We start from the raw sequence: 71,318 nt of genomic DNA, 5'->3' as shown, positions 1-71,318 counted from the left end.
TCTGGTGAGTGCTATGAGTGAGGTAACTCAGTTATTAACCACTTGGTGAGAGCTACGAGTGAAGTGCTAGATATTTATTTTGTATTATCAATTTCTAGTTAAAATAGATTACTTTAATCAGTATTACCAAAATTTGATGATCGAGATTTAAGGGCAGTGACCTATATGTATTTTGATTTGGAGTTGGTTGTTAATATGTTATGAAAGCAGGTAGGCTCCAGGAGTTGGAAGTTGGATTTGTGTAATAGGAGTGTTGAGTTTGTTTTACAGATCTGGGTAGTCCATTTTTAGGGGAAGTTTTGCCAAATTTTCAGTATAATTTCTTCTAAGGTGGACCCTGCAGAGCCACTTCAGATTTCAGGGTAAAATCAGGGGTTGGTCCTGTCAATAAATTCTTGGGCATTTACAAATCACTGAAGATGTACATGAGAATCAAAACTATGGCTATAGCTATGAGCTACTCTATTTGATTGTCTAGGAGCAAAAGTGATACAAAAGCCTACACTAGAACAAATCAAACCTTTGATATCCATAATGAAAGCACCTAAAGGAGATAAATCACAATTCAAAGCACTAATGACCTGGACTGCCATCAAATTTCCACAACAGCCTGTGTGATCTGCATAGCCTGTAGCAATTCCAAACCATTCTTTATAGCCCAAAGCTCTACATGTAAACGAGAACTTACAAAGTCCATCATGTGTGAAAAAGTAGCAAGAAATTGTCCCTAGGAGTTACAAATCATACCACATGTACCTTCAAGTTGGACATTAGACTAAAAACCCTATCGACATTTATTTTCAGTGCATTGTCTTCAGAGATCTGCCAACGTTTAGTAGCCTTTCGTCTAGCAAATGTAGCACTTTTATTTGGCATATTGACCTGCAAATAATCCTCATACCAAGCCATAGACAAGGATATCAAACTAGGATCAGTTTGAGAATGCTCTCTCCAAAGCTTGTCATTTCGATTTTTCTACAAACTCCATAATAAAACTAAATTTATCGAATAGAATCGGAGGTAAAAAATAGGGCCTCTCCAATAACCACTCATTCCAAGATAAAGTAGAAGAAGTAATAGAGAATGGAGGGGCACCCAATATCTCTCTAGCAATAACACATAAAAAAATGCTCAATGGTTTACACAAATTGGTAACAAAAACACAATGCAGCTCATTTAAGTAACCTTTGGATGTCAAAGTAGCTCTAGTAGGGAGGAGGTTATGGGCTGCTCTCCACCCAAAAATAGCCACCTTGCTAGAAACTTTTGTCTTCCACAATGTCTTCCAAATAGAATGTTAGGAAAATTAATAAGAAATAATGCTGTAATTATAATCTAATATATCAAACCATGCATGTAGAAGAATAGGCAAAAAGTTAAGAAAAAACTTTTTCTGATAATAATTGAGGCTAGAACTTTGTTCTATTTCCTTAAGACGAAATTGCCTTCCTCGTTGGTGCTTGAAGGGTAATTAGTAATTGGCAAACGTCCCCTAGGAATTCAACGATCAAACTTTTTCTAGAAGAAGCACTGCAATCTAGAAACAGACGAACACAAATTATGTGGTACTCTCTTGTATGCTAGTCTGATTTTAGAAGAAACTTTTGATGGAAAGGATTTCCAAAATGAAATAATTAAAAAAGGAAGATGAAATTGAAACTTGTTTTATAGGAGTAAGACACCTCTTCATGAAAGAACGTATCTGTTGATTTGAAGCAACAGATGCATTGTTTCATAATGAAACATTGTCTTAGTTCAATAGGACTCCTTCAACATGTATATCATATGTAACTTCCTAATGACAATTGCAAGGTATTTATTTTTCTATAATTTCCATTCAAATAACATTTAATATTTAATAATCAAATATTAAATTTTTGACATAGATCATAAGGATCTCCAATAGAGGTTGAAGCAAAAATATTTCTAATACAGAAGCCACGAGCTATTTTGTAGGCCGATTTGACAAAAAAATAACCCTTTTTATTGAGCTTCCATAAAACCTTATCAACTCCAAATCTTCTACTCAATGGAATAGATAGAACATGAGCAGCTACTTCAGGTGTAAAGCAAGTCTGAACAGCAGTAATATCCCAAGATCAAGTCTGCACATCTATCCAAACTGGCACTAGCTCAAAAATCGAGTCATTAGGTCTATGTAAAGAAAGAGGAGAGACATTTGAAATCCACTCATCCTCCCAACAGAGGTACCACTATCAATTGTTGAAAAAAAGACAAGTTTTTAATACAGGACAGACTTCCATTATACTTCTCCATGAGCTAGAAGATCTTGTAAGAAAAATATTTGAGGTGAAATAATATTCTCATTGATTCTAGAAGATTATATACAGACTAGATTCTTGTACAACAAGTAAATCCCTACAAGTTAGGGATACAAGGAATATTACAATAATCTTCTAAAGATACACATAATTACAATATTAATTACAAAATATTCTTAACACTCCCCCTCAAGTTGGAGAGTGAATATCAAGCACTCTCCAACTTGCATGACAATGCTTTGAACTTGTCTTTGCCCAATGCCTTTGTGAATATATCTGCTAACTGTTGTAAAGAACCAACATATCTGGTGCTGACTGTACCATTCAATATCTTGTCTCGAATAAAATGACAATCCATTTCAATGTGGCGTGTTCTCTCATGAAAAACTGGGTTTGCGGCTATGTGTAGAGCTGGTTGATTATCACAATGCAAAATAGCAGGTCTAGAAATACGCATATGCAAATCAGCAAACAAATATTGTAGCCAAGTGAGTTCACAACATGTACCAGCCATTGCTCTATACTCGGCCCGACACTAGACAATGAGACCGTCTTTTGTCTTTTGGTACGCTGTGAGATCAAAGAATCTCTTAAGAGAACACAATATCCAGTAGTAGACCGACGAGTAATAGGAAAACCCGCCCAATTTGAATCACAAAAATCTCTCAAATTCAAATTGCTACTGGAACTTAAAAGCAAACCTTGGCCAGGAGAGGATTTCAAATATCTGACAACTCGAAGTGCAGCAGCCATATGAGGTTGACGCGGCTCATGCATGAATCTACTAAGAACATGAACATAATAGGTAATGTCGGGTCTTGTGATTGTAAGATATATAACCCTTCCAACCAAACGTCTATATGCAGCCGGATCCTTAAGTAGCTCACCTCTATTTGATAATTTGGCTTCTTCCAAGGGAAAATCAACTAGCTTTACACCAAAAAATCCAGTGTCCTTGATAATTTCTAAAGCATATTTGCGTTGAGATATATAAATGCTCTTTTTTGAACGAGCAATCTTAATCCAAGGAAGTATTTAAGTTCACCCAAATCTTTGATGCGAAAGCAGGTGTGAAGAAATTGTTTGAGAGCTTTAATGGAGTCAAGGTTGTTCCCAGTAATGAGGATGTCATCAACATAAATTAATAATATTGTGAGGGAATTACCAACCTTTTGAACAAAAATAGAATAGTCAGCCTTTGATTGAGTGAATCCGGCAGCAAGAATTGCTTCTGTAAACTTGGCCAACCATTGACGAGAGGCTTGCTTCAAACCATATAAGGACTTGTTAAGGCAACACACATGTACAGCTCTTCTTGCAAATCACCATTAAGAAAAGCATTATTAACGTCAAGCTGGTGAAGAGACTAACGTTGACAAGCAGCAATGGCAAGGAGGCAGCAGACAGTAATCATCTTTGCTGTGGGTGAAAAAGTATCATGATAATCAATCCCAGCAGCTTGAGTGAAGCCCTTGGCAACAAGGCGAACTTTATACCTCTCAATAGAACCATCAGCATTATATTTAATTCAATAAATCCATCTGCAAGCAATAGGACGTTTTCCAGGAGGAAGTGGGGCGAGTGTCCAAGTGTTAGTGGTAGTGAGAGCGGCAAGTTCATCGTCCATTGCTTGCTGCCATTTAGGATCAGAGGCTACATCTGGATAAGAAGAGGGCGCCTCAGCCCTGCTGATGGAAGCAACGTAAGAAAGATGGGACGGTGAGTACCGTTGATAAGAGATGAAATTACAAAACGGTTAATGCGTACCTGGTGGAGGACTTGGCGAAGGAGATGATAAATGGTGCGGTGGCAGAATCATTTGCGAGCAGACATAATCACGGAGACGAATGTTAGGCGCACGGGAATGTTGGGACCGGCGGAGCACAGGTTCAAGCGCTTGTGCTAGCACAGGGTTAAGCACGGGTTCAGGTGTGGGTTCAGGAGTGGGGTTAAGCACCGGGTTAGGCGCAGGTATAGGCACTTCAGGCACATGTGCGACAGAAAACGTGGAGAGTGAGACGCAGGTATATCAGAGGAAGATGATGGCTGCAAATCTGGGACTAGGTTAGGTAATTAACACGGGAGAATGAGTTTGGAGAGGAAAATGAAAGGTATCTTCAAGAAAAAGAACATCCCTATTGGTAAAAATTTTCTTTGTTTCTAGATTGTAGAGCTTATAAGCTTTTTGTCCTATTGGAGACCCAAGAAAAATGCATTTTTGAGCTTGTAGAGCAAATTTTGAAGTTGGGCGAACAAAAGTAGCAAAAGCAACACATCCAAAAACACGCATTTGAGAATAGTCAGGAGGCTTATGATAAAGAACTTCAAATGGGGTTTTCTTATTCACTAAAAGTGTAGGAAGTCGATTAATTGTGTAGGCAGCGGTAAGAACACATTCCCCCCAAAAATCAATTGGCAAGTGAGATTGGAAGCGGAGGGCCCTAGCAGTTTCTAGAAGATGTCTATGTTTGCGTTCAACAACACCATTTTATTGGGGTGTGTAAATGCAAGAATGTTGAAAAATAACCCCTTGTTCAAGAAAAAATCATGTAAAGAAACAAATTCCGCCGCGTTATCAGTACGTATTTGTTGAACATGAGTCTGAAATTGAGTTTTGACATAAGCAAAAAAATTTCGAAGCAAAGGTTGTGTTTCACTCTTATGGCGCATTAAGAAAACCCATGTAAAATGAGAAAAATCATCCACAATAGTTAAAAAATAATGAGTGCCATTGAGTGAAGGAGTTTTATGTCGTCCCTAAATATCACAATGTATAAGAGAAAAACATCGAGAAGTTGATATTGAACTAGAAGGAAAAGGTTGGCGAGTTTGTTTAGCCAAAGGACAAAATTCACACTTATTGTTGGAATCGAAATGAAAATGAAGGGACTCATTGGCTATATATTGTAAACGGGCAGGAGAAGGATGCCCCAAACGGCGATGCCAAAGGTCAGAAGAGATGGTAAGGTGAGAAGCAAAAGGGTGTTTGGATGGAGAGATGGAAGCTAGAGCCACAAGTTAATAAAGGTCTCCTCGTCGGTTACCCACACCAATTATCGTCCTCGAAGCCAAGTCCTGCAAAATACACCAAGATGGAAAAAAAACTACCGAGCAATGTAAATCATCTATAGTTCTTCCAACAGATAAAAGATTGACATCAAATGAAGGCACACACAGAACATCTCGAAATAAAAATCATCATTGATTTTAATTGACCCCTTCATGGATATATGAGCCTTGGCACCACTAGGCAAAGAAACTGGTGGTAGTGAAGTATTCTTCTGACTACTTGCGAACAACTTTGGTGAGTTAATAATATGATTGGTCGCTCCACTATCGATAATCCACTGATTAGGGGCAACTGGTGACAAAGCAAACCTGGAAGCACAAGCCATGAGAAGATGATGAAAAAGATAACGCAGCTAGTGGTGCGGTGCAAATAAAATGAGAGCTAGGGTTTTTAGGCCTGCTCTGATACCATGTAAGAAAAATATTTGAGGTGCAATAATATTCTCATTGATACTAGAAGATTATATACATACTAGGTTCTTCTACAACAAGTAAATCCCTACAAGTTAGGGATACAAGGAATATTACAATAATCTTCTAAAGATACACATAATTACAATATTAATTACAGAATATTCTTAATAGATCTCTCCCCCATATCAGCATTAAAGACTTGAGCAACAAGTGAATGAGGATTTGACAGAATTATCCAACCCTGTTTCAAGAGCATGACTAAATTATGTGCATGCAGATGTTTAAACCCCATACCTCTTGCTTCCTTAGGAAGACACATTCCCAAAAAAAAATTGAGAACATAGCTACTGAAAATCATCACAAAGTGACTGAGGTAGCATGTAGCAATTCATAACATAATTAGGTAAAATTTGAGCAACAACTTTAAGACCTTTGTCCTCTAACTAATTAGTTTCTTAGTGAACATTTTCTTCAAATAAGCAAAAATTGCCCGTAAGAATTTACTCCTTTAATTGTGGATCATATGAAGTAATTGGTGTTTATGGTGTATATTCCATATATGATTTGATAGACTAATTGATGGATCCCAATTGATCAATCAGAGGGAATTTCATAATCTATTTCCATGATGGATGGAAATCACTTAAGTCATTGATGAAAATTGGTCCTCTCTCACCCTATATAACCAGTGCACAATTCCATCTTACGTACACACATAAAGTACTCAAAACACATATGAGAGTTTGAGGTGCAAGGGCTAAGAGAAAAACCATTTTCTTTGGATTGACGACTTCGTCGAGCCGCTGCGTCTTGGTATACTACATATTGCTCCAATGGAACAAGGTATGTAGTTTATGTTTCCGCCTTACGGTTAATGTTATGAGATCATGTAAGTTCTAGATCTTGGCTTTATGTATTTATACTCTTACATGTGATATCAAAGCTCAGTAATAGAGCTTTCATGATTCTCTGTTAATAGAATTGTTTCAGTTGTCTCGGGAAGGGTATGATCCAGCTAAATCATGGAATGTCTCGGGCTGCTACTATCGCTATCAGTCTCGCTTATCTGTAAGACAAACAAAGGTCAGAGGGAAGACCGGGTGTGTCGGCCTTCAACTCTCCGATGCCTAAGTCAGTATCGTTAAATGATAATGGATAGAGATAGTAAACAATTACCTCTTTTGGTCGTTGGAGATGACCTTAATGTAGCAGGTTCGTAAGAGCTTGGTTTCATTTCCTTCGGTGTGGGATGTTTGGGGTTCCCGATATCGCCCCGAGGGGTATCGGGACCCCTGACTGGGAGTTCTTTCCTTGCTTTCTGGTGGCTAGACGAGCCTTGTGCCTCCGGTACTTGTGTCTGGGAGGTATATATATACCAACAGGAATATATATTGTTTTGTTGTTCATATATTTCCTACCGCATTTATATATGCATATGAATTTTATTTACAACAAAATATAATCATATGAACGTTTCGCTAATTATATGATTAATCTGCTTTGGTCATATGTTGTTCATCTGAAGCTGTTTGTTTTTTATAAGACTTGCATCTTATGTATTATGATATATGATCATAATGGAATAAAAGAATTAATATGGTACTATAAGCACAAATGAAATAATGGCATAACGCTAGCAGTTTGGTTTTGCTACTAGTTTTATGAATGTCAATTTTGATTGTTTATTTCATCTAACTTTTGAATTCATAGTATGGCGGTTTGTTAGTCACCAAAGTGGTCAAACTATTAAGGTCTCATGAATATCAAATTAGATGATTATCTATTGCTTATGATATTGATGCATATGAAATAAAAATTGCCTTGTAAAGTTTTAAGGTTTACTCATAAGCATATTGATTTTCATTATTCATTAGAATTTAAGAATCACCCAAAGGTAGATTTACCATTCATATGATTAATTAATAGAATGGATTTTTGGATATATATTCTGTTAGAATAGTTTTGGAGATCCAAAGATTACAAGCTTGTCTGATTAGGAATATACTCATTGCTCAAATGACGTTAAATGCATCATTTTAGTTAAATATCTGCATGATAACTACCCAAAGGAGTATTGTGTTGATATGTTTACTATTTATACGTGTTTAGTGACTCAAAAAATTAATGTTGTGAGCCCTTGTATTATTGTGTTGCAACTCATGTTTCGCTTCATTTGCATGCTTCGTCCTAGTGCTCAATGGACTGAATTTCTCGAAATGGTGTGAACAATTTCAGTTTCACTTAGGTGTTCTAGATCTGGATTCGGCACTCCAAACTGAGAAACCTGCTGCTCTAACTGATGAAAGCACAAATGAAGAAAAGGCTTTTCATAAGGCCTGGGAAAAGTCAAATAGACTGAGCATTATGCTGATGCGAATGACTATAGCAAGCAACATAAAGACTACACTTCCGAAAGCTGAAATTTCTAAGGAATTCTTGAAGAACATTGTGGATCGTTTCAAGAGTGCTGACAAGTCTCTTGCAAGGACATTAATGGCTGAACTTACCACCAAGAAATTTGATGGTAGGAGAAGCATGCATGAGCATGTTCTTGAAATGACTAATTTGGCAGCAAAGTTAAAGACCTTGGGAATGAATGCGGATGAGTTCTTTCTTATTCAATTTATTTTGAACTCCTTGCCTCCTCAGTATGAGGCATTTCAGATTAACTATAACACTATTAAGGATAAGTGGAATGTTAATGAATTGTCTAGTATGCTTGTTCAAGAGGAAGGAAGGCTTAAGCAACAAGAACAAAATTCTATTCATCTTGTAGGTCATGGAGCTGAGAAAATTTGGAAGAAAACCTGGAAAGGGTGCTAAGAAAGGACCACCAAAGAACAATGGACCTGCTGATGCTGCTCAGGCTCCTAATAAGGGAGTGAAGGACAAATGTCATTTCTGTAGAAAGGATGGACATTATCAGTATGATTGCCCAAAACGTAGGGCATGGTTCGAAAAGAAAGGTAAGGCTTTGGCTTATGTATTATTCGAATCAAATTTAGCTGAAGTTCCTTATAATACTTGGTGGGCTGACTCAGGTGCTACTGTTCATGTTTCTAATTCGATGCAGGGATTCCTTACAACCGAAAGCCTAAATCCAAATGAAAATTTTATCTATATGGGGAATTCAGTGAAAGCACCAGTTGAAGCCATTGGAACTTTTCGTTTGATTTTAGATACCGGCCATTATTTGGATTTATTTTAAACTCTTTATGTTCCGACGTCTTGTTCTTGGAATTTAATTTCTGTTTCCAAACTTGATCTTGATCGTTTTACTTTCAATATTGGTAACAAAAGTTTGAGTTTGTTTAAGAATAAATCTTTTGTTGGTTCTGGTATTTTGATTGATGGGTTGTATAAAATTAAGCTTGATGGTCTTTTTGTTGAAACACTTTTAACCCTGCATCCTAATGTTGGAACTAAATGTAGCTTGACAAATGAATGTTTCTCTTTCTTGTGGCACAAAAGGATGGGTCATGCATATATCCAGAGAAAGAATGGAGAGATTGGTAAAGAATGAGGATTGCATCCTAGATTTTACTGATTTCGGTGTTTGTGTGGATTGCATTAAGGAAAAGCAAACCAAACACACAAAGAAAGGTGCCACAAGAAGTTCTAAGCTTCTCAAAATTATTCACAAAGACATTTGTGGACCTTTTGATGTTCCATCTTTTAGTGGATAAAAATATTTCATCACCTTTATAGATGATTTTTCACGTTATGGTTATATCTATCTATTGAATGAAAAGTCTCAATCTGTAAATTCCCTTGAGGTATTCATCACTGAAATTGAGAGACAGCTAGATAGAAAAGTGAAAATTGTAAGATTAGATAGAGGTGGTGAATTCTATGGAAGGTATGATGAGTCAGGACAACATCCTGGTCGTTTTGCTAAGTTCCTTGAAAAGCATGGCATTTGAGCTCAATACACTATGCCAGGAACGCCACAGCAAAATGGTGTTGATGAAAGAAGTAATCGTACTCTTGTGGATATGGTTAGAAGTATGTTGAGAAATTCAACATTACCTATATCATTGTGGATGCATGCTTTAAGAACCGTTGTATACTTACTGAATAGAGTTCCTAGTAAAGCAGTTCCAAAGATTCCTCTTGAACTGTGGACTGGAAGGAAACCTAGTTTAAGGCATCTACATGTTTGGGGATGCCCTGTAGAGGTTAAGCTCTACAATCCACAAGAAAAAAAATTAGACTTTAAAACGAAAAGTGGTTACTTCATTGGTTACCCAGAAAAGTCTAAAGGATATAGGTTTTATTGTCCTGACCATAGTACAACAATTGTTGAAACCCGAAATGCTAGATTCATTGAAAATGGTGAAATCAGTGGGAGTGCACAAATCTGTACAAGACCAGACATCAGTTTTGCGGTTGGGATGTTAGGAAGGTACCAAAGCAATCCAGGAATGGATCATTGGAAAGCTACAAAGAAGGTCATGAGGTATCTACAAGGAATAAAGGATTATATGCGCACATATAGGAGATCTGATAACCTTGAGGTAGTTGGTTATTCAGACTCTGATCTTGGTGGTTGTCTTGATACTGGAAAATCAACTTTTGGTTACTTGTTCCTACTAGCTGGAGAGGTGGTTTCATGGAGAAGTGCAAAGCAAACTTGTATCACTACATCTACCATGCAAGCTGAGTTTGTGGCAGTCTTTGAGGCCACTACTCATGCATTGTGGCTGCGGAACTTTATCTCAGGGCTTAGTGTTGTCGACAGTAGTGCTAGGCCACTTAGAATTCATTATGACAACACCATAGCTATTTTCTTCTCCAAAAATGATAGTTATTCTGAAGGTACTAAACGAATTGATCTAGAATATCTTACCATGAAGGAGGATGTTCAGAAACAAAGAGTGTCTATTGTTAACATAAGTACAAAACTCATGATCACAGATCCACTTACAAAAGGGTTAGGACCAAAGACATTCATTGAGCATGCTGAAAGAATGGGTCTTTGTCATAACCCATGACTGTTTCAAAATTTTGGTCTGTAGAATGATTGTTCTATTTTTGCTACACTCTGAGCTCTATAATGAATATGTTTCTGATTAATAATTTTCCTGTTTTCCATTGAATGTACATGCATGAGTCTGGATGAATGACAAAAGGAACGTCTTTATATGTTAGAGATATAATGGTTGGACCATTAAGAGACCTCTGACTTATTGGCTACTGTTTGTAGTTTACTAATGATATAGTACATGGAAGGGATTATTTCAATTTGATGTACGATCGCCATGACTTACTTTAATAGGCTGCTTGCAATGGTGTGTATGATGATCTTATGAAAGTAAGGATTCAATCAATTGTATTGCGTGCCTAATGTTCGTCTATTAAATCACTAATTTTCCATCACAAAATCCAAGTGGGAGAATGTAAGAATTTACTCCTTTAATTGTGGATCATATGAAGTAATTGGTGTTTATGGCGTATATTCCATATATGATTTGATAGACTAATTGATGGATCCCAATTGATTAATCAGAGCGAATTTCCTAATCCATTTCCATGATGGATGGAAATCACTTAAGTCATTGATGGAAATTGGTCCTCTCTCACCCTATATAACACAATTCCATCTTATGTACACACATAAAGTACTCAAAACACGTATGAGAGTTTAAGGTGCAAGGGCTGAGAGAGAAACCATTTCCTTTGGATTGACAACTTCGTCGAGCCGCTACGTCTTGGTATACTACATATTTCTCTAATGAAACAAGGTATGTAGTTTATGTTTCCGCCTTACGGTTAATGTTGTGAGATCATGTATATTCTAGATCTTGGATTTATGTAGTTAAACTCTTACATTGCCGTCTTCTTGTGACCAACATGGATAGGTAAACCCAAATACAAACCATGCTCTTTAACACACTTAACACGTAGTATAGAGAAAATTGATTCCTTATCTGTAAACTGACATTACCGCTGAAAACAACATTGGATTTTTGTAGGTTAATTATTTGACCAGAAGCTCTTGCGTAAACCTTGACATTCTATAACAGAAGCTTCACCAAACAAAATCTGTCTTCTACAAATAACAAATGATGAATTATGGGAGCAGAAGGTGACATTGCTAAGCCTCTAACAGTCATTCTATAACAGAAGCTTCACCAAACAAAATCTGTCATCTGGAAATAACAAATGATGAATTATGGGAGCAGAAGGTGACATTGCTAAGCCTCTAACAGTCATTCTAAACAGAGGAAGAGATCAAGTCAGACAGACCTTCTGCACAGAGGATGAATAGGTAAGGAGATGAAGAATCTCCATGCCTAGCTATACCCCTTGTAGTAGAGTGAAACCTTATGCAGAAACCTAGCATATGCTAACATATAAGCTAGAGAGAAATTTCAAAAACGGATATGCTTTACATTTCTCACCTTGTAACTTTGTTGTCTTGGTTGATAGGAGCATTTTAATGCCACATTTTAAATGTTATTTCCTCATATTTACTTAGTTATTTCCTTAAATAAATCGATTTTTAATGAAGTTTCTATTTTTAGGTACCATGGAGCAAGTGGAGCAGAAATGAGCTTAAAGGCAAATGAGAAGCAAGAAAACGTTGGAAATGACCAAGGCAAGGCACAAGGGCTGCAAAAATGAGCTGAAATGAAGAAATGAAGTTTTCCTGGTCCATCCAGGAAATCCTGGTCCAACTAGAAAACTTAGTCAAAGCAAGACTCCTGAGTCAACTAGGAAGCATGGTCGAAAAAATGAAGAAAAATGGTGAAAAGAGAGGAGTCTTGAAGGCACTAGGAGACCACGTGGCTTGAAGAAGACTCAAGATAGCTCAAGATCCTTCTAGAATAATTGTGATTTTCGGCAAAAGGAAGAAACCTAATTGATTTAGGGTTCTTTGGACGTGAAAAGAATAAATTTTGGGAGGATAAAATCTTTTTGCCTTGAAAATGGGTAGAAGGATCATGAAGATGACGCTAAACATGGAAGGATCTAAAGGATAAATGACGCCATGGAGAGTTTTAAGGGATTGCAAAGTGTGTGCAACAAGAAAAAGGTGAAAACAAGTCCAGATTCATTCCTACTTTCACTCAAGCTTCTTTGGCTGAAATTTGGAGAGAAAAATCAGATTAAATCCTTGATAATTCGGCAATAATATATTTTTGAAGGATTATGGGCTTTATTTACTTAATTTTGGAAGCCTCTGATTGGTTGAATGACACAAGAGTGCTGACGTGGAATTATTCTATTGGTTGGAGCTGTGTGGAGCAACCAGATAATTCCTGGGAAATTAAAAGAAGATTCATGAAGCCATGGAGACTAAGATTTCGTTCCCTATATATAGCATCACCTTTGGACGTCTCACACATCTTTTTTCTCCCATAATTTTCAACGTCCAAAGTTCTCTCCACTATCTAGTTTTCAAGTCTCTACGTCTTCAGGCAAAGAGAAGAAGAGAAGAAGAAGCCGTGAAGCCTCCTAGCCGCCATCATCCACCTTGTGCCGTGAGCTTTGAAGCCTTGCTTTCAAGATTCAAGATCAACGTCTCAAGCCTTCCACCATTCATTCCATTCACGGTGTAATTCCATCTTATTCCTTGTAACCTATTTTAGGTTTTCTTTCTTTTGATTTCGTAGGAACTTGAATTCTAGTTAACATAAACATTCAGGGCAAAGTTTAAGCCCGTCTCTATGTTTGAATAAAATTTCGAATTCTATGGTTGTGAATCTAAGTTGCTTTTGTGAGTTTGATTGATTGATTTTGCACTATTGAAATCTTTTATATGTTAATCTTGATTGATTCGAAACTTTTAGGATTTGCATGTAATTGGTGCAAGATTTAGGTTAACAATTCACCTAATGGTTTTGTAACCCTAAATCGAAAGTAGTAAAGGCTTTGGACAAAAGTCAAAATCAATTAAGGAGGATTGCAAATAGATGAACTTATTCATACTAGGTTTTATGTGCACTCAAGTTGACATCCTTTCTTTATGCTTATTGCGTTGAACATGCCTTGATGAGCTAACTTTTTAGACTTTGATTGCATGTTTGATAAGATTAATTTAGGTGCTTTCACTTAGATTAATTAAATAAGGAAAGTAAAATATGGGAAATCGTTTCCCTTTTTGTTTTTTTTTTTTTTCAGAAAAGAGGATCAAAGGATTTCCTGCTCCCATGGAAATCGTTTCCTTTTAACGTTTCACATGGTCAACTTCTCTCTCATGACTTAGATAATCAACTATAGGAGTCCTAATTGAATTCAATTGTATGGATTTGGTTTTAATCTTTGTACCTAACGTTCACCCTATTTTGTATATGTATTTTAGGTTTTTGTTTTATTTCTTTGCAATTTTCGATTACTTTATCCTAAAACCCCCTTTTGCGTTAACTTGTATATATTCTTTGTTTTATTTTTGTAAATTATACTTTATACTTATATTAATTCTTTATTTGTTTATGCAATTACAGGTGTACCCTCAATTCTCGGCTAGAACGATCCCTATTTATTCTATACTGACAACTACATTTTGCAGGGTTGAATTGCGTGCTACTTTTAGCATATCATTGGTGTTATTAGAGTGAGTATGAGTTCTATGAATCTTTTTAACCTATACTGCTAATAGGATTATCCTGCAACTGCAAGGCGTCCCCACAAGGATTGATTTAATTTTGGAATTTTTCAGAGTTTTTATTTTTGTTTTTTTTAGATATAAAATTTATTATTGAAAGTTACATTCTTCAAGTAATACATCAGAAAGGATAGGGGAGCTGAATCAAAGTACATATAACTACCTTATAACTAGCATTTGAAATATTTGTCGATACGCTGATAAGTGACTTGATATATCATATAGAAAAAATATCTTATCTTCCTCTGTTTTCAGTGAAATTTATTTGATATCGTCAAATATCCTTGATATATTAGATATTTGAGATATATTCCGAAAAAATAAAGAAATATATGTAAAATCTGATAAGTTAAAAAAAAAAAAAAAGTAATTCAACTATTCACAAGAAAATGCATATGATGGAAGTTTTGTGGGAGTGTAAATTTTTAAGAACGGTTTTTAGTTAAAAAAATTACCTAATAGAGAGGCATCCCAACTAGTTTGGGAAAAGTCTCTCGAGGTAAATTACCTCTTAAGGCAGATTTTGGTAAGATGAAATTCCCTCAAAGAGAATCTGTGTAAGGAGAAATCCCTAAGATGAATCTGGGTGAGGAATAATCTCCTCAAAGTGAATCTAGGTGAGAAAAAATCTTCTCAAGACGAATCTGAGTGAGAAATAATCTCCTCAAGGGAATCTAGATGAGGAGAAATCTCCTCTAAGCGAATTTGAGTGAGGAGTAATCCTCTCCAGGTCAAAAGAAATTTATAACTATCATTTTCATCACTACAATTCGTACTATATGGGTCATATATCTTGGTTTGATTATTGTATTTTCGTATAACAGTGAGTCTCCTCAAAGCGAATCTGAGTGATGAGTAATCCTCTCCTGGTCAAAAGAAATTTATAACTATCATTTTCATCATTACAATTCGTACTATATGGGTTATATGTCTTGGTCTGATTATTGTATTTTCGTAAACCAGCGAGCATTTTTTCAACCACTTAGAGTCTCTTTTTAGATGTAGATAAAGTTGACATTTATATATATTTATATGTAAATCCAATAAATTAACTGAATCTTTCAATAAAAATTTTCTTTTCCAGAATATTCCCGATATGTCCACAGTATTTCTGATATCTCTATTTTTCAAAGTTTTGATATATATGCATCGGCCGACATTTTAATCCTTCAGACTACACTTGTCGGTGTCCATAGCAGAAAGATGTGTTGTGTTTATTTTTTTTTTCTTCCCAATTTTTGTGATCGCTCAATTTCTTCCCAAAATAATAAAAGTTTCACTTTTTACCTTAATTTTGACTTTTTCTTCGGCTCAATTTTTGAGGAAACTCCCTTCTAGAAAGTTGTAGAGGGTGTAAACCGAGATCGTGGACATGCGGCATACAAAGTTCAGAGTTTGTACGAAAATGTTATGATCTAAAAATGAGAAGTCACTATTTCGGGAAACCTGGTATCAATAGCAATTCCAACTTGCCATTTTTGGAAACTTTCCATTTTGGTCTGAAACCCTATTCCCTTTTTCTCTCTACCTCGAACCGCGGCCAGGATCGACCCGAAGCCAAAACCCGACAGGTTCTCCACCATCCAACTGACCTAGGTCACAGCACCGGTCAGGTTTGAAGCGCTCTTCCACGCCGACTTAACCTCTGCCCTTCACTTGTTTCTATTTGTAGCTGGAGAGGAGAAACGGAACAAAACCTAGCTTGGCAGTCTATGTGGGCCGACCCAAACGAAACTCAGTTTTGACGATTTTTTTGGACAATACCACATGGATTTTGAAGCTCGTTCGACGTATATCAATCCCTCCAACAGGCTCCAAATGATTCATGTCAAGGAGTGGGAATCGAGTAATAGAAATTGGGATTTCTAAATTGTTTAAGGTAATTTCCGGCTATTTCGATCAAAATGTAACTTTATGATAGATGAAAAAGTTGTTGGGCTTGTTGCATTGATCATTTGGGCATAAGTCTCACTATCCGAATCGGAGGTTGAGGTGGCGGCGCGTGGGACCCACGCTCAATCGCTTGTGGCGGTGCGTGAAGGCGCGTTCGGTCACTTCAAGCGTTTTGTTTTTGTCTGTTAGGTAGAGTATTACAGACATATGGATATGAATTTTGTTACAATTGGTGGACATTTGAGAAATGACCGGGATTTCTAAAGCTTCGAGGTTTCAGGGTTTCGATTCAGGAAGATCCGACCTTTGGATCGACCCCATTTTTCAATAGGTTGATATAGTTATTGAGTCGATATAACCTATGAAATTAGAGCTCGTACCGATATGATTTCAAGTTTTCGATGAATTATCATTACTAGGGTTTTGATTTTATTAGTGTCGATTTATTTTCGATTCTCAAAAATAAAAATTTATAATATCAATTTATTCAGGACAACATGTAGATTGAGATCGTCATAGTTGAAATTCAATGAGTGGACCTTCTTTTTATATTAAATTGCATGCAGTATTATTTTTCGAGTATTAATTTATTATATTGATTTAAATTAATAATACTTGAGCTTGATATTTGATTTTATGATTTATTGATGATTTGTCAGAATTCTATGAAATTATGTTTTCGATAGTATGAAAATAATTTTCCGACCTACGAGTATGGATAATTTATTGAGATTTTATGAGATATGTTTTCAATGGCATTATGATGATTTACAAAGTTGGTGAAGTTGATATTATTTTCCTTTTCAAAAGTCTTTATTATTTTATCGAGTTGATTGAATTTTGAGGTATTAAGATTTTCTTTCAGAAAGTTGATGAATTATTGAGTTATTGAGATTTTTTTTCTTTCAGAAAATAAAGATTTAAATATTATGAGAAAATTATGAGTTCAGAGTTAGGTAAATTGAGGAGGTAAATATGAAAGATGACGATGTTAGCGCATGCATGCATTACCTTATCGGCAGTACCCTCCAGATAATTGTCTGGTCGGCAGTACCCTCCAGACAATATTCTGGTTGGCAATACCCACCAGAATATATATTTCGGCTGACAATACCCTCCGATGCGTCATCTGGTCGGCAGCACCCTCTACATGGCATGAGATAGTTAGTCGGTGGTACCCTCTAACTATAGCCTCATAGTATTCCAGTCGGCAGTACCCTCCGATGCGTCATCTGGTTGGCGGAAGCCTCCAAATTGAATGAGATGGTTAGTCAACAATATCCTCTAGCTATCGCCTCCTCATATTCCAATCGACAGTACCTTCCGATGCGTCACCTGGTCAGCAGTACCCTCTAAGTAGCATGAGATGAGTAGTCGGCAGTTCCCTCTAGTCATCGCTTATTTTGTGAAGTGAATATTTTAAATGGGATTTCTAAGATATTTTATCATGTGAGAGTTTTAATTAAGATTTCTGAAATGATTTTGAGATATTTTGTCATGGGAGGATTTGAAACGGTTTTCGAGATGATTTACAGCATGAATACGTTTAGTTTTCAGTACTAGAGAATGATTAAGAGTATTTTCACATTTTTTGCACTATTTTTGAGATGGTCGTTTCAGTTAGTGTTTAAAAGTATTTTCCTTAAACTTATACAACATGCTTGGTTTTTATATGACAATAGAATTGGGAAAGCATTAAATATTTTGTTTTACCTTAATTACAATTACTTATTTTTCATCTACTCACTCTAACAGTCAACATAATTATCTGGTATCAAACTGTTAATGCTCAAGATCCGGCGGTAGCCGAACCTTCGTTTAACGCGGGTCCGGTGGGCGGACCGCTACTCTGTAGACTTGGTGGTCTTCGCTAGCTGTCAAATGAAAGACAGGGCGTCAGAGGGAGACCGCGTTGGGCGGTCTTCACTTCTATGATGCCTAAGTCAGTCCAAACATATAGACAGCATAACAATAAATGAGTAGTAAATGCGTAATTAATGAGGAGAGAGGAGATAACATTTTATAGGTGAGGAGGAGGTTGATCTTCTCTTTGTTTTCGATGTGGGACTGATGTGCTTCAGTCCCCAGCTCTGGGAGCTTCTGATGCTATCTTGGCACGGCGCGTCGGCGGTGATCTGGGGGTGATCCAAGGATCAGGCTGTTGCCCGCCTGGCTGTGTATCTGCATGCTATTCCTTTGGCGGGAATTAGTACCTCTGGCGGTACAATGAGCGTAGCCCATTATAGCTAATTATGCTTGCAAATGTACACATATGTACAAGTCCCCCAAGTCCCCAGTCAAGGAGGGTAATCTTGGTTGGGGAGTTGTTCAGCAGTTTGAAGCGTTATCTTCCGCTAGACTTGCAATAGCATAATTAGCGTCAGTGCGTTGTCAACCATGGATTTAATGAGCAAACGCTTTATACCCTTTCGGGTGGGCCCCCACTAGGCCCCCCAGAGAGTCCCCTACTCCCTCGCGAAGATAGACCTCCGGATGGTCAGCAAATTGTTTGTTAAGGGGGAGCTGCACGGAGCAGAGGGTGTTGGGTAGCGAGCCCAATCTTTAGTACCCAAGTGACGGGGGTCAACGTGCCTGATCAGGGCCGTCGTAGACTGTTGACAAGTCCCCGTGTCCCGTAGGGACGGTCTGACCGTAACGCCGCGTGGCGGTCGTTGTCAGAGTGAGGCGTGGCCTCGGGATCCGCCGCTGGAGGATATCCCCCCGCTGACTGTAGCGGGAAGCAGCGTCCAATAGACGTGCTTGGCGGTATTTTATTGAGAGATATTGCGCTGAACAAAGTACGCGGCTGGCAAGCTGGAAAGGGGGTTCCGCTAGAGGTGTGTAGCGGAAGCGGCCCCGCTTGCAGGATGACAAGGGAGAAGTTCTGCTGGCGGAGTTTCGCTCAACGGAGACTCCGTCACTTGGAAGGTGACAAGGAGAAGTTCCGCTGGCGGGGTTTCGCTCAGCGGAGACTCCGTCACTTGGAAGGTGACAAGAACCCCGCCAGCGGAGACTCCGTCACTTGTAGGGTGACAAGGGAGAAGTTCCGCTAGCGGGGTTTCGCTCAGCGGAGACTCCGTCACTTGTAAGGTGACAAGGGAGCAGTTCCGCTGGCGGGGTTTAGCTCAGTGGAGACTCCGTCACTTGTAAGGTGACAAGGGAGAAGTTCCGCTGGCGGGGTTTCGCTCAGCGGAGACTGCGTCACTTGGAAGGTGACAAGGGAGAAGTTCCGCTGGCGGGGTTTCGCTCAGCGCAGACTCCGTCATTTGGAAGGTGACAAGAGAGAAGTTCCGCTGGCGGGGTTTCGCTCAGCGGAGACTCCGTCACTTGTAAGGTGACAAGGGAGAAGTTCCGCTGGCGGGGTTTCGCTCAGCGGAGACTCCGTCACTTGTAAGGTGACAAGGGAGAAGTTCCGCTGGCGAGGTTTCGCTCAGCGGAGACTCCGTCACTTGTAAGGTGACAAGGGGGGTTTCGCTCAGCGGAGACTTCGTCACTTGTAAGGTGACAAGGGAGAAGTTCCGCTGGCGGGGTTTCGCTCAGCGGAGACTCCGTCACTTGGAAGGTGACAAGGGAGAAGTTCCGCTGGCGGGGTTTCGTTCAGCGCAGACTCCATCATTTGGAAGGTGACAAGGGAGAAGTTCCGCTGGCGGGGTTTCGCTCAGCGCAGACTCCGTCATTTGGAAGGTGACAAGGGAGAAGTTCCGCTGGCGGGGTTTCGCTCAGCGGAGACTCCGTCACTTGTAAGGTGACAAGGGAGAAGTTCCGCTGGCGGGGTTTCGCTCAGCGGAGACTCCGTCACTTGGAAGGTGACAAGGGAGAAGTTCCGCTGGCGGGGTTTCGCTCAGCGGAGACTCCGTCACTTGGAAGGTGACAAGGGAGAAGTGCCGCTGGCGGGGTTTCGCTCAGCGGAGACTGCGTCACTTGTAAGGTGACAAGGGAGAAGTGCCGCTGGCGGGGTTTGGCTCAGCGGAGACTCCGTCACTTGTACGGTGACAATGGAGAAGTTCCGCTGGCGGGGTTTCGCTCAGCGGAGACTTCGTCACTTGTAAGGTGACAAGGGAGAAGTGCCGCTGGCGGGGTTTCGCTCAGTGGAGACTGCGTCACTTGGAAGGTGACAAGGGAGAAGTTCTGCTGACGGGGTTTCGCTCAGCGTAGACTCCGTCACTTGGAAGGTGACAAGGGAGAAGTTTTGCTGGCGGGGTTTCGCTCAGCGGAGACTCCGTCACTTGGAAGGTGACAAGGGAGAAGTTCCGCTGGCGGGGTTTCGCTCAGTGGAGACTTCAGACGGTTGGTGATTTCTTCCCAAGTGGTTACTTCCATTAGACGCTTCGTCTGGTGGTGGTCGACACGTGGGCAACGCCTAGAGGGTTAGCGTCTGGAGGCTTGTCTCCTAAGCCTGGCCGTCTTCTCGCCATTAATGTTGGTAATTATGGATTCCGTAACCGACGCGAAGCCTCGGTTAATCCGAAGAGTAAGTTGAGACGTGGGACACGTGTACGGCTGGTGCGCGATGTCGTTTTTGAGTGGACGGTTTAGAATGCGTTGATGTTGACATAAAAGGGGGGGGAACTCAGCGAGATTTGACACTTTGCCAAAGCTTCAAACTCTGGTCGTCATCTTCAGGCTCTGCTCGTCCGAGACTCAAGAGAGAGGCTTCTAGAGCTTGGTGGAAATATCGTTCCTGGAAATACGAAGATTTTTCCCACCGAAGATTATTGCTCACCATCATACCGGAGGTTTCGCCGCTAAGGTTGGTATTTTGATTCCTTTTCCCTGTTTCATTGGATCTGCTGTTTTCTGGGTTTTGTTGTTTCTGTTTTTGGGATGCCTTATGCCCTTCTTTGGTGTGCTCTGAGGGTGTGAAGTGCGATTTGGGGGTGGGTTATGGTGTTTGGCAAAGGGTTGGTGTTTAGGGATTTGCTAGATGGTCGAATCTGGGTTGAGTGTGTTTGTTCTTGTTTTGGCTTTTTCTGGGTAACCTGTTCTTGGTGTTCTTGGCTATAATTGATATAGGCCTAGGCTAGATCTTTGTTTGAGCTAACTGATTTGGGTTTTAGGGTTTGGGATGGCTAACGTCGTAGAGATTTCGAGCAGTGAGGATTCCGGGTCTGACGTGCCGTTCAGCTTGGCGGATAGAGTATTTATTGATTCGTTGCGTCTGTCTGCCTATGCAGGAACCTCACTGCCAGAACCGCTACAGACCATACCCTGGGAAGTAGTTATGGGTCGTGCTTCGCGTCCAGAGAGTTCTAGGGCGGGGGAGGCCGCCGCTGCCAAAAATAGGCGTGACGAGCGGTTGGCGAGTAACAGCGCTGCCAGTGGCTCTGCCGGCGGGGGAGGATGCTGAGTCAGCGTGGGTCCTCCAGGACGGCACCCCTGTTGACGAGGCAGGAGGGCGGATGAACGTTGCTGCCGTCAATCGGGTGAAGCGGATGTTCCGGTTGCCAGGTTCGGTGAAGCTGCGTCCGCCGACGGTGGATGAGAAGGCGTTGATTCTCCCAGAGGGGTTTGCCGCCGTGCACGAGGCGATATTCCGCCAAGGGGTGACACTGCCGCTGGTGCCCAACCTTTAGATTTTGGTGTGCGAATTTGGCCTTGCTTTTGGGCAAATTTGTCCCAAAATGTGGCGGTTAATGCTGGCGCTGAACTCCCTGTGGCGGCTGTTCGGTTGTGAGGGGCCAACCGTGGCGGAAGTGTTGCACTTCTACGAGCTGGTGTACGTGAAGCGCCAAGGTTGCAGAGGACAGGTGAACCTGAGTCGCCGCTAGGGAGCGCCCAAGCTGATCGAGAATCTAAGGGATTCCATGTCCTACTGGCGGGGGACCTTCTGCGTTGCCACGGCGGGGTGGGAATATCAGGCTGGGTCCAACAAGGGGGAGTCGACGTTTAGGATTAAGTCAGAGTTTCAGCATATCCGAGGTTGTTTACCTGTCTCCGCTGAACATAGCTGGCGGTTTCACCTATGCATAGCCTTGTATTTCTACTAACGATTACTTTGTTTGTGCAGCTGGCTTGCGCTACAACCTGACTCATGAAGAAGAGTGTCGCGTGGCACGCATCAGAGGCTGTTGGCGGAATCACAACTTGTTGGATTTTCGCCTTCTTACCGGTTGGGAGTTGTTGGTCGATCAACGACTGACTCGTGCCGTTGGTAAGCAATCTCCGCCACATTGTACCTTTGATGAGAGTGCCTCAGGCTGACTGGTTTGTTGTTTTTTTTTTTAGAAACTCCGCCAGGTAACAAAGCGAGCCGCGATGCTTTCGATAAGGCCATGGATCGCGCAGAGATCAACAATTTCCTGGAGACCATGTATGCCTCCGGGCTGACGGCTCAGCAGACGGTCGTGAACCCGGAAACGCTGGCACTGAGCCCATCCGAGGTGCCAATGGTGCTTCCTATGCCGCACCACTCCCACCTTAGTGGTGACGGCCTGCCAGTCGTTCAGGCGGGGGCCAATGTGGATGGCGGGAAGAAGGGATCTGCTGCCGCCGCGCCGCAGAAAGAGAGGGTGCCTGCCAACAGGCGCGGCTCTAATAAGGAGAAGACAGTGCCGCCGGCGGAGACTGCTACCGTTGCAAGGGAGGAGCCGCCGGCGAGGGGATCGAGGACTGTCGCTGGGAACACAAGGATGCTCCAGCGAAAGCACCTGTAGAATGACTCCCCTGATGAGGAAGAGTGGGACGACGTGGAGACAATTGGGGCCCGCCAGCAGAAGAGGGCTCGACAAGCTCCACTCAAGGCTCCCGTGGTCGAGGAGAGAGAGACGCCCGCGAGTGATCTGGACTCGTTCGCCGCGTACGCGGAATTCATGACCGATGGTGAGCGGGAATTTCTCTACCACCTTTGCGAGCGGCTGGGGTTTGGCGGCCTAGCGGGGATCTCGCGCCCAACGGGCATTGACCAGTCGCCCTTCAGTTCGGCCTTCGGTCACCTGTCGGTTGGGCTGCATGCCATGTTTCTGGCGGCGTCGAAGCAGCCCCAGGTTGAGCGGGAGCTTCGGGAGGAGGTCCAAGGACTTCAGAGAGAGCTGGCGGAGGCAAAGGACAGGCTGGCTGAGGTGGAACGGCGCCTGACCAAGGCGGACTGTGACGTCGCAGATGCCCGCGGCAAGCTGGTGGTGGCCATCAAGCGGGACTTGGAGCGGAATGAACATGTCTCCAAGCTCTAGCAAGACATGTCCCTGCTGCAGGAACGGGTGGCCGCTAAGGATAAGAAGATTGATATCCTGCAGCGGGAGTCCCGCTAGGCTAGCTGAGGTGAAGAAGCTGGAGGGTGAAGTCGCCCGCTTGAAAGCTGAAGGGAGTCGCGTCGCGGCCGCCGCTGTTGAGGCATTCAAACAGTCGGCGGATTATAAAAAGGCCATGACTGAGGCGGCGAAGGTTGGGGCCCTAGCCAATGTGGAGACGCTGACACAGAAGGGCGTTATCGACTGGGCGAAGGCGTCCCAGCCCAATGTGCCGTCAGCGCAGAATGCCCCGCCGGCGAAGGGTGTGGTCCCCGCTCAGCCTGAAGGCGCTCGCTCAGGCAGTGAAGAGAGTGGCGCACGCCCGGCGGATGGCTCCCAGCGGACTCCTCTTCCCACCTAGTCGGAGGTCTCCCGTGCTGGTTTCTTGGCGGCTCATACCCGGGCAGATGGTACCATAGAGACTCCAAGTCCCACCGCCCGAGGGTCTAACCAAACCAGCCATGCACAGCCGCCGCCGCATGCTGAAGGTGAAGATGTTGACGCCAACCCCTGATGTGTTGGAATTTTTCCTTCTTTTTTCTTTTGTAATGAACATTTTTGGGTGGGGAGTCCCAGCCCTTTATATGAAATGAAGTTTTGAATTTTGGTGTTTGTTGTGATATGCCTGTACCGCTAGGGTTTTGACTTAGAATTTTCTTTTGCCAATCAATGAAACATTAAAGGAATTAAGATTGGTCCAAGTGCACCGCGTAGCGGACGTGGTCCGCTGACGATTGCTGGCGTTGCCAGTTGCCCTCGGTGCTAGACTTAGGAATAATGGTTTGAATAATTCCTCGTTTCATTGATAGCTGATTGATCAGCGTGTACAAAAGTGGGGTTGTATCCGTTGGGTAGCTTCCCTTAGCTAAATATTGAACAAAAATTTAGCTAAGTCAAGATGCTCCTGGGTAGCGGCATGACTATTTGTAGTAATATCGAAGGTGTTCGGTATTCTAAGGGTGGGTCGTTGTGACGCCATCCTTGCCCATTAAGTAGAAGGTGCCTGGGCTAACGACTTCCACAATTTTGTATGGACCTTCCCAAGTTGGGCGGAGCTTTGTTGGCGGTGGAATGACTTCCTTCATTACCCAGTCCCCCAATTAGAGGTTCCGGGCTTTGACTCTGGCGTTGTAGAAACGCGATACCCGCTGCTTGTGTTGCAAGTTGTGCAAATGGTCCTTGTGTCGTTTTTCCTCCAGGAGGTCCTTGTCTAGGTTGACGCCGTCGCTGTTGGTCTCTGGGCAGTAGCCTTCGACCTTAGCGGTAGGTTGAGTTACCTCAACAGGTAGGACAGCCTCTGTTTCGAACATCATACAGAAAGGGGTTTCGCCGGTGGCGGAAGTTGGAGTTGTCCTGATGGCCCATAAAACTTCTGGAAGCTTCTCCGCCCACAAACCCTTGGCATTGTCGAGTTTCTTTTTCAGCAGCTTCTTGATTATCTTGTTTGCTGCTTCAACCTGGCCGTTGGTTTGGGGGTGGGCGACAGACGCAAAACTCAACTTGGTGCCAAGGTTGGCGGTGAAAGATATGAGCTCTTTGTTGTTGAACTGTGTGCCGTTGTCTGTAATGATTGTGTGTGGGACACCATAGCAGCAGTAGATGTTCTTCCAGAGGAAGTGAATTACCTTGGCGGTAGTTATTGCCGTCAGTGGCTCTGCCTCTATCCACTTGCTGTTGTAATCGATAGCAACAATGATATATTTGAACTGGCCCTTGGCGGTTTGGAATTTTCCCATCAAGTCGAGGCCCCACGTAGAGTGAACCCACGGGCCGATGATGATTGACAGCGGCTCTGCCGGTGCGTGTGAGAGATCAGCAAACTGTTGGCATTTGTGGCAAGATCTAGATATCTGTCGGGCGTCATCACCGAGTGTGGGCCAAAAGTAGCCTTGTCGCATTATGCGGTTGGCCAGGGATCTGGCGCCCGAGTGGTTTCCGCATTCTCCGCCGTGGATCCTTGCCAGCACGACATTTCCCTCTTCTGGGGTTAAACAGCGGAGGTTGGGGTGGGTGAACCCCTGGCGGTAGAGCTTGCCATTCTGGATGTTGTAGCGGGTTGCTCTCCGCTTGAGCTGTCGCGCCTTGACTTTGTCCTCCGGCAATGTCCCGTTGCGCTTGTATTCGATAATCTCGTCCATCCAGCTGGGATTGACCTCGATGCTGAAGATCTCCGCCAGGGTCTTTGTGATACTTGGCCTGTCAAGGCATTCCACTCTTGTGTCCGCTGGACTCTGATGTGGCCGGGCGGTTGCCAGTCTCGCCAGTGAATCAGCCTTGACGTTCTTTTCCCTGGGGATTTGTGTGATAGTGTGAAATTTGAATTTTTTTAGCAGTGTCTTGACGTACCCCAAATATGCCGCTAATTGTTGGTCCTTGGCTTGGAAGTTGTCGTTGACCTGGTTAACGACTAATTGAGAGTCGCTGAAGATGTTGATGCTGTCAGCACCTGAGTCGATGGCGAGGAGTAGGCCGGCGATGAGTGCTTCGTACTCCGCCATATTGTTTGAAGCTTTGAAGTTGAATTTCAACGCGTACTCCAAGTTCAGTCCCCCGGGTCCTGTTAAGATGACTCCGGTGCCGCTGGCCTTGGCTCTAGCGGAGCCGTCCACATGCAGGTTTCAATCTGAGTGTAGGGGAGCTGCTTCTTCAGCGGTTACCATTTCCGTTTCGGGCTCTGTCTCGGCACCGGGTTCTGGCTGACGCTCGGTGAGTTCAGTGATGAAGTCCGCCACCGCTTGGCCTTTCATGGCGGTTCTTCGTTTGTAATCAATGTCGAACTCGCTGAGCTCAATGGCCCACTTGCTGAGGCGTCCCGAATGTTCAGGGTTCTGCATTACCTGCCTCAGTGGTTGATTGGTTAACACATGGATTGTGTGGGCCTGAAAGTATTGGCGGAGGCGTCTGGCGGCAACGATGAGTGCGAGAGAGAGTTGCAAAAAGGGAGGGTATCTTGTGTCTGCTCCATTCATGCCTCTGCCGGCGTAGAACACTGGGAGTTCATCCTGGCCCTCCCGCCGGACAATGGCGCAGCTTACCGCTGACACTGATACCGCTAGGTATATAAACAGTGTTTCACCTTGCACAGGGATAGAGAGGAGTGGGACTGCCGCTAAGTACTCCTTCAGGCCCTGGAACGCCGCTTGACACTTAGGGTTCCAGTTGATGACTTTCTTGTGAGTCGTTTTGAGGAGCTTGAAAAATGGGGCACACTTATCAGTGAGTCTGGAGATGAATCGAGACAGGGCGGTTAACTTGCCCTGGAGGCACTGGACGTGCACCTTATACTCAGGATCCGCCAAGTCGAGGATGGCTTGTACTTTGTCCGGGTTAGCCTCGATGCCTCGTTCGCTGACGATATAACCTAGAAACTTGCTGGCGGTGACGCCAAAGAAACATTTTTCTAGGTTGAGGCGCATACCATAGGCCAGGAGAATGGTTATTATGATCTTGAGGTTTGCCACATGTCCGCTGCCCTTTAAGCTCTTGACCAACATGTCGTCCACATAGACCTCGATTATTTTTCCAAGATGTTCCGCGAACATGGCGTTCATCAGTCGTTGATAAGTTGCCCCGGCATTCTTCAGACCGAAAGGCATCACATTGTAGCAGTAGAGGCCCTTGTCGGTGGTGAAGGTGGTGCACTCCTGGTCGCCGGGATGCATCTTGATCTGATTATAGCCGGAGAAAGCGTCCATCATGCTAAGGAGCTCATGCCCGGCGGTTGCATCAACCAGTTGATCAATGCGAGGTAGCGGGAAGCTATCCTTTGGGCATGCCTTGTTGAGGTTTTTGAAGTCGACACACATCCGCCACTTTCCGCTGGGTTTTTGACCATGACCAAGTTAGAAATCCACTGGGGATAGATGACTTGGCGGATGAACCCAATGCCCTGGAGCTTGGCAACCTCCTCTCCTATTGCCCGGTATTTTTCCTCATCAAAGGCCCTCTGGTTCTGTTTGATGGGATAAAAGGATGGTTTGATGGTCAACTTGTGTGTGATGATTTCAGGAGAGATACCTGGCATGTCCGCGTATGACCATGCAAAGACGGCAGCATTGTCACGTAGGAATTGAGTGAGTTCCGCCGCTACCTCTGGGTCTAGTTGGGCGCCTATGCGGACCGTCCGTGTGATGACCTGGATTTCTGTTATTTAATTTTGGTAATTAATAATGGACCAGTTGTACGAATAATTGTTATTGTGCTTTATTCGTAGATTGTATGTGAAGTGGAATGGTTTTCGTCCGTATAATTATTTGAATTTCACAGTTTAGGGGGTCATGTGAAGTTTGACTTTTTGTACGTTGGGATTCTCGGGAAACTTCCTTCACGAAAGTTGTAGAGCGCGTCGATACGAGTTCGTGGAGATGCGGAACGCGGGAATCGGAGTTTGTATGAGAAAGTTATGGCTAGCGGAAGAAGTTTCCGTTTTAGTATAAATAGAGGAAAATCATAAATTATTTTCATAAATTCCATTTCCTTTTCCGGAAGCCCTCTCCTCTCTCTCTCTTCTCTCTCGGTCGACCTCTTCAGAAACGAAAATATCCTGCTGAACCGACCCGAACCCGGTGTTCCGACCCAGCCGAAACTCCATTCTCCAGCTACCTCTACCGGCAAAACCTGCACAGAACGACTCGCCTCCTTGCTCCGGTCGTCTCTGTGGTGACCTCGAGCGACGATTTTACGTGGAGGAAGCGCAGCAAGGCGGTGCAGTTCGTGGTTTTTCAACCCGACCGGAAAACGTAGCTCCGACGTCGGTGAGGCTTCAGACCAATCTTGGGGAGTTCGCAGCAGCCTCCTTGTGCGATCTTTGGTGGTTGTTTGGAAGGATTTACGTGAAAACTCGATCAACTCAGTTGGGATTACTGTTCACGGCTTGTGAGGTAGTTTTCGATCCCTTATGGTTGTTTTCTGACTTCGAGCTAGTTATGAGATTTCACAAGCATGCTTAGATGAAGCTTTTTGATGTTGGGAGTTTTGTGAAATATTGAGTTTTGGCCGGCGGCGGTGCGCCTCCGTCTGTGGCGGCGTTCCGGCGGTGTTCCGACCATGTATGGGACAGTTTCTGGTATTATATGTCTTCTACTCGTTGATACGAGCGTTTCGATATATAATATGCAAGTTTTGAAGTTCGAATGAATTTGTTATGATTTTTATCGTTTCATATCGATGAATTTATTCGATCCGTGAGGATTCGAGCGTCCGATCGACTTGTGTTTGGGTCATATCGATCGTGGGCGTATTCCGGAGACTTTGGGAGGTCTCGGATGTGGTTTTGCCTCGATTGGCGCCACTTTGGGGATTTTAGTCCAAAACAGGGGTTTCGGATTTAAATCAAATGTGAATCGTTACTAAGTGGATACCGTTGTGATTAGGTACTTGACGAAGTATTTGGACGGTTAATTGGCGGATTGACCGTTTTGTTCTTGGTTGAAGACGCAGCGGGAATTCAAGGTGAGTAAATCTCACAAGGATCTTTATGAACAGAAGTACCATTATTGTTTTGGCGTTAATTATTTAACTGCAAACTATAGTTGATATTAGTAGGCATTCCTGAGCGAATGACTACATATATATATATTTACGTGAAATATATATATTCTTGTGGATGGTAATTGATGAATAATATGCATGATGATGCTTATATTATTGTTGAAGGTGACTTTTCATGGAAACAATATTGTGGAAAAAGATGTTTTCTGTTGTTGAAATGTATTGATGTTTGATGTTACATTTGTGAGTCAAGCGTGACTCATTTAAATGTATTGGTCTTTGTACCAAGAGTCACAGGTGGTGAGCAGGGATAAGGAAAGCCGAGATTAGATGTTAGTAACGTTTTAGGTCAGGTGTGACTTACTTAACGTTCGACTTTGAGACCGGACGGGGTCTGAAGGTCATATGTCACAGATGGTGACAGGTTGCAGATGGCGACCTTGATGTTTGATTTCATGATCAGACGGGGTCTGAAATCATATGTCACAGATGGTGACAGGTCGCAGATGGTGACCAAGGCAGGAAATTGGTAATCACGTCCTTGGTAGGACGAGTGATTATGATTTCAATAGAGCTCTAGTCTGTCTGTCATGATAGCTTATGGGAGTGACGGTCGAGGTTGCTGGAGACTCATAGGTATGTAGTTTAAAGGAGAGTTCCGATGGTATTCTTCTTTAATTGTCTAGATGAGACTTAAATTGCTACTTGATGGTTAAGTTAGCAAATAGAACATTGTCACGGAGGTGACTCATGTTGTCCTTTCTGTGGAAAGGATATGGAATGTTAGAAGGAATCATGGTTGCATGAGTTCCTTAAGTAGATTGATGTGAGTTGTTGATTGATGTTCATGAGTTACTCATACGGGCTTGCAGAAGCTTACCGGGTTTGTTGTTTGGCAACCCCGGTGCACCATTCAAACGGTGTAGGGGTTAATCCTGCAGGTCAGGAAAATCGTGGCTGAAGCTGAGGTAGCTTGTTGGCAGCAGAACGGGTAGGAAGCAAATTTTGTTGGCTTTGCCAGTGTATGACTTCCGCTATGTAGTAAGCTCTGAGGAGCATTTACGTTTTATTTTGTGATGACAATTTAATTCGTAAACTTGTGTAATATATAACTCTGTGGGCGAGTGTATATTAATTTGGATTGTTTCAGGGCATCAGTATATACTTGTTTTAAGGGAAAGATGTTCCAGGTATTTGTATTGATGACTGAACGTTCAGGCATGTATAATTATGGGATTATATATATCGATTTTTATTTTGTTAAAAATCAGGGGCGTGACAGTCCGCTCAGGGTGCTCGTCCGAGATGCAGACAACCTTCAACGACGTTTTCGAGTTGACCGGCTCTTTCTTTACATACTTCTTCTCCTCATCTCTAGGAGCCTCAAAGATATTTGGTGGCGGTGCCTGATTACCCACCGTCAGGATTTCATGGCGGCGCGTTGACCGCGCTATAGTCGTTGAATAGCATTCTCGTGCCAACTACTGACTTCCTCTCACACAGCTCGTGCCGTTGGGTGTGGGGAACTTCATGAGAAGCATGTATCCGGCGATGATGCACTTGAGCTTGTTGAGTGCCGGCTGTCCAATGATGGCGTTGTACGAGCTGAAACAATCGACGACTATGAACTTTGTATGTACCTCCGCCATGCATGGACTAGTGCCAATAGTCAACCGCATGTAGTCGGAACCCAGCGGTTGCGTGACGTCGCCGGAGAAGCTGAGCAGTGGCTCATGATCCTGGAGTAGTTTCTTGTTCCGCTTGAGGTGGTTGTAGCAACCGCTGAAGATGACGTTGACAGCGGACCCGCTATCCACCAGGATTCTCCCCACTGAAAATCTGCCAAGAATGGCGTCGACCAAGAATGGGTCGTTATGGGGTAAATGCACTCCGCGCTCCTCCTTCTCTGAGAAGGTAATAGGTTCCCAACCTGACCTTGGGAGTTTGGCGGTCTTTCGTAGCGGATGTTACAGACTTCTTTTGGGTGATTAGCGCGTGCATAGCGCTTTCTTGCCCTGTGAGACATGCTAGTGATTGGGGCACCGCCGTCGATGGTGTTGATGCGGCCCAAGGTCTCAACATTGGCGATCACAGGTGGCGGTTGGCGGACCTTGAACTGCTCCATCTTGCCGTCACGGTACAAGGTTTCAACAGCCGTCTTGAGAGCATTGCAGCTGTTGGTATTGTGACCGCTGTCCTCGTGGTATTTGCACCACTTGCCGGTGTTTCTTGGTTTTCCCGTTTTTGGGTATCTTGGTGGGGGTGGCGGTGGGATCTGATCCTTGCATTGATTGTATATTTCCTCATACGAGGCTGTGAGGACTGTAAACACTGCATACCGCTGAGAGGACTCCGCCTGCTTGTTGCGGTTATCCCCATGGGTTGGGCGGTTGCCCTTGTTGTAGTGCTGGTCCCTCTGCCGCTTGTTCTGGTGGTGGCCCTGCTGCCACTCCCTCTTCTTGTCAGTTGGCGGCGCTGAAGGGGTCTTGTTAGCGGTTTCCTGATGACTGGGGGATGGTTGTGTTGACTTTGTTGGTGTTGCTGGTGGCGGTGGGGTTTCTCCATATGTGATGAATTCCGCCTGGGCGTGAATGACTGCCTCACTCATGACGTGGTCATATGCCGCATTTGGATGATTGTAGTTGAGGTGATAGAGGAATGGCCCCTTGAGGAGTCCCTGCTTGAAGGCCGCCGATGCCATTGTTTTGTCCAGGTCGCGGCACTGAGACGCTGTCGCCCGCCATCTTGTGACGAATGCCTTCAGTGATTCGTCTTCCCCTTGCTTGACGCTGAACAGCTGACTTGTGTTGTGATGTCCGGCAGACAATAAGATGAACCGAGAGAGGAAGGCGTGTGATAATGCATGGAATGAGTCGATGGACCCCGGCGGACACTCGAAGAACCAGTTCATTGCCTCCCCATCCAACGTTTCGCTGAACAAGTGGCACAAGGTGGCGTCGTCAAATCCCTTGTTGTTGGTGACCTTCTTGAAGGTGTCCATATGGACGAAGGGGTCAGACATGCCGCTGTAATGTGACATCTTTGGGGTTTTTGCATACGCTGGTCTGATAGCCTGCAGAATCGCAGCGGTGAAGGGCCCAGGTCTGGAAGCGAAAAGTGGATTCTGAGTTGGCGCTGGGGCGCCCGACTCCGCCCGGATTAACCTCTGCTCCAGTTGTTGCATCCTTTCCAATATCTGGGCAGTTGCATCGTCGGCGGAACCAGCCTGGATATTCCGCTGGACCTGGCGCAGGCGGATTGCCTTCAGTCCTCGCCCTAGCTTCCGAGCGGTTGGTGTGCGGCAGTGATTCCGCCTCCTGCTCCAACATTAGTTGGGGGATGGGCGGTGGTCCCATCCCCAATAGTTCAGGTGGGTCCAGCGGTACCTGCATTTGTATGACTGGCCCCGATACCAATGTGCCGGTGCCGGGACGACTACGCCTGGTGCTGCGTGATTGCTCGCTCTGCGCTGGATTGGCGGTGGCCTCCAGCGTCCTCTTCAGTTCATCAAAACGTGACATCAACGTAGCCACTTGTCTTTGGGCCTCGGCCTTTTCTCTGCACTCCTCTTCACGCTCTCTGTTTGCCTTGTGAAGGTCCGCCAGTGCCAGCTTGTACATAGTGGTGAGATCTTGGCCCAGTGGGCGGCTGCTGCTTGGATTTGCCTTACCGCCGAGGTTGTTAGCTGGGATGGTGAATAGTGAGCGGTTAACGCCTACCGCTGGGTCGGGGGGTTGGGGAATGGCGGATTGGTCTGCCTGCTCTTCAGCATTTCCCCCGCTTCCGTTAGTCATGGTGATTGCGGTGGGATGACCTTTTGTTCAAGGGTTCCCACAGACGGCGCCAATGTTAATGCTCAAGATCCGGAGGTAGCCGAACCTTAGTTTAACGCAGGTCCGGTGGGCGGACCGCTACTCTGTAGACTTGGTGGTCTTCGCTAGCTGTCAAATGAAAGACAGGGCGTCAGAGGGAGACCGCGTTGGGCAGTCTTCACTTCTCTGATGCCTAAGTCAGTCCAAACATATAGACAGTATAACAATAAATGAGTAGTAAATGCGTAATTAATGAGGAGAGAGGAGATAACCTTTTATAGGTGAGGAGGAGGTTGATCTTCTCTTTGTTTTCGATGTGGGACTGATGTGCTTCAGTCCCCAGCTCTGGGAGCTTCTTATGCTATCTTGGCACGGCGCGTGGCGGCGCGTCGGCGGTGATCTGGGGGTGATCCGAGGCTCAGGCTGTTGCCCGCCTGGCTGTGTATCTGCATGCTATTCCTTTGGCGGGAATTAGTACCTCTGGCGGTACAATGAGCGTAGCCCATTATAGCTAATTATACTTGCAAATGTACATGTACGTACACAAACTTAGGTCACCCTTGCTTAACCGAACCAAATAGCTAGATCCTCGTATGTAAGCTGGATTGAGAATCTGCCCCGTTGATGCTCCATTGACCAAAATTGAACTGACTAGAATAACCTCTTCACACCAACTTTACGGCATGCATCAACAAGGTTAGTTGGCCGAAAATTATCAACCTGTATCAAAGATAGCCATTTCTCAGACAGCAAAACATTAACTATCAATAACACTTGGTGAAACACAGAAAAAGCAAATTTGCGAATAAATTAGAAGTAGGATCTTTGAACATTTGTGGCATCAAAATTGCATTTGAAGCCTAGACAAAGTATGAATTCATTTCCCACTTGTACATACATGTACATTTGCAAGCATAATTAGCTATAATGGGCCACGCTCATTGTACCGCCAAAGGTACTAATTCCAACCTAAGGAGTGACATACAGATACACCGCCAGGCGGGCTACAACCTCAGCGTCGAATCACCCCCAAGTCACCGCCGACGCGCCGCCACGCGCCGTGCCAAAATGGCATCAGTAGCTCCCAAAGCTGGGAACTAAAGCACATCAGTCCCACATCAAAAACAAGGAGGAGGTCAGCCTCCTCCTCACCTATAAAAGGTTCTCTCCTCTCTCCTTATTAATTATGCATTCAATACTTACCTCCTGTTACTTTGTCAACATAAATACATTGACTAACTTAGGCATCGGAGAGTTGAAGACCGCCCAGCGCGGTCTCCCTCTAACGCCGCTGTGTATTTTACTTGACAGGTAGCGGAAGCTTTGAGAGTGTCACTAGTCTTGTTCCGCCCACCGGATCAGCGTTAACAAAGGTTCAGCTACCGCCGCACTTTTAGACATTAACATTGGCGCCCTCTGTGGGAACCCTTGAACAAAAGGTCATCCCACCACAATCACCATGACTAACGGTAACGGGGGAAACGCGGAAGAGCAGGCAGACCATTCCGCCATCCCCCAACCCTCCGACCCAGCGGTAGGAGTTAACCGCGCACTATTCACAACCCCAGCCAACCCCGGCGGCGAGGCAAATCCAAGCAGCAGCCGCCCGCCGGGCCAAGATCTCGTCACTATGTACGAGCTAGCACTGGCGGATCTCCATAAGGCAAACAGAGAACGTGAGGAGGAGCGCAAGGAGAAGGCTGAGGCTCAAAAACAGGTGGCTACACTCATGGCACGTTTTGAGGAACTGAAGAGGACGCTGGAGGCCACCGCCCGCCCAGCACAGAGCGAGCAGTCACGTAGCACCAGGCGTAGTCGACCCGGCACTGGCACATTGGTACCGGGGCCAGCCATACAGATGCAAGTACCGCTGAACCCACCTGAGTTGTTGGGAATGGGACCACCGCCCATCCCCCAGCTAATGTTAGAGCAGGAGGCGGAATCACTGCCGCACTCCAACCACTCGGAGGCTAGGGTGAGGACTGAAGGCAATCCGCTTGCGCCACCCAGCGGATTATTCAGGCTGATTCCGTCGGCGATGCAACCGCCCAGATATTGGAAAGGATGCACCAACTGGAGCAGAGGTTGATCCGGGCAGAGTCGGGCCCCCCAGCGCCAACTCAGAATCCGCTTTTCGCCTCCAGACCTGGGCCCTTCACCGCTGCGATTCTGCAAGCTATCAGACCAGCGTCTGCAAAAACCCCAAAGATGTCGCATTATGGCGGAATGTCTGATCCCTTCGTCCACATGGACACCTTCAAGAAGGTCACCAACAACAAGGGATTCGATGACGCCACCTTGTGCCACTTGTTCAGCGAGACATTGGACGGTGAGGCAATGAGCTGGTTTTTCGAGTGTCCGCCAGGGTCCATTGACTCATTCCATGCACTGTCACACGCCTTCCTCTCTCGGTTCATCCTATTGTCCGCCGGACACCACAACACAAGTCAGCTGTTCTGCGTCAAGCAAGGGGCGGACGAGTCACTGAAGGCCTTCGTCACAAGGTGGCGAGCGGCAGCGTCTCAGTGCCGTGACCTAGACAAAACAATGGCATTGGCGGCCTTCAAGCAGGGACTCCTCAAGGGGCCATTCCTCTATCATCTCAACTACAATCATCCTAATGCGGCATATGACCACGACATGAGTGAGGCGGTCATCCATGCCCAGGTGGAATTCCTCACATATGGAGAAACCCCACCGCCACCAGCAACTCCAACAAAGCCAACACAGCCATCCTCCAGTCATCAGGAAACTGCTCACAATACCCCTTCAGCACCGCCAACTGACAAGAAGAGGGAGTGGCAGCAGGGCCACCACCAGAACATGCGGCAGAGGGACCAGCATTACAACAAGGGCAACTGCCCAACCCATGGGGATAACCGCAACAAGCAGGCAGAATCCTCGCAGCGGCACTACAAAAAAAAATTGCAATGGCTACCGCAGTTAGCTTCGGCGCAAAAATGCCGTCGCCATTGGTCATAGATTTGCTACGGGAAACAAGGCGTCGCAAAATTAAAATTGATTTGCGACGGCAAATTAACGCCGTGGCATAAAAACTAATACAATTGCGACGGCATCTTCAATGCCGTAGTTAAATTTGTCCCGATTCTTGCTACGCTATAGTTGCCGTAGCTTTTTTTAGTTTTCTTCCGGTGCAATATTAGTTGAGCTTGTTATTTTTATTTTTCATTTTTATTAAGGAAATAATGGTGCCGCTTACTCTCTAAAAACCCCTTCTCTCTCTCTCTCCTTTTCTCTTTTCTCCGGATACGATCGACGACTTCGAGAGGGGCGTAGAGAGAGGGCCCTCTCTTTCCCGCCGCCCAAAAATCTCTGCCGTTGATTCAATTCCGGTAAGTTCTTCAAACCCTAATCTCACCAATTTTCCTTTACATTACGGAATCAAATTTGAACGGAATCAAAAACCCCAAATCAGGTATGTGAAATTCATGTAGTTGATGATTCGCTGGCCTTAGGGTTCGTGTCATCTTATCTCAGATCTACTTGCAAATGGCTCAGATCTACCTCCATCTTTACCTCCTTGGCGGCTCTCTCACAGACCAAAGGAAGCCATGGCCGCCGTGCATGTCGTATCCTGCCCTCCCCGGCTTGGCAGTGAATCGGTAACCTTTCTCCTCTCTCGTTCGTCAAGTGTAGCTTCTTTTAGGTTAACACCTTTTATCTTCATCTTCCTCTGAATTCAGTTTGGTGGCACATGAATTAGAATTAGGTCGAATATATTCTCGCATAGATTCACATGAAAAACCCAGTCCAGACTATCTGCTGCAACAATGGCTGTAGGGGAGCCCAGAGCACCAAAGTAATAAATTCACATCTCCATGTTTGGGCTTTTCCTCAGAAGGTAACCCAACTCAGTTTTCTACTGTTTTGCTAGTGTAATTTTTTCTTTTCTTTTTGGGTAACTTAAATTGGGATTGGATTTTGGGTTTTTAGGCTGCTGGTATCCTTACTTTCCTGGCCAAGAACCCACCTTGTCTGGGGATTTCGATTTGTTGCTTCAGGTATGGCTTTCATGAACCCACTAGTATTCCGATTATGTCTTACCCTCTAGTATTTTTCTTTTCAATTTTGTTTGTTGCTCATTTAGAATGTTCAGTTACTGCACACCATGTGTTTGAAGTTTTGCCTCAAAGACAGCACCCAAGCTGAACCAGTGGGCTATTCCATGATTTTCGAAAACCCTATACTTCTTGTTTTACTCTCGGTTTTTGATAGCTTAAAATAGACTCTTCAATGATCATTTTGAGCTTGGTTTCATGAAAAACGGAGTTAAAATGAAATACTTAGGCCATTTTGAAATTACTGCACTGTTTCAGAATTTATGCAGAAATCAGTATTTTCTGCTACTTTGGATTCTTGTTTGACCACTCATTTGAACTGCAAATGACCTGAAATTTTGCAAAATAGTAGCTTTACATGTCTACTTCAAATCTGGAGAGTTTTGCATGAAATCACTGAAAGAGTAGTTGGCGGTGAATTTTTCTTTCTTGCTACCAGTCTTCTGAAATTTTCTCAAATTTGCAGCAACCTTGTTACGAAACAATCTGTTTGAAAGGCTTTCACACCTTTGTCAGTTCTTGAATTTTAGTATGTTAAAATAGACTGAATATTAACATTCTTATCTGGATTTCTTGTTAACACTTAAGCAGGTTTGTAGAGAAAACAACAACCATGGGTCTAGAAGAATGCTATTCACATCGATATGTAAGTCTAATATCACAAGTGTAATGTAATTGGTGGAGAGGTGGACCAAGTGTTTGTTGTTCCTGTTTTCATGTTTTTCAGCGTGATTAATATGAATTTTTGGGTTTTTAAGCTGCTGGTAAATATCCTTACTTTCCTGGCCAAGAACCCACTTTGCTTGGGGATATCGATTTGTTGCTTCAGGTATGGCTTTCATGAACCTCCCTATGTGTTTGCCTGTGGAAAAGTGTAAAGAGGCCGAAGATGTCCACCATGGATGCCATAAACACTTGTCACATTTGTTTCAAGAGGTACGACCTGAATGTGGACCTTTTGGATATTCATGCAGACAAAAGCACATTTCATCATTTTGATAAGTTCAATCTGATGTACAACCACTGTGGTCAAAGTAGGCTCAGGGAGATTTTCCTTAAGCAGGATAATCTTATCCAAGGTATAATTGTTTATTGGCTTACTTGCTCTTTTCATAGTTAAGTATTGGATTCTCAAGCCATGGCTTTTGAGATGTTATTTCTGTCAAGTCTTAGAGGCATTAATTTTCATGATTATCTTTTGTTGAATAGGCTGTTTCCTTGCTGAGCTGACAAAGCAAGTGTTTTCTGATCTTTCTGCCAGTAAATATCAGGTGCTTTCATGCTCTGCTACTTTTGTATAGGTTTTAGTGGTTTTATTTCCCTTTTTTTTTAATCATCAATTATGAAGAATGCTAGACTGCTAGTGTGGATTAACGCTCCAACTATTAATTAATTCATACATACTTTAATTTCCCAATCTGTTGGATATAAATACTAGTGTTTATAATAATTTAGATATCTGGATCAAGTTTAGGTTTCTGAATTATCCTTCCTTGCCTCTCTGAATGTTCATTGATATGGAACAAATGACCACTCCCTCTCCATTCCTTCTTGTTTGTTTGTCTTTCTTATTTCTCTGCATGTCCAGATTGGCTCCTTGCCTGATGCTCTATTTTAAAACTGCAGATGGCTGAGCACAGAATATCAAAATATGGCAGGAAGCAAAGTGAGTGGGACCAAATGGCTAGTTGGATAGTGAACAATGAATTGTACAGTGAGAATGTTGTATGGTTGATATAGGTAAATGCAAGATTACCTTTCAGAAATAGATCATATGAATTTGGGGGTTCCAGTAACAATGTTAGATTTAGGGTTTAGGATTCTGTAAAAACTTGAATTCTTATTACGCAATTTTTGTCTTCTTTCAGCTGCCACGGCTGTACAATATATACCAGGAAATGGGGATAGTCACATCATTTCAGAACATTCTTGACAAAATCTTTAAACCGCTGTTTGAGGTTACCATAAATCCAGATTCCCACCTGCAGTTGCAGGTTTTTCTGAAACAGGTTAGCTATCTCTTTGTTAAATTTTCTTTTTTATTGAACTTGTAGCTTAGTTAGGCTAATATACACGCTCAGGATTGAATGGAAGTCTTTAAATTACGCTCGGTATTATAACTGGATTTTACATCAAGTATTCCCCTTGATGATAAAGTTGATGATCGGGAGCGAAGCTAGTAAGCTACTAGTTTGTGTATATGAGCAAACTACAATTCAATCCATTGTTTCCTCATCATTTTCTGCACAGGGCATGAATATCAAATTTTTGACCTTACATTTTTCTATAAAATTCATGTTGTCTCTGGTTCATATTTGTTCTGGTTTTAGGTAATCTGTACAGATGTATGCATGTTTGTAGTTCGACTTAACCAAATCTAATTTTCTGGTGATTGTATAGGTGATGAAGATGGAGGTTGACTACAAAGTAAGTTCCCTTTGTACCTTCCTCCTACATATTTATTTTCATTTTATTTTGAATCAATTAATGCTTGCATTTTTATTTGCTAAACTAACTGTTGTAATTTAGGTGGTATTAATCGGATTTTCTGCAGACATTGGATACTTATTAGGAGATCAACACGAGCATTGCAGGTCTGTCGAACAAGGAAATGCAGAACCTTCAAAGGTAGCCGAACACGGGCAGCTTTTGTCTTTATTATTGGATTTTGCTTGCTGGATCTTGCCAAGTTAGAAGGAAGGGCTGAAATTCAAGAAATTCACTTGCTTCTTCGATTCCTGCTGAAGGAAGGACTGCACCTACATATATATGTTAATTATGCTGGTAAATAGTTTCTATCTCTCTACTCAAAAGTTCAAAATTTGAGTTTAGTTGTTTTGGGGAGAGAATGTAATACATGGTTTTGGAATTTGTTGATGTAATGTTGGATATCTGGGTTTAATGGAAAATATATTCTTCAATTTTATCTCTCTATCCATACCTTACCATAAATTTTACTACTGCTAATGGCTAAGATTACTCTATCACTTAATTACTCCTCCTGTCTCGACCTTTTTTTCCTTTAATGGGAATGAATATATTTAGAAGTATCAGGTCTATTTAGAAGAGGTATTGGCTAATGCAGTCATGCATCTTCTGTTGGACTTCGAGCTTCTTGAAATAGTCACACTTCATGTAACTATATCTCTGTTTTTATGTTTGTTTCATTGATGCTGGTTTCTTGATTGCTTTCTCTTTTGATTCTTTGTTTTGTTTTCTGCTTTATTGTTGTTTCAGAGATAACCCAATTCCTCCCAGGTTAGTTACTCATCATTCATGGTAAACCGATTCCTCCCTAGTTTTGTCATTATAATCTACAGTTGATTGGAAATTTAACATTGTCCCTAGTTTTACTGAATTCTATTAATCGTATATGTAATATGACTCTTAACAATCTGCCTTGGTAAATGTAGAGGTCAGCCAGATAGTATTGTGCAGGACATTTAAAATATGGTTCGCTCCTACATTGAGAAGGTAAAGTCCATTGAAATTTTGATCTGCTTTCTTCTTCTTCTTCTTTGTTTTTATTTTTTATTTTTTATAATTCTCTTTTTTCCCCTGAAGTTGTAAAAGAAACACTAGCTTTGATCGATGACACTTGGTTTGAAATTTCCTCTCATACTGCCATTCTCTTTGTAATATGATTATAAAGAATGGTGCAACCTGCGATGTTCATTATTGAAATTGGGTTATGGTGTGACATTGAAAAAGGGTGATATGCAAAGCCATACATGATATATCAATTTTCTTTTTTTGATGTCTTAGGTTCCAGATGCAACTAGTAATCATGAAATTCGGAGGGAATCTGTAGGAGAAGAAGGGAATCCAGATTCAAGCTGTGATAGAGCAATGGACTGAGTTTCAATATGTTCATATTCTGATAGTGCAACATTGGAATTTTTGTTAAGTGTTACTCTTGTTTGTTTTCATTAGGTGCTGGGTTTTGGGCATAACTTTGTATTTCTTCTAATTACATATTTGGATGAATGCAGCAACTTAATTACATTGCTATGAAATAGATGAGTTAATGAACAATATGTGTTGTGTATTGATATTTTTATCTCATTTTTGGATGTTGCAAAAATACAGGTTTTGTTAAAAAAAAAAAAAAAATTGCTGGTTGGCTACTAGCATCGGTGAATTGCCGTAGCCAAGAATATATTTTTATATAACACATGAAGCTACGGCAACGAGACCGTAGCAAAATTTGCTATTGAAAAATTAGCGGGAAGCAAATTTAGCAGGAAAATTTTTAGGCGGGAAACAAATTTGGCAGGAAAATTTTTTGGCGGCAATATATTTATCACAATATTAATTATGCTGCGACGGAAATTTGCCATAGTAAATTTTGTAATGGCAACGGCATTAGGGGTAGCATGAAACCGTCGCAGAGTAAGTGTCGCAAATCACTTTGCCGTCGCAAACCACTTTTGCGACGGCATTTTGCCGTGGCTAAAGGTTTTGGCGACGCCACCAACGGCGTCAGAAGCTTTGCCGTCGCAGAGCCGTAGCAAATGTTTTTTTGCCACGGCAAAACAGCTTTTAGCTACGGCACGGCGCCGTGGCTATTGCAATTTTTTTTTGTAGTGCGGTATGCAGTGTTCACGGTCCTCACGGCCTCGTACGAAGACATCTACAATCAGTGCAAGGATCAGATCCCACCGCCACCCCCTCCAAAGTACCCAAGAACGGGCAAACCTAGGAACACCGGCAAGTGGTGCAAATACCACGAGGACAGTGGCCACAATACCAACAGCTGCAATGCTCTCAAAACGGCCGTTGAGACCTTGTACCGTGAGGGCAAGCTGGAGCAGTTCAAGGTACGCCAACCACCACCAGTAATTGCCAACGTTGAGACCCTGGGCCGCATCAACACCATCGATGGCGGTGCTCCAATCACCAGCATGTCTCACAGGGCAAGAAAGCGCTATGCACGCGCTAATCACCCAAAGGAGGTCTGCAACATCCGCTACGAAAGGTCCGCCAAGCTCCCAAAATCAGGTTGGGAACCTATTACCTTCTCAGAGGAGGAGGAGCGCGGGGTGCATCTACCACATGACGACCCATTCTTGGTTGACGCCATTCTTGGCAAATTCTCAGTGGGGAGAATCTTGGTGGATAGCGGGTCCGCTGTCAACGTCATCTTCAGCGGATGCTACAACCACCTGAAGCGGAACAAGAAACTACTCCAGGATCACGAGCCACTGCTCAGCTTCTCCGGCGACGTCACACAACCGCTGGGGTCGGATTACATGCGACTGGTTATCGGTACTAGTCCATGCATGGCGGAGGTACATACGAAATTCATTATTGTCGATTGTTTCAGTTCGTACAACGCCATCATTAGACGACCAGCGCTTAACAAGCTCAAGTGCATTATCGCCGGATACATGCTTCTCATGAAGTTCCCCACACCCAACGGCACGGGCTGTGTGAGAGGAAGTCAACAGTTGGCTCGAGAGTGCTATTCAACAACTGTAGCGCGGTCAGCGCGCCGCCATGAAATTCTGACGATGGGCAATCAGGCACCAAACATCTTTGAGGATCCTAGGGATGAGGAGAAGAAATACGTCAAGAAAGAGCCGGTCAACCCGGAGATGTCGTTGAGGGTTGTCTACATCTCGGACGAGCACCCTGAGCGAACGGTCCGCATAGGTGCCCAGTTGGACCCAGAGGTAGCGGCGGAGCTCACTCAGTTCCTGCGTGATAACGCCGCCGTCTTTGCATGGTCCTACGCGGACATGCCAGGTATCTCTCCTGAAATTATCACTCATAAGCTGACCATCAAACCCTCCTTTTATCCCATCAAGCAGAAGCGGAGGGCATTTGATGAAGAAAAGTATCAGGCAATAGGAGAGGAGGTTGCCAAGCTCCAGGGCATTGGATTCATCCGCCAAGTCGTCTATCCCCAGTGGATCTCCAATTTGGTAATGGTCAAGAAGCCCAGCGGGAAGTGGCGGATGTGTGTCGACTTCAAAAATCTCAACAAGGCATGCCCAAAGGATAGTTTCCCGCTACCTCGTATCGATCAGCTAGTCGACGCCACCGCCGGCCATGAGCTCCTCAGCATGATGGACGCTTTTTCCGGATATAATCAGATCAAGATGCACCCCGGCGACCAGGAGTGCACCACCTTCACCACCGACAAAGGCCTCTACTGCTACAATGTCATGCCTCTACTTTTAGACATTAACACCACTCTAAGGTTCTTTTGGAGCCTTTCTCGCAGCAAGCTGGTGTGGAAAAAAAAAATCAATCACACGTGTCAGTTCAGGAATGAGTGGTCGTATAAGTGACGTGGTAGGGGTGCCCTACCTAAGAATTTCTCATGAAATAGATAATGATTCAGACAGTGATGGTGATGATCCTACAAAGCTCACAAGGCGTTGGAAGAAAAAATCAATTTTCTTTGAGCTCGGGGTTGGAGGCCATGTTTGGAGAAAAGTTGTGATGTTTGAGTAAGCTATTTGAATTTTGTTGAGAGAAACGGAGGGAAAAATGAACCGATTTGCAAAGCCCACTTGAAAGCGAATCCTAAATTCTAAAATAACGCATGAGGCTTTCAATGAATATTGTCCACTCAAATAATCCAACGGCTTGAAATAGGCCACGCGCTGGTATCTTTTTATTATTTGCAAAGACGTCAACCTAAATATATTGTGTGCTCCGCTGTTTTTCACGATGAATGACTTCAATTATTCCTATAAATCTTTTATATTTGATTTAGGTTTTCTTTTTTGGTTTTTATATTCTTTTGTGATCGGAGTAATATTTTCTATGTTTTTAGTGCATTTCTCCCTACATTTTGCTTAGTTATTCTCTTAACAATATCATTTATGACTTAGTTTTGTGCTTATAGGTACATTTGAGCTTCAAACACAAGAAATGAGCTAAGAAGAGCTAGAAATGATGGAAATGAAGGCAAGGAGGAAATGAGGAGCAGAAATGGGAAAGAAATGGAGAAATGAAAACTTTCCTAATCTAAAACAGGAAATCCCAGTTGAAGTAGGAATCCGAATGCAACTAGGAGTGAGCTCGGAAAAATGATGTTCGGAAATGAAGAAATGACAGAGTCCTGATTGAACTTGGAAACCCAATGGGACTAGGAGTCCTGGTGATGCTAGGAGATGCTGTGTCTTGAAGATGACTCAAGATAGTTCAAGATTGTTCTAGAATATTAAAGGAATTTCGGCAATGTTGGTAATGGATTTCGAACTGGCCCATTTGGGGAAGTTTGGCCCGAAGTTTGAAGCATGTGACTTGCAGATGAGTCTCCAGAACCTTCCTTGACGTCTTGAGGTATTCTTGGCCCATTAAGATTGCTTTTGCCGTGATATATACAAGAAGTACTTAAAGATTTTCGACAAGATATATTATGAGATTCTATTGGATTTTCTTGGGATTTTATGAGAGAAAATAGAGGAATAAGTATTGATTTTATGACTCTACGTACAAGAGAGGCCGAAATTGAGTCTAAGTACATGGAAGAATTCGGCAATAGAAGATTACTTGCTCTCCCAAGTTCATATGCTATTTTTCCATTGGTCGAAGTGATGCAATTCAAGAGAAATTCAAGGGAACCCTATCCCTTGCCGTTCACTATATAAGGGAGGCTTTGTGAAGACATTCAGGAGACCACAAAATTCAGAATCAAAAGCCACAAACACTCCCCTTTCTCTTCCAAGTTTCGGCAACTCCAAGAAATCCAAAGTTCAAGACCGTGAAGCATCCATTCATCCATTCAAGCATCCTTGCCGTAGCATTCATCCTCTCCACCACCTTTTGAAGCTTCTTGCGTCCTTGAAGATCAAAAAGTGTAACCATGGAACCTCACTTATGTTTTCGGTTTTGTATGAGAATTCTATTTCGGGTTTTATGGAACTTGCGATTTTATTTTCTGTTTTGGATTGGTGATTTGCGATTGCTTGTGTTGATGGAAGATTGAATTTAGTTATGTGATTTCCAAATATTATAAAGCATGAATTCGGTTTTAGGTTTTCAAAAGATAAATTGCGATTTCATTATATTCTTGCATGATTGTTAATTTCGAACTTCAATCCCAATTGTTATGTGTTAATTGATCTTTGGATGCATACTTAGGTTGATAAACATGTAATTGAATCCATATTAAAGTGCTAGCATTCTAGGTTTTGGTAATTTCGGTGGAAAACCTATAAATACTTAGGTGAATCACTACTAGAATTTTGGCCTTAGACATCACGACAATTACATCGGTGAGGAATTCACGCGATGTAAAAAAATGTCATTAACATCGATTCCTCAAATATCGATTTTTATGCATATTACTGACATCGATTTTTATTGTTGACCGATGTCTATATTTTCATTCTAAAATTTTCAAAAACGCGGAAAGACTAAATTAAAATTGAAAATTGAAAGGGAACCGGAACCCAGCTAAAAACTTAAAACAAGATTCAAAATAAAAAGACTTTGTGTAGAAGAAGAGAAGAGATTTCAAAACGCCAGGAGAGAGAGGGAGAGAGAGAGAGAGAGAAAGTGGGAAGAAGAAGAAAACAACATATATATATGTATATATATATATAGAGAGAGAGAGAGAGAGAGCGCATTCTATACTTGTAGTCCTTTTTCCTTCTTTGTAGTTTCGCTCTCTCAATCCCCAATTCCCCTACACGGAAATCTCCAATTTCTAGGGTTTCTGCCACCGTCAGATCCACCGCCCCCTCCCTCAGATCTCCTTTGATCTACTTCAACCATGGAGGCGATCGAAGAGTTGTTGCAACTGTCAGACTCGATGCGCCAAGGCCAGGCCATCCTCGCCGATGAAGACGTTGACGAAAACTCTACCGCCTCCTCTTGCCGCTCCTCAACTTTCCTCAACGTCGTCGCTCTCGGCAATGTTGTAAGTCAACCGATGCCTTTTTCGATTCGATTCACTGCCAATTCGATCTCTTAGATATGCCTTGTTCTCTATTTCCAGTCCCCAATCTTTGAATCTACGCTTTCTCTTTGGGATCTTAATTCATGCGCGGCTTTTCCTCTCTTTGTTTCTGTCTCTAGCCCTAGACTTAGCCTAGCCTAGCTCCCAAATAACGGGATTTGAATATAAAATCAATTTGTTAATGTTCGTATCACAATATGCTTACTCTGCTATTCAGTATGTTTCAGGAAGCCAAGTTCATCCAGCTCAGGTATTTCTGTTTTCTGAAAATTTAAGTTTGAATTGGAATTGAATGGTGGTATATGCAAGATTTATGTTGTTATGTATGTTTGTGGTTTCGTATCGGAAAGGTTTAATGTTACCTTGATTGCTCACATTTTACCTGATATGATGTTGTTCCCTAATTTCATCTGATCCTTTATATTTCTGTTTCACTGTTGCAGATTTTGTTTGGGGTTCTGTACATTATAAACTTGGGAATCCATTTGTACATCTATGTGAAGACTGATGTGGTAAGCAAAATATTTGAGCCGAGTTGTGGAAGTTTCAAAATGTAACCTGATTTTGAAAATGCTGCTGATTATCTTTGTGTGGTTGCATTGTTTGTTGATTGTTGAAGTTTCATAATGTCACCTGATCTCTTTGATGGCCTACTTTGAGTGGATATTCAATTAAATTATCTCTTGTAGTCACTTTGGTTGCTTGCCAGTATTGTTTATGAAGAATTATACATGTACTGGCAGAATATATATTTCATTGTTAATGAACATGCAATATCTTAATGCCAATTGGTCATTAAAAAGCTGGGTAATTTCTGGCCTGTTTTTTATGTGCAGCATCTCAGTAAGTAACATTTTTTTAGGGTCGCAAATATTGGACCCCCTGGAGAATCGTTTGTTAAGAGAGAGAAATGGGAAGGTCAGATATGCTCACATGCCCAACATTCTGATGTCTTGATGCCTCAGTTGTAATTGTAATTATCAGATTCTCAGGTACTAGTGCAAACTATGCATCTTTTAATTAACAATGAGTTTTGGATGCTTGATTAGCGTTCTAACTTGTGTTCTTGACTTGAATTGATCAAACTTTCAATGTATTTACTGCGTTATGATTGTCTTTGTTAGTGATTAGCTACCACTAGTAATTACAAGAGTAATAGGGTTAACTATGGTGCGTTCATCTAGTTAATTTAACTAAGGGAAGTAATAAGAACTTATGCATGCGTTCATGGTTTGTTCTTGATCGATTCTATGCTTGGATATATTTTGATTCATGATTTAATGTTTGAAACCTTGCCAACGTGTTAGTAGCAGTTAATTACATATTATTTTCGTTCCATTCATTTAATTATATTTGATTCTTGGTTTTGATGTGTCACATGTGTATAATTACTTAGTTGTTAGATAATTCAAATCTCAAAATCTCCCTCTTATTTTCGTAAATAATGTATATAAATATTCTTTAATTTGTTTTACTAACGTTTATTTTTCAGGAATTAATTAGGCCCTAATCCCCGGTTGAGAACAATCTCTACTTATTCTTACTACATTGATAGAGTTTTAAATTGATACACTAAAAGTGTACCTCATTTTGGATCAGAATTAGAACTTTTATTAGGACCTTCGCATTTTGTCACTAGACTTTCTCTCAATTTTTTCTCCTCAAACTCTCAAATTTACCCTTAGAAGCTTATAGTTTTAGTTGGACCTCTAAATTTGAGATTTGAACCTCCAACTTTTTTCAATTATTAATAGATTTTATCAAGTCATATGAAAAGACAAATAAGGACAAAAAGAGTAAAATGAAAAGAAAAAAATATATATATATATATTCTTCTTACCTACCCAAATATAACATTCAATTAAATTATTTTTTGGACTAATTTCAGTTTACCCCCTGAGGTTAGGGGTCGTCATCATGTTAGTCCCTCTAGTTTCAATTTAATCAGTAACACCCTTGTACTCTCCAAATTCATCAGCCGTGTCCAATTTTTGGACTTCCGTCCAAATTAGGCGTTAAATCTGTTATGTGGGCCCCTTTTAGGGAGCAAAATGGTAATTTTGAGCTCCAAATTATATATAAAAAAAAAATCTGTTTCCTTTTTTTTTCTGTTTCTTCGTTGTTTTTTTTTTTTTCCTTCCTTCTTTTCTTTCTTTATTTTTCTCTTTCTCTTCTCTTTTTTTTTTCTTTTTCTTTTTATCTCTTCTTCGTGTCTTCTTCTTTCTGCTGGGGGATAGCCGGCTGCACTTCTTCGTGTCTTCTTCGTCCTTGGGATCTAAGAAAATGAACCCTTCAGTGAGTTTCATTTGCTTTAAGAGAGACTTACAGTGAGTTTGAATCGTTTTGAGTTGCTGACAAAGATCGAAACTTTTTGGCTCAATTTCTAGCTGGGTTTATATGAGCCTCCGCGCAACTGCAACAGCAGCAGCACCGCCTTCGATCCAGCCCGATTCTGGCACTATTCCGGCCGGACCGCCTTCGTCTTCCTCCAGCACCACTCCTGCACAGCCCGCCTCCAGCCGACTATCCCCCAGCAGAAAGAAGAAGACACGAAGGAGGAAGAAGAGATAAAAAGAAAAAGAAAAAAAAGAAGAGAAGAGAAAGAGAAAAATAAAGAAAGAAAAGAAGGAAGGAAAAAAAAAAAACACAACGAAGAAACAGAAAAAAAAAAAAAAAAAAAGGAAACAGATTTTTTTATATATATAATTTGAAGCTCAAAATTACCATTTTGCCCCCTAAAAGAGGCCCACATAACAAATTTAATGTCTAATTTGGACGGAAGTCCAAAAATTGGACACGGCTGATGAATTTGGAGAGTACAAGGGTGTTACTGATTAAATTGAAACTAGAGGGACTAACATGATGACGACCCCTAACCTCAGGGGGGTAAACTGAAATTAGTCCTTATTTTTTTTCCCCGAAACTTCCTTATATTGCCATATAATTTTATAATTTACCTAAACTAATTAAGTAAAAATAATAATTTATATACATGGCCAATCATTTAATATAGAAATAAATTCAAAACAATCTGATTTGAAATTTCCTTAAACTAAATTCATTGAATATTATGATATAGTTATTACTCGATCTTCCAACCCAAAACCCTTAAAATCCTTCTTTTAGCAAATTCAAAGGGATTCCAGCAACAAACATATCAAGAGCGAAAACCATAAGGAGCAATATCATGTGATTTTGATTCACTCTTCTTCTCGTGGTTGAAGATAGAGATTAAAAGTAGAGTAACTGATTGTTGTATCTCATGTTCTAGGATGTTTTGGTAAAAATAAAGAGGTCTACTTATCTTTTCAAAAAAGTAAATTAGAGGTGACTAAGGCCCAGTTTGGCATTGCTTTTGAAACCTGCTTTTAGTCTAAAATTGCTTCTGATGCTCAGTGTGGTTGTTTGGTAAACTCCCATATTCTGGCTTCTGGACAGAAGCGCTGCTAGCCACAGCAGAAAATCAGAAGCTACTTTTAGTAGCTTTTGAAAGTGGCTTTTGCGGAACCGAGCTGAAAAACACGGAGCTTTTAATGAAGTTGACTGAATTGCCTTATTTTTCCTCGTCCTTTTCTAAAATTTACATTGAACATTGATTACCCAATTCTTTCTCCTCTTTGACAACTCAAACAGAGACGATCCAGAATTCTTGGCTCTTCACCAACCTTCAAGAACACTGGAATTCCCACATCATTATTAAAGACACCCCCATAAACCCATTTCCGGATCTAACTACGGCTCACTCACCCTTCGTTGATTCCCATTCTGCAACTTAAAGGGTTCGTTGCTTGCTCAATTTTGTGAAGTGGGTTTGTTTCTCTCTGGCTCCAGAAGATGAAGGTCATCGTAGTTACAAGGAGTGGTAGAGAGCTTTTCAAGGGTGGCCTTGAACTCAGTGACTCTGTAAGCTCTTATTTTCTTCTTTGAAACTTGTGGGTATCTCTATGTTTCATTTGGGTTTTTGAAGGTGATAACTTTATTCTACTGGATTAGAGTTTTGGACTAAAGATTCAAAATTTATGTGAATTTGAACTATTGAAGAGTTAAAATTCGGTTCTTAAGTTCATGCTTTAGAGTATAGTGGAACCCATTTGTTAGATTTTTCTAACCGTGTAAATCTCTCTGTTTGTGTTGCTGATCTGCAGGAGGAGATCCATAAGCGATCTAAGTGTTTGCAGATGCATACTTTACATCCTGTAATACTTATGGAAGTTTGCAGAATTGGAAGTGAAGATCGGATGATTACTTTACATCCTGTTTACTGTGAAGGGTTGGTAGAGTGGGTTAGAGGTTGTATGACTGTTGAAGACCACAAATCAGGGTTGATTGCAAAAGAAAATCTGTCTTTTTGTTTATCTCTGTAAGACCCCAGAAATTCGTTATTAATTCCTAAATGTTTCCTGGAATTAATAAAGTGTTCGTTTGAGCTATTTAGTAGTTCGAGGGTGGAGTGGAAGTGTTTCGAACTATTTTTCGCTCGAAATGTTTCGATTTAAGAGTTGACTTTTTGTACGTTTCGACTTTTTCATGAAAGTCGTAGAGCGCGTCGATACGAGTTCGTGGACATGTTGAACGCGAAAATCGGAGTTCGTATGAAGAAGTTATCGCATTCCGAAAAAGTTTCCATTTTGGTTAAATGGGAAAAAAATCCGAAAATATCAGAAAATGCCAACTTTCCATTTTCAGAAAGTTTTCTCTCTCTTCGGTCCCGAGCCTAATTTCGCCTCCTCCCTTCGCCGGCCGATTTCTCGCTCGTCCGGCCACCTTTTGCTTCGATTCCAACGGGGTTTCTGCTCGCCTTGATCCCGCCTACAAGTCTGTGGTGTTGGTTCGTCGAGGGAAGCACCGTAGGCGGCGTTGCATGGCCGGAAAGCCACGGGTTTGAGTTGGAAATCGCCCCCGTGGGTTCTTCCTCCTCCAGCCACCTTAGCTCTTGATTCTTGGGGGCTTTTCTAGCCCAGAGGACGTAGATACTCTCCACAAAACGGCTTGCAACGATTTGATCTGTGGAGATCGAATTTTGAAGATTGAGATTCTAAGGTTCATCGAGTTTCATAGCTTTCGAGGTAAATTCCGGCCATATGGCTTCGATTCTGACTTTGTGCTAGTTATGAAAGTTGTAATTGGAGTTGAGATGAAGATCTTTTGTGTTGGATGTTTTGTCAAATTTTGACTTTGGCCCGGTGGCGGCGCTGCCACTGTGGTGATGGTTTCTCACCACTTCCGGCCACCCCAGGGACAGTTTCTGTTCCTGATTTTGATCTACTCGTCGATACGAGCATTTTGATATATAGTTTGTAATTTTTGGAAATCTTATCAGCAAGTTGTGAATTTTCCGGTTTTCGATTGTTTCGGTTCTGATCCGTGTGGATCAAACCGTCCGATCGACTTGTAATTCTGATATGTTGATTGTAGAACTGTTCCGATGACCTTGTGTGGTCACAGATGAGGATCCAACCGTTGGATCGTCGTTTAAGTGTGTTTATTGAATCAGTTGCTAAGTTAAGGTGGTATTTGTTTAGGTGATTGACGGATTTGATTGGCGAGCGATAGGGCTGGGCATGGGCCGGGCCCAACTAAAATTTCACTGGGCCCGGACCCGGCCCGTTTTTTACAGTTCGGGCCTAAAGCCCGTTTTGGCACCTAAAGGGACGGGCCGGGTTTCCGGGCCCAAATACCAGTTTTATTCTTTGCTATCTGCCCACATATATATAATCCAGATTCCATTCATTTCAACATGTTGAAGTTCAAAACACTATCCATATCCAAAATTCAACCTGCACATTCAGTTCAACTAGTCATAATATGAATAGCTTCGAGCAAAGGATGAACACAGCTGACATAAATATGTAACTTCTTTTCCTTAAGAGCAAAAAATAGGAGAGATAACAAATTTTACAGCTGAAATACGACTAATACCCATTTGCTTCTTGACTTTAAAATCCATAATCAAAAGAAAAATGAACCGAGTGTAGTTTATGGACCAAGTCTTGCAACTTACAGAGCTTTAATGAGTTTGTGAATTGATAATCCGTAAACCCAACTTAAATTAAAATGTTTTGCTCACTACTCTTACTAGTTCAGCTTGATTCCCTCACAAAGTAATTGAATAGACAAAGTAGCTCACGCTGCCCAGACCAGCAGATGTCCTCTGCAAACCTTAAGCAAAAAAACCAATCAGACTATTACACCTCCAGAGCCACCTCCAATTCGAAGAAGAACACCAGACAATCAGTTCGAACTGAACAAAAAACTTCCAGAGCCACCTTTATACACCTCCAGATCCACCAGTTCTAAGGCTTTTGAAGCTTCCAAAATCAAATAAAAAACTTCACTAACATAATATCGCAACAACTGATGAACTGAACTAAGAGAAAGAGAAAGAAACTCACCGTGATGTGACAGGAGAGAGAGAAAGAGAGAAATTGCAGTCTCGGCCGTGCAGGTGAAGTGAGAAGAGAGAGAGAGAGAGAGAGTGAGCGCATTCTCGTCGTCTCGGCGTCTCGTAGTGCATGAGAAGAGAGCTGAAGGAGGCGGCCTCGGCGTTGGCGGATATGGCGGAGGCGGCGCCTCTGGGTTCAGATCGGGTTTGGGAAGAGGGCTGTGATACGCTCAAAGCAAGCGCATAATTTAACCCTGAAAACATCGTTAGTAGTATAAGCAAATAGGGATCGTTCTATTCCGGGGATTGAGGGTACACCTGTCATTGTCAAAAACAAATAAAGAATTAAAATAATAAAGTAAAAAGTATTATGTACAAAAATAAAATAAAGAATAAAAATATATACAAGTTAATATAAAAAGGGGGGGGGTTTTGAGATTATAGAATTGGAATTAAAATTAAATGAAATAAAGAAAGTGTAAAAACACATATACAAGGGTGGAACACAAGAAACAAAGATCAAAACTACAATCATATGAATGAAATCCAATTACAATTCTTATAGTTGATTATCTATGTCATGAGAAATAAATTGACCATGTGAAACATTCGAAGCAAATGATTTCCCATATTTTACTTTCCTTGAATATTTAATCTAAGTGAAAGCACCTAAATTAAACCTATTGAACATGCAATCATAGTCTAGAAAACTAGCTAATCAAGAACACATTCAATGCATGAAGAACAAAGAAAGGATGTCAACCAAAGTGCACAACCTAGTATGAAAAAGTCCATCTATTTGCAATCCTCCTTAATTGATTTCGACTTTTGTCCAAAGCCTTTACTACTTAAATCTAGCACCAATTACATGCATATATCCTAAGTTGGCCATCAAAGAACACATACATATAAAAGTTTTCCATAATCCAAAATCAATTAAGCAATCTCACATAAGCAACATAAAAATCAACATAAAGAAATCACAATTTTTATTCAAACATAGAAATTGGGCTTAAACTTTGCCCTTAATGTTATTGTTAACTAGAAACAAATTCCTACGAAATTAAATAAGGAAAAAGAATGAATTACACCGTGAGTTGGAGATGGAGATGGAGTGCTTGAAACGTTGAAATCTTGAATCTTGGAAGCAAGCCTTCAAGGTGGACGATGGAGGATATGATATTCCCGGCTCCTTCTTCTTCTTCTTCTTCTTACTTGAAAACGCAGAATTTTGCAACTAGAGAATGGAGAGAAAAATGGAATGGAAATGGAGAGACAAAGAAGATGAAATGGATGAAGGAAGGTACTTAGAGTGAGAGGAGAAGGTGTTTATATAGGGAAGAAAAAGAAGAGTGAAATGATAAATGGAAGAAAAATAATGAAAGTGGTTTGTAAAATATGGAAAAGATGGAGTAATGATGAAATGAAAGCAAGGCATGAAGGTGCAGAAGTATGGAAGTGATGATGATCTATTGGAGCAGAAAAATATATCCAAGGAAAAAGAGAAAAGCATCTAGCTTTCTTCATGTGGGTAGGAAACTTGAACATGTGGTGTTGAGCTGTTTTAGGTCAGTTTCTGCCCTTTTATTCCTTCAATTATTTCTCCAACAGGAATTCAGTTTTGGCTCGTGACTTCTTCATATGAAATGATCTACCATGAGTGTAGATCATTTTGGTAAAATTTCAGAATTTATTTCCATGCCTTTGGGCTGGAAATGCTGCTGGACCTCTTACAGGTCCAATTTTCCAGTTTTGCTTATGCAGGAAATTGGGCTGACTGTTTGAAGGCCTTCCACTCAATTATAGCTCTGGCACTCTTCATAAGAAATGATCCTTAGGATGTATAGAATGGATCTGGAAAGTTTCAGCTCATTTGAAGTTCATTTGGTCCGGCGGCCGCTCCTTCTTCCTTGCTTGGCTTGGTTTCTCCTAGCCGGAGTAGGAAAATGTGTAAAATTGACATTTTAGTACATTTCCATTTTTCTCCACCATTTATAGGTAAGTGTGGACCTAATGCTCATTTCACCATCATTTACTCCAATGTACCTAAGAAAATAGAAATTGAGTTAAAAATCGATTCGTTAAGGAATTAACTAAGCAAAATGTGAGGAATTAACTATTAAAATACCACTTTAAAATGCTCCTATCAAATTCCCCCACACTTAGCTTTTGCTAGTCCCTTAGCAAAATCAAAAACTAACAAACCAAAAAGACTATGACACAAAACAAAGAAACCAACGAAAAAAAATGACTAAGTATGGAAACAAAAACACAAAGACTCAAAGAAACCAAAAACGTAAAACACAAAGCAAAACACAAAGAAAAAAAATGTCACACATAAAAGAGTAAATTCAAAGACAAAGACCAAGATGTTGACATCACAAAGACCTCTATTGCCCTTTAACATATTGTCTCAGAAATCTCTTACTTTCACAACACCAAGATTAGCACTCAACCAAGAATCAATGTTAAGCATTCGAGAGTTAATTAAAACATATGATCCACACATACACAAGTAGGACTTGGTTGTAACAATGGTGATGGGGTTTAGCTTAGCATGCTTCAGACAAGTATGATTCATATCCTCACAAGGTATATCCACTCTTTCTTCTCTCAGATCAAGGCAATGCTTAAAAGCTTATAATCACTCATTTATATGTGAGAGAACATATTTTAAGGCAGTCAAATAGCTCACATATATAAGAAACGAAAAGCACTTTGTGAATATAATTTTTTTTTCAAAAGATCTCATGAAGGATATCAACTACTTGCACGAATGGACCCAAGCCATAGGTTCAACTCTTGTAACTCATCTCCACATCAAAGGCTGTCCCATCTTAAGGATCAAGAAGGTCTTCTCAAAGGGTTGTAATGGGGCTAAGGCTCAAAGTTTTCAGAAATGAAAGGTATGGAATGTCAAAGTATCCTAAAAACCTAGCAGAGCTCATGCAGATGTAGAGAGACTTCTAGAAATCTACCAACTCAAAACGCCACACCCATAGAGGTAAAATAAAAGGGCTAATGTCTTCATGTTGGGCCCAACCTTCCTTCTAAACTTCCTTTGAACTCTAGTGAAATGGACAAAGGTCAAATTTTTCTGTAGTGGGCCTTCAATTCAAAGCAAACTCCAAAATCACTAAGTATGGGGGATAAAAGTCCATAAACATATATATTTTTTTTCTTTCTTTTTCTTTTTAGCCGTACACAATTTTTCTCTTTTCTTTTCATTTTTTCACGGCTTCAACATATCTTTTTCTTTATGGACAAGTCTATCCCCACACTTGAACTTTCACCTCTTCTCAATCTTCATCCTTAGCACCAAACCCATGTAGTATGTCTCAAAAGATAGCTCCACTAAGTTTTTAGAACAAAGGGTAGGATTATCACTATACTAAGGTTCAGGGGTTAAGGATTTTTAGGGTGATGAAAGAAAAGGCTTAATGTAGGCTCAAAGGGGTTTATCTAGGGGGGTCCCACGACGGGCACAAATGGGGACACAAGTTTATTTAGCAATGGTGGTAATTCCTAGAGAACCTCTATCCCTTCCAGAATCAGGGCCATGTATTGATATCACGTCTCAACAAGCACAAGAGCGAATTCTAGCATTCTCTAGTCAATTAAACTTAATCTATGGCAAGCAGTCAATCAAGATGAAAGAATAATGAGATCATCAAAACATCGCCAAGAAATTAAGAATATATTTTTCATTTCACTCCAAGAAAAAGGGACATGGTTCAATTATCTCACATGGATTTTATGAATCACAACTCATCTTAACATGCTCATATTCTGTACCAAGGTCATGCAATCCATATCCACTACAAGTGCATACATTTTTCATAAATCTCAATTAACCAAAGAATACCATGTTAAAATCATCTCAATGTTGTGATCCTCTTTTAGTCATGATTTCAGAGATATAGAATCATCCCAGACAGTTGAAAGACATCCTAAGACTCAAAACAAAACAAAAACAAGAACAACACATAAAGTGATGCAACATACAAGAAAAAAAACGTTTTGGACTTAGGGATATTTCTCTTCTCCTTTCGGTAACTCCTTTGGAACATGACCAGGTGAAGAGAGGAACGATTTTGGCGGAGCTCAGCTCACTTGATTTACAGGGGACGAGACCCTTTGTCAGCACTTCTCATATCCAAACTAGACCTTTAGACATCACATCCCATTGGATGCGCCTACGATGAAGAAGATATTTACCCAAAATTCATTTTGACTCTAACAACAAACAAACAAAACAAACAAACTAAAGAACAAAGATAAACAAAAACCAAAACATGAATATAAAACCTAAAACAAAGTTAACGATTTTTTTTTTTTTTTTTTTTAATTTAATTTTTTTAATTTTCTGATTTTTCTGATTTTTTATTTTGTTTTCTTTTTATGACAAAAACTAACTACAAGCATTAATCCTTCCCCCCACACTTAAATCATACATTGTCCTCAATGTTAAACAAGTTAGAGCATGCAATGAACAATTATCATGTGAATGGAATGATTAACTCAAGAAAACCTAAAAACAAAAACTAAAAACGCAAATAACAAAGATACAATCAGAAAATAGTAATAGAGGAGATAGAGTTTAAGAGAGCAAATCTGCGTTGATGGCTCCTCCACAGCTACGGTTGAAATGGGTTGCCTCCCATGCAGCGCTTAATGTTTAAAGTCTTTCAGCCTAGACTTGTACCTCCATTTACTCCTTTGGAGGAGCGGTATGCGGGCGAGTGGCAGCCTTCTTGCTGGTTTCAGCCTTCGGAGGAGGGTTCTGATGGAGTGACATAAATAAATTAAAAAAAAAAAAAAAAGCGGGGGAGGCAAGGTTCGAAACCTTAACCTGCTGCACGAAACCTTTGTCCCCAACCACTGGAGCACAAGCTGTGCTTAATATAATGTGTACAAATTTTATACTTATTATGTCATAAACGAACATAATAAAAATAAATGAGAGGCGAGGTTCGAACCTCAGACCTCTTGTACATGAACTTTACACTCAACCACTCGAGCACGGCTGCTCACGTTATTATCCATACCAATCCTTTTATTTAAACCAACTGTTTCAACTGTTTCAACAATTCGGCACAAAACATCCAAGACTGTTGCAGAAACCCAGCCCAACGTATCCAAAACTGTTACAGAAATCCGGCCCAACTCATCCAAAACTGTTTCAGAAACTCGGCCCATCATGTCCAAAACTGTTTCTGAAACTCGGCTCATCAGGCCTCCACCCACAGCTACAGTGATGCCTTGATCCGAGACAGGCCCAAGTACGGCCCACTTGTGTCACGGCTTATCCCTTCCGTGATTTACGGCAGTCAAATCTGCTTTCGGCTACAGCTGTCTGCCACAGCGCCTCGAGATTCCCTCGGTCCCCTTACACGCTCTCCACGCGCCAACAACTTTTCCGGGTTTCAGGGCGACTTTAATCCAACGCGTAGAATGAATCACAGGAATCGTCCATCCAACGGTGGAGATCTGCTCACCTCGCTCTATAAATAGGTGCATTTTGAGGGCGCAACTGTTCACTCCAAAGGAACGAAAATCTCTCCTGAGTTCCAGCCCCTCTCTCCCAACTCTTCAGCTTTCCTCTTCTTTCAAAACTCAAAATATTTCTTCTTCGATTCAATCCTTCTCTTCTGATCTTCTCTCCCATCTAGTTGATTCAATCCCATCTTTCCTCTGAACTTTCAGATCTCCAACACACCATCATCATCCTTAATCCCTTTAACAACAACTCCTTCAAACACTTGACAACTTTACTCTTCGATCTTCACATCCCCTCAACCCATCACCATGGAACCACGAACTCTGCAACTGATGGAGCTACAAACCCCGCAACAAATCGAGGATGGAGGAAACAACCAAGCAGCCGGGAGTAGTGCCAACACAGATTTCTGGCGAAGCCGTGCCAGGTGGGTTCCTACTCCAGATCAAATAAGGATCCTCAAGGATCTTTACTACGACAAGGGAGTTAAGTGCCCAACTACAGAGCACATTCACGAGATCTGTCTCCAGCTGAACCAGTATGGACATGTTGAGGGCAAGAACATTTATTTTTGGTTCCAGAATGTCAGGGCTCGAGAGAAGCAGATGAAGAGGTGCAATCAGGCTGCTCAAGTGCCCATGGGAACTAGTTCTCCTGGTACTGGTGGATCCATTGATCTCAATTTTGGGTCCACTGGTTCTACTGGTGCTGGTGGATCCATCGACATCAATTTTGGGCCAGCTGGTGGATCCATTGACATCAATTTTGGGTCCACTAGTTCTACTGATGATGGTAGATCCATTAATCTCAACTTTGGTTCCACCGATTCTACTGGTAATGAAGGATTTCTTGATTTAAATTTTGTTTCATATTCTTCCTCACACTTCAACACTAATACCAGTACAACTCTTTTGGCACAACAGGAGGACAAACATCCCTGCAACAACGAGGAGGAGATCACCAGGAGATTGAAACCCTTCCATTGTTCCCCATGCCTGGTGAGGACATCTTTGGCAACATGAAGACTACTTCCGAGGGAGGTAGCGGTTATGGCGGTGGCTCTCGCATTTCCCTTGAGCTCAGTCTCAACTCCTCCGGAGCTGCTGATTTGGCATAGTACAGTGTATTATTTTTATTATTATTATTTTATTTTATTTTATTTTATTTTTTATTTTTTATTTTTTTTTTGTAAAAAGCTGAATTTAATAAGACTGAATGAATGCATTTTATTTTATTTTTTTATTTATTTTTTTATTTTTTATTTTTTAAAATATAGGACTCAAAAATATTTATAGGACTCAAAAAGAAAGACAAAAATATAAATCCCTTCCCCCACACTTAAATATTGCATTATCCTCAATGTAATCAATTAAAAGCATGCAATGAAATAAGTAAGCATATAGGGATGGAATTTACGAAAATAACTACTAAAACAAAAAGAAAATGGAGGAGTAAAAGGGGAAGAGAAAGCAAATCTGATTATATTCTGAATTTGGTTGCCTCCCAAGCAGCGCTTGTATTTTACGTCTTGCAGCCAGACGGTACCTACATTAAATAAAGTTAGTAACTTAATATTAACAAAGAAATACAAAAAAAAAAAAAACAAGTAACTATGAATTACAAACTACAAGTATAATTAACAAGTATTTTGTACATAAGACACAAGTTAAGTATACAAGTGAGTATAAAACGTAAAAAAAGTATTTTTACAAGTATAAAGTGTGAAACAACAAAATAATTTACACGTAAAGAGTATGCACAAGTATTTCTTTTGTTATAAACATTATTGATATCAAATCTAATTCCAAGCGGTAAATCAAGTGGACGTGCGGCCCAAGTATAGTCGTCTAGACACAAAGTCCCTCCTACATCCGTTGGGCAACCTTACTGAAATGGCCAGGTAGGGGAGGGCGAACACAAGAGGAAAAATCCATTTTGGCATGAGCTAGGCCCATTTATAAGCACTTCTGGATTCAAAAACCCGTCATGAACATTGTCCCCTTCCTAGACACCATCTCACATAGGATATTCTTACTAGGATGTAAAAGGTCCTAAGTGTGTTAGACAGTTCAATGAATGTTAATAAAGGCCGCCCTCAACCTTAAGGGACCTGAACTAGGTACCAATAAGGGGTTTAGGCCAATATTAATAAACACGACTTCACCTATTCCATTCAATTTACAACTTACAATTAAAACTCGTGTTCAACAATATAAAAAAAACAACCTAAGTAATTAATTAACTAAGTTTCAAACAGTTTATATACAATAATTATAAACAAAAACAAGTGATTTTTCAATTCCCCGGCAACGGCGCCAAAAATTGATACGCTTTGAGCAAGCGCATAATTTAACCCTAAAAATATCATTAGTAGTATAAGCAAGTAGGGATCGTTCTATTCCGGGGATTGAGGGTACACCTGTCATTGTCAAACAATTAAACAATTAAAATAATAAAGTAAAAAGTATTATGTACAAAAATAAAATAAAGAATAAAAATATATACAAGTTAATATAAAAAGGGGGGGTTTTGAGATTATAGAATTGGAATTAAAATTAAATGAAATAAAGAAAGTGTAAAAACACATATACAAGGGTGGAACACAAGAAACAAAGATCAAAACTACAATCATATGAATGAAATCCAATTACAATTCTTATAGTTGATTATCTATGTCATGAGAAATAAGTTGACCATGTGAAACATTCGAAGCAAATGATTTCCCATATTTTACTTTCCTTGAATATTTAATCTAAGTGAAAGCACCTAAATTAAACCTATTGAACATGCAATCATAGTCTAGAAAACTAGCTAATCAAGAACACATTCAATGCATGAAGAACAAAGAAAGGATGTCAACCAAAGTGCACAACCTAGTATGAAAAAGTCCATCTATTTGCAATCCTCCTTAATTGATTTCGACTTTTGTCCAAAGCCTTTACTACTTAAATCTAGCACCAATTACATGCATATATCCTAAGTTGGCCATCAAAGAACACATACATATAAAAGTTTTCCATAATCCAAAATCAATTAAGCAATCTCACATAAGCAACATAAAAATCAACATAAAGAAATCACAATTTTTATTCAAACATAGAAATTGGGCTTAAACTTTGCCCTTAATGTTATTGTTAACTAGAAACAAATTCCTACGAAATTAAATAAGGAAAAAGAATGAATTACACCGTGAGTTGGAGATGGAGATGGAGTGCTTGAAACGTTGAAATCTTGAATCTTGGAAGCAAGCCTTCAAGGTGGACGATGGAGGATATGATATTCCCGGCTCCTTCTTCTTCTTCTTCTTCTTACTTGAAAACGCAGAATTTTGCAACTAGAGAATGGAGAGAAAAATGGAATGGAAATGGAGAGACAAAGAAGATGAAATGGATGAAGGAAGGTACTTAGAGTGAGAGGAGAAGGTGTTTATATAGGGAAGAAAAAGAAGAGTGAAATGATAAATGGAAGAAAAATAATGAAAGTGGTTTGTAAAATATGGAAAAGATGGAGTAATGATGAAATGAAAGCAAGGCATGAAGGTGTAGAAGTATGGAAGTGATGATGATCTATTGGAGCAGAAAAATATATCCAAGGAAAAAGAGAAAAGCATCTAGCTTTCTTCATGTGGGTAGGAAACTTGAACATGTGGTGTTGAGCTGTTTTAGGTCAGTTTCTGCCCTTTTATTCCTTCAATTATTTCTCCAACAGGAATTCAGTTTTGGCTCGTGACTTCTTCATATGAAATGATTTACCATGAGTGTAGATCATTTTGGTAAAATTTCAGAATTTATTTCCATGCCTTTGGGCTGGAAATGCTGCTGGACCTTTTACAGGTCCAGTTTTCCAGTTTTGCTTATGCAGGAAATTGGGCTGACTGTTTGAAGGCCTTCCACTCAATTATAGCTCTCGCACTCTTCATAAGAAATGATCCTTAGGATGTATAGAATGGATCTGGAAAGTTTCAGCTCATTTGAAGTTCATTTGGTCCGGCGGCCGCTCCTTCTTCCTTGCTTGGCTTGGTTTCTCCTAGCCGGAGTAGGAAAATGTGTAAAATTGACATTTTAGTACATTTCCATTTTTCTCCACCATTTATAGGTAAGTGTGGACCTAATGCTCATTTCACCATCATTTACTCCAATGTACCTAAGAAAATAGAAATTGAGTTAAAAATCGATTCGTTAAGGAATTAACTAAGCAAAATGTGAGGAATTAACTATTAAAATACCACTTTAAAATGCTCCTATCAGGCTGAAGGAGGCGGCCTCTCTGGTCTTTAGGCTCAGATCTGGAAATGGCTGATTTCGTTTAGGACTCTAGGTATTTGAGTGAGGGAATATAGTTCGGTGTGTCTGATTCTATGCTAGAGAATCTGAGCTTATTTTAGGACCAATAATAGTTGGAAACCTGTCTCTTTTTAAGTAAGACGGGCCTAAATTGGCTTTTCCAACTTTCAAAGTCAAGGCCCCGCCCGAACCGTAACTGTGAAAGTGAAGGCCCGGCCCGAACCGTTTTGCTGGAGAAAAAAAATAGGGTCCGGCCCGAACGGGTCGGGCTTTAATAGGCCGATCCGGGTTTGCGGGTTTTCGGGCTTAAATGCCTAGCCCTAGCGAGCGATTTGTGAATCGTTATTTTTGAGCTGTTACGAAGACGCAGTTGGATTAGAGGTGAGTAAATCTCACGGTCTTTCGGTTGATAAATTAGTTGTGTTTTATTTTAGTAGATTTAATTGTTAGCATGCAAAATCGTATTTATCAAAATAATTATTTGTTTTAAAATATATGAACTTGATCGACAACGGTTCATGGGTAGGTTAAAACATGGTTTTGATATAAAATGATTTTCGAGTAGTTAATTTGTAAAACTATAGTTGGTATTAGTAGACATTTCTGAGTGGATGACTACGTATGTATATATATATATATATATATATATATATATCTGGATGGTGTGGTATTGTGATATTTAGATTATTTAATTGAACATTTACTTATGTCGGAAGTATATATGTGTTGGTGGAATTGTTGTGATGCAAACGATAATTGTGAGTGAGTTCTTATTATATTTTGGAGTATGACATTTCGGAAAACAATATGTTGTGGGAAATGGTATTTCTATTGTTTTGAAAAGTGTTTGAAGATGTGGGAGTCACATGTTGTGATTTCTCCTTTTGGTGATTTGAATAACATTTTAGGTCCAGTGTGACTCGTTTAAATGTTTTGATCTAAGAGTCAGGTTGGCCTAAGGATCCGGGGTCGCAGGTTGTGACCTCAGGCAATTATTATCGTAAGGCTGAAACTCGGCCGAGGTGACAGGTTACGATATATTCAGTTAGAGCTCTAGTCTGTCTGCCAACGTGTCCAGGTTGGACCGGATTTTCATATTGATTTGTTAGGTTAACATTTCTTATGATTTTATCACGCGGTGACTTGTGTTGTTTTTTTTGGGAAAAGAATGTTGGTTTTTAAGGAATCATGGTGTGTGTTTTTTTTCTTTGAGTTGAAAGGTTTTCCTCGAGATTAGTGTGTGTTGCTTCCTTAAATTGAATCGGTGGATTTCTCGTGATTTTGGTGTGAGTTATTTCTTCGAGTTGAAAGGTTTTCCTCGTTATTCACATATATGAGTTGTTTGACTTCCTTATTTATGTTCATTCTTCATTTCTATTGTTTGATTTTAATGTAATCTCCTGAACTAAGTTATATGCAGGGATTACTGTCTTTTGAATTGTTTGTTTTAATGTAATCTCCTGAACTAAGTTATATGCAGGGATTACTGCCTTTTGAATTGTTTGTTTTAATGTAATCTCCTGAACTAAACCATATGCAGGGATTACTATGGGTTCTTTGTTTGTTTTCATGTGATCTCCTAAACTAAGTTTCTATGCAGGGATTACTATGAATTCTTTTGTTTATTTTTAAGTAATCTCCTGAACTAAACTATAAGCAGGGATTACTATGAATTCTTTTGTTTGTTTTCATGTGATCTCCTGAACTAAGTTTCTATGCAGAGAATACTGATTTTGCTTAATTTTTATTGTGGGTACAGTTGTGGGTTGTGATCTGTAATGATTGGAAAATGAGTTGGGATGGCATGATTTTGGCAACCGCGTTAAGTTGAGGGAAATGAGTATGATTTCCTGGTTGTGCCGTTGAGGCAAAGGAATGGTGATCTGATAGATTGTGGGGACGTAAAATGTTTAAATTATTGGGAGTTATTTGTATAATTGGAGATTGTGGGAAATAAGATAAAATGCATTGAGAGACAGAGCATGTGGGTTTTTAGTTGGGTTGAAATTATTGAGCATGTTATTGATTAATTTGAACTTGACATTTTTGTTGTGATAATTGCATATTGTTTTTGTTAGGCTAAGATGGTGAAAGCATGTATTTTGTGGAATTAAATATTGTTGCTTTAATTCATCTCACGAGTTGAGAAATTATAAGCATGCGTTACGTGAGTCACTTTAATTGAGTTTACTCATACGGGCTTAAAAAGCTTATCGAGTTTGTTGTTTGCAATCCCGGTGCACTATTCTATGGTGTAGGGTTTATTGTGCATGTGAGAATATCGAGTGATCGTTGTCAAAGCTGATGTGTACGTTCAGTAGCATAGGTGTAGAAGGGTGCTTATAATTGTAGTCTTCCGCTGTGTAGTGAGTTGGTGAGTGTGATTACTCATTGAAGTGTTGTTCAGTTTAATTTGTAAACTCTCGGTAATGTAATATGTGACTCTAAAGAACGAGTCGGTATTTACATTGTGAGCTCAGTTGTTTAGTTGCTTAATTTAAATGAAAAATTTTCTAAGTGTCTTCTTGTGATTGTTTGTTATTGCATTTCAGATTTGAATTCCTTTATTCAAAATTCGGGGTGTGACAATCTCTCTGCTGAATTGTAATTCCAATCTCTTCTACAATCTAATCTTCCAAACATAGTATAATGTTACCCCCTTATATTTTGCGGTTTGCTTTGCTTATTTGAATTAGGGGAAGGTAAAGCTGGAGCCGTTCCAATTATGGTGCCTAGTTCTACAATTGTAATTGTAAAGCTGAATTGTAATTTCTGCAATCTGATATATTATGGTGCCTAGTTCCAATTACAAATTGGTCATTGAATTCTAAGCTGAATTGCATATTTGTTTTGAGCTGTTTTTTTTTTTTTTTTTTTCTCATTCCCATCACACAAAGCAGATGGGAAAGAAGAAATCTACAGGTACTGAAACCCACCTAGTCCTAGATATTCAAACTCTCCAAAACTCATTAGACTTGGGTCTGCACATCTCAATTTGAATCAGATTGCCAGGGCAACCCACAACTTCTCAAAATCACCAGAATTTAGTGAAGATGAAGGAAAAGAAGCTTTCCAATCACCTAAGTACTTCAGAGTTTACAGTTCAGTATACCAGATATTCAAACATGAGCTTTTTGTATTTTAGTTTTGTGAGTTTTGAACATTACTGAGATGTATGAAATTAATGTAACATTCCTTTTTATGTAAGCTTCATTTCTTTTTGCACAAAGTCTAATGAATGCATCTACTTAGCATTTAGTTGCAAATTTCAAGTGACTTTTATATATTTTGTGTAATGGTTTTTGTTGAACTATGATCGGGAAATTAATCCAAATATTTCAAACTGATTTTGTGTAATAGTAAGATATAATATGCATATTGAAGGTTTTAAAGTAAATTTTTTTATTTGGTCCAGCAAGGGTACAAGGATAATACATGAGATTTTTTTTCAAGTCGGTATGGTTACATATTCAAAAAACAAAATTGTGTATTTTAGTGGCATATCTTAGCATGTATGACCATTTTGGTAATTATACCCAGTCAAAACACTTTTGCCCTACAACTTACCAAACACCTAGAAATTGTTTTTCGTTCTCACAGCACTTTTAAAGACAGCTTACCAAGCACCTCAGCTGCTTCTTCTCACAGCAAGTTCGGAAGTGCTTCCTCTAACAGCACAGCAATCCCAAACTAAGCCTAAGTATGGGATGTCAAAATAGCAAATTTAGAGATCCAACTAGAACCACCTTTTAGAAAAAAAAAAAAAAAAATCAAAGGTGTGATATCAAAGTTGGGCTAGAGCCGAGCTGGTGTTTTTTCATGCTGCCGTAGAATATGTACTCCAAGTGCATCTCATTTCGCAAGTTAGTCATGAACAGAGACGTAACAGCTTGGGCTATAGCCCAAAAGAAATTTGGGCCAAAACTAAATATAGGTTTATGTCATCAGCCCAAATAAAAAAGATCCTCCGCTCGACCTCCCGTTTCTCCGACTCCCTCAGTCCCTTTGTTCGGGGCAGGATTTCCATTGATGAACTCGAATAGACTTGATAAGCTCAGCCGCGAAGAACCACGTAGCTGGGCGGCGAGTGCGTCGTCTTTCCATTATCGCCAATAGCCTCCCCGGTTTCGCTTCTCCGCTGACGTCATTAAGCAGAAACCGGACCTGAGCATTCGAAATTTCATGAAATTTTACATCCCAGCTTCCATGACAAATCTCAAAGACACCATAGCAGGCAGACGCTCTGTTGGCCTCTCCGGCGACGACGCTGATGACTTCGTGTTCTTTGGTTGAACTGCAGGTATGAACAATTCCATCTCAGATTCTTGAAATTGATGGATTTTTCCTCAATTGCCTGCAATTGACTATGAATTTGACCCATCCACAGCCACTCAAGGAATAAGGAATTGGAGGCGAGCAGTTTGGTTGGGGATTTCATCTCTTCATCTTGTGAGTTTTTGTCCTAATTTCATCTTCTCTTAATACTGCAAATTTAGTAAACGTGTACTATGGAGGAATGATAAGCAGGAAGCATGAAGCATTTGATAAGCATGAAGCTACTGATAAGTTAGTCCTAAGTAAATTGATAAAAATGATTAGCTTCAAAGTGAATTGATAAAATGATAAGCACGAAGCTACTGATAAGCTACTGCAAATTCATTCCCCCAATTCTCAGTAAATTGATAAAATGATAAGCATGAAGCTACTGACCTTTTATGACAGAGGATAAGCTCTTGAGCATGATAAGCTACTGAAATACTGAATGCATTTATATTAATGCTATATCTACATATTATGAGTATACTGGCAAAAAAAGAAAATGTTTTATGTAATGTCGTTAACAATCTTTTATGTAATTTTTTTTTAATTTTTTATGTAAATAAATGTCATAGATTATGGTACATAAGTTTGGGAAAGTACAACTTTATATTCTAGCTTGAGTAGATTATGGCCGTTCCGTAAACATTTGTAAAGTGCCTTTGGTATTGTGTATGTCTTAAGCAGCTTGAAGAGATAACAATCTGCTGGAAAAATAAGATATACAAATATGAACCCTAAACCCTTCTTCATTTCTTTTCCTTTTTTTCCTGTAAATTTTGGGAGCAGATTCAACAAGGATATAGTATCTTAGTTCATCTCTTCTCCCTCCTCTTTCGGACGCTCTCATTCACTGAAAGATCCGTTGTTGGTTTCAGACTTCACCGATGGCCGGTGATGAGAGATGGTGAGTCGTCACCGGAGGCCGAGGCTTCGCTGCTCGCCATTTGGTTCTCATGCTCATCCACCAGAACGTCTTCAGAGTCCGAATCGCCGACCTCGGCCCCACCATCGATGCCGAACCTTCCGAGTCCAACGGAATCCTCGCCGATGCGTTGCACTCCGACCGCGCCGAGTACATTTCCATTGACCTCCGCTGCAAGGATCAAGTTCTTCAAGGTCAGTATGCTTTCCTCCTTACTAAATTTAGCGGTTTTTTTTATGTAAAATTAAACTTTTACAGTTAATGATTGAGTAAATTTGCGCGCTTTGCATTCAATCTGTGTAGCATTTCAAGGTGCTGAGGTTGTGTTCCATATGGCGGCACCTAATTCGTCGATCAGCAATTACCAGCTCCACCATTCGGTCAATGTTGAAGGTACTGAACCAGAATTAGAATGTGCAGTTTTTTGCTTCTGTTGATTTGGATTTTTGACTGTTTAATAATGTTAATGTTCAATTATGCTATGCAGGAACTAAGAATGTAATCGATGCTTGTGTTGAGCAGAAAGTGAAGAGGCTCATATACACTAGCTCTCCTAGCGTTGTGTTTGATGGGGTTCATGGCATTATTGATGGGGATGAGTCATTGCCGTATCCACCTAAGGTAGGCACAAGCTGAATTTCAAACTACAATTATTGCTATTGAATTTCAATAATGCAAGAATTTTGTGTCCTTACAGCTTTGATTCTGGATTGTCTGTATTTGTTTCAGCACAATGATACTTATTCGGCCACTAAAGCGCAAGGAGAAGAGTCGGTACTAAAGGCAAACGGTGCTAAAGGGCTTCTAACCTACTGCATACACCCTAGCAGCATTTTCGGACCCGGTGATAGGTTACTTATTCTGTCTTTAGTTGTTACCGCCAGGGCAGGGAAATCCAAGGTACTATGGGGTTATAAATTTTAGTTTAAAACACACAAACATATTCGCACACCATGACACCAATGTGAAATGTCAATTTCAAAAATATCTGATGCTCAGTTTCTTCTGCTCTTTTTCAAATGATCAGTTCATTATAGGGGATGGCAATAACATTTATGATTTCACGTATGTTGAAAACGTGGCTCATGCCCATATATGTGCAGAGCGAGCTCTAGCATTTGAAGGGACAGTTGCAGAGAAAGCTGCAGGACAGGTACAATTGTGTAACATAAATTTCTTAAAGCTTGTGTCTGAAGGCAGATAGATATTGTCAAAATGGAATTGAAAATATGGTGCATCTTATCTACTGAGATGGCTTACATTTTGTTTCCTTACATTTTCATTAAAACATGGCCAAGTCATGCTTTACTTTGGATGTCTATTTATTCAAGATGAAGACAAGTTTTGGTATTTTTAGCTAAAAGGAGGCCTTTTTGTGCAGGCATATTTTATAACCAATATGGAACCTATCAAGTTTTGGGAGTTTATGTCACTTATTCTAGAAGGTCTTGGCTATGAAAGGTACATCATTTTCTTAGTCCTTTCAATTAAGCATACCTTTTATGTGATCACTATACTCTACATCCTCAGCACCTTAACATGTAGTGTAGTCTATTGGTTATTTTTAATACTTCATTTCGAAGATTTAAAATAAACCGACAATCTCTATTTTCTGGTTTCAAATTCTCTCTCTCTCTCTCTCTCTCTCTCTCTCTCTCATTGCTCATTTTGCTTTATTTCCCCCCAAATGAATGTTGTTTGCAAACCAGGGATAAAAATCCCTACAGCTGTTATGATGCCAATTGCACATGTGGTGGAGTGGACATATAAGCTTTTAGGCCCATATGGGATGAAGATTCCACAATTGACGCCTTCAAGAATTAGACTTATCTCTTGCACCAGATCTTTTAAATCTTCAAAAGCACAGGATCGAATTGGTTACACACCCATCATTTCGCTTCAGGTTCTATTCTATTTTCATAATAAGAGTGATCAACTTCTTTGGTTATTTCAATGAAATTGCATTTTGATAAAGAAAAAAACTTAACCAATAAAATTTCACTTAGCTCTTAAGTTGCTGGAGCTCCCAACCATATATCACTTTGATTGTGCACCTATCAACTTTTAAGAAGACAATTGTCACACCCACACTTGAGTGCTGAAAAACTAAAGTTTTGTCCCTGGTTTTGCATACCAATGGAAGTTTCCAACCCTTGTGTGTAGGAATCATAGTTTTCTATGTATCATACTTTGTTTGGTCTATATAGCATATTCAGATGTCTTCTAAGACGGGCAATAAAGCCATAAATATTTTTTAATATTTGACTAGAGATGCAAATCTGTATGAAGTGGCTTTGAGCTTCTCTTTCTATTAATGGTGCACTGAATATTAAGGTAATAAAAATATGTTTTGTCATTAGACATTTGCATTTTCAAATTCTTATTTAGGTGCTTTTCTTATGACAGTGCGATATTTATTTTCTTCAGGGGGTCTTAAGAGGACAATTGAGTCATACCCACATTTGAGGGCTGAACATCGACTCAAAAGAGAAGGGCCATCTAAAGCTTCTGTATATCTTGGAAGCGGAAGAGGTATGATTTTAATACTTGATTCGAGTATTAAAATCATACCTCTTCAAGAGTTCAAGGTCATTGTTGGAGTTTCTCACACATAATAAGGAATAAATCATTAATCCAAAAAGAATGAGAGTCGAGAGTCTCTCCTCGACAAACCCTAGCGCCACTCCCTTGGTGAGGCTTCCAAGGAGGCCTTTGCTACCTCCACATACGAGTCGATTGCACCAGGCTGTCGATCGGCCCTTTCCTCGTTTCGGGGAAGGGTGGATTGTATTCTATTTGGATTGGCTCAGCTTCCGGCAGGGATGGCTCCTTGGTTGGGGGAGGAGACCTAAGATCGGGTTCGAGCGGCGTCTCCCTTCTTGTAGGGATTGGAAGATCTTCGATGGAGGCATAGGAATGGTAGCAGAGTCATTGCTGAATGGAGTCGGAGCCTTGCTTTGGTCATGATACTGTGGCTGTTGTGGGTGCAGATCGACGACAGCAACGGGATTGGTCAAGCACTGAGTCTGGGTGCCTTGTTCTTGGGTGTCCAGATTAGTGTGATGGGGTACTCACGAGATCTCTGGAAGATCTTGGTTTGGGACCCAGGAATTAACGATCTGCCCTTTTGTTTTGCAGGATTTTGGTGGTGTTCCACCACTGAGAAAGTAGTCTCCCGTCATATTCAAGGGCGAGGAGGAGAGGATCGAGCTTGGGTCGTTTGGGCCTTAGTTCGAATGTGGTGGTTTACTCAAGTGCAGGCTCAGGACAGTGGACTAGTGGCTTGGACTTGTTTTCAACAAACCATATCTCGTGACTTGCTGGATCTTACATTTGTGGGAGGTTCTTTGCAATCTACTAGTATTTTCGTACACCAATTGAGGTCTCTAGGCGAACTTACTTGTTGTTCAGTTGCTTCAAGTCATGTATCTCCCCTAGATTGCGATTTTCTCTTGTTTGTCGCTTGTCTAATTGTGCACATTTGTTTACAATGAGGGTTACGTACTTGTCATTTGTTTGGCGGCTTGTGTCATCTAGAACTTTTGGTATGAGACAACTTATGATGTATGTGCCTTCTGGTCATGGATAAGTAATGAAGTTATCTATTTCTAAAAAAAAAAAATCATTAATTAAAAAAAAAATCCACCACTTACGTTCTAATTTAAAAATGAAAATGCATTCAGAAATATAAGTACTACTAGGCCTGGGCTCGGTTCGGGCTGGGCCCAAAATTTGGTAAAACCGAGGGCTTTTTTGAAATGGAAACCGACAGAAACCGATCCCAAACGGGCCGGTTCGGTCTTAGGGCTTTTCGGGCCCAATATGCAAATTATACAAAAATTCGGTAAGAGGCGAGGTTCGAACCCCCGACCTCTTACACCAAATCCTTGCTCCCAACCACTGGAGCATGAGACGCTATGGGAACATTACGTTCGACGTTTATATTTGTTTGTCCTAAGCGGTAGAAATAAAACAAAACAAAAGGCTCTACCCTCTTTTTCTTTCTACTCTCTCTCTTTCTTTTCTGGTCTTCTTCGACATTTTCTTCTTCTTCTTCTTCTGCAGTTCTATACTTCTATTCACATATTCTTCTTCTTCTTCTTGTTTTTTTTTTG

General features: G+C 41.1%; 2 protein-coding genes and 3 long non-coding RNA genes across 10 annotated transcripts; 4 read left to right on the top strand and 1 right to left on the bottom strand.

The window, feature by feature from the left end:
* The first annotated feature begins 36,071 nt into the window (after window positions 1–36,071).
* LOC133719973 (uncharacterized) lies at window positions 36,072–36,778 on the top strand. 2 transcript variants are annotated; one of them, XR_009851606.1, is made up of 4 exons: window positions 36,072–36,150; window positions 36,234–36,420; window positions 36,522–36,659; window positions 36,752–36,778. It is a non-coding gene; the product is annotated as an uncharacterized LOC133719973 (long non-coding RNA). The 2 variants fall into 2 exon arrangements; XR_009851605.1 differs by lacking the exon at window positions 36,072–36,150 and having other exon boundaries at window positions 36,159–36,420.
* Window positions 36,779–37,892: 1,114 nt separating this feature from the next.
* Window positions 37,893–40,817, top strand: LOC133723825 (uncharacterized). 2 transcript variants are annotated; one of them, XR_009853289.1, is made up of 9 exons: window positions 37,893–37,955; window positions 38,086–38,147; window positions 38,503–38,616; window positions 38,745–38,885; window positions 39,277–39,303; window positions 39,406–39,660; window positions 40,114–40,155; window positions 40,290–40,350; window positions 40,642–40,817. It is a non-coding gene; the product is annotated as an uncharacterized LOC133723825 (long non-coding RNA). The 2 variants fall into 2 exon arrangements; XR_009853290.1 differs by having other exon boundaries at window positions 40,114–40,134; window positions 40,642–40,816.
* A 4,620-nt stretch (window positions 40,818–45,437) lies between these two features.
* Window positions 45,438–46,811, top strand: LOC133722068 (dynamin-2A-like). Of its 4 annotated transcripts, none has more exons than XR_009852452.1 (3): window positions 45,438–46,046; window positions 46,240–46,308; window positions 46,633–46,811. XR_009852452.1 is itself a non-coding variant. In XM_062148882.1 (3 exons), the coding sequence occupies exons 1-3, from the start codon at window positions 45,978–45,980 to the stop codon at window positions 46,751–46,753; spliced, it is 300 nt and encodes a 99-aa protein (XP_062004866.1). In that variant the 5' UTR covers window positions 45,438–45,977; the 3' UTR covers window positions 46,754–46,811. The 4 variants fall into 4 exon arrangements, 3 of the variants coding, with proteins under 3 accessions (XP_062004866.1, XP_062004867.1, XP_062004865.1); XM_062148882.1 differs by having other exon boundaries at window positions 46,240–46,349; XM_062148883.1 differs by having other exon boundaries at window positions 45,438–45,757; window positions 46,633–46,807.
* A 4,822-nt stretch (window positions 46,812–51,633) lies between these two features.
* Window positions 51,634–53,258, bottom strand: LOC133722609 (uncharacterized). Its single transcript, XR_009852864.1, has 2 exons — window positions 52,189–53,258; window positions 51,634–52,104 (listed from the first exon to the last, which is right to left on the bottom strand). It is a non-coding gene; the product is annotated as an uncharacterized LOC133722609 (long non-coding RNA).
* A 13,798-nt stretch (window positions 53,259–67,056) lies between these two features.
* On the top strand, window positions 67,057–70,261 carry LOC133723201 (3beta-hydroxysteroid-dehydrogenase/decarboxylase-like). The gene is made up of 9 exons (XM_062150018.1): window positions 67,057–67,397; window positions 67,507–67,596; window positions 67,691–67,824; window positions 67,933–68,103; window positions 68,231–68,356; window positions 68,585–68,664; window positions 68,908–69,131; window positions 69,631–69,735; window positions 70,194–70,261. Exons 1-9 carry the CDS (start codon window positions 67,235–67,237, stop codon window positions 70,259–70,261), a joined length of 1,161 nt encoding a protein of 386 aa, XP_062006002.1. The 5' UTR covers window positions 67,057–67,234.
* The last annotated feature ends 1,057 nt before the right edge of the window (window positions 70,262–71,318 follow it).

The sequence above is a fragment of the Rosa rugosa genome, chromosome 7, assembly GCF_958449725.1.
Source record: "Rosa rugosa chromosome 7, drRosRugo1.1, whole genome shotgun sequence".
Taxonomy (NCBI): Eukaryota; Viridiplantae; Streptophyta; class Magnoliopsida; order Rosales; family Rosaceae; genus Rosa; species Rosa rugosa.
Note: the sequence above shows the minus strand (reverse complement) of the source record. Positions and strands in the feature narration are given on the sequence as shown.

Excerpts from the sequence above, each read along its gene's own strand:
- LOC133722068 (XM_062148881.1), top strand. The coding sequence starts at position 45,611 with ATGGAGGCGATCGAAGAGTTGTTGCAACTGTCAGACTCGATGCGCCAA. Across the intron at positions 45,758-46,239 it reads TCGTCGCTCTCGGCAATGTT|ATTTTGTTTGGGGTTCTGTA; the intron begins GTAAGTCAACCG and ends TCACTGTTGCAG. Across the intron at positions 46,350-46,632 it reads AGTTGTGGAAGTTTCAAAAT|CATCTCAGTAAGTAACATTT; the intron begins GTAACCTGATTT and ends TTTTATGTGCAG.
- LOC133723201 (XM_062150018.1), top strand. The coding sequence starts at position 67,235 with ATGCTCATCCACCAGAACGTCTTCAGAGTCCGAATCGCCGACCTCGGC. Across the intron at positions 68,357-68,584 it reads CAGAGAAAGCTGCAGGACAG|GCATATTTTATAACCAATAT; the intron begins GTACAATTGTGT and ends CTTTTTGTGCAG. Across the intron at positions 68,665-68,907 it reads GAAGGTCTTGGCTATGAAAG|ACCAGGGATAAAAATCCCTA; the intron begins GTACATCATTTT and ends TGTTGTTTGCAA.